A 72089-nucleotide genomic window follows, 5' to 3' on the forward strand; every position below is an offset into this window, starting at 1 on the left:
TGAGCAGGGGAGGAGCAGAGAGAGAAAAAGAAAGAGAATCCCAAGCAGGCTCCATCCTGTCAGCCACATGGCTGAACCTCACAACACCCTCACAAACTGCAAGATCATGACCTGGGCCGAAGCCAAGTGCTGTATGCTAATCGACTGAGCCACCCAGGTGCCCCTGGATTCAGAGTTTTCTATATAGGCGGTACCCCACTGGATCCAAGCTGCGTCTGAGCACTAACTAGTGTATACTTACTTCTGTAGTCCCTGGCACACAGGAGATTCTCAACAACACTTGTTGAAAAGGTGAATTTGTGTCACATCATGGCAATGATATATGTGCCACTGATGTTAAAACATCGACTGTTCAATTTGTCTTATCTTAAAAGAAAATGTCAGGATTTAAATTCTCCCCTAGTCCTGAAATGGTAATTATTCAGTAACATTCTGAGTGAGGACAGATGTTTTTATATTTCACATATAAAGGCTGAATTTTTGCTACTGGTGAGGTATGGGGCTAGTTCTTCAATCTGGTCATGGCTCTTATCTCTTTATCATTCTTCTCCAAAATAAAGCCTAGGCCTCTCTCCAGTGGACATCATTCCTTTGTCTTGAAGCAACTGTCAAGAATTATAGTCGGAAGCCAAGAAATCCTAAAGATAAAGCAAGGAATCCATTCTGAATGAGTTAGGATCCCAGATATTATCTGGCCTTATTATATTCTAGATTTCTCCCTTCCTTTTACTTAAGAGATCACATCATCCTTTTCTTGGGAGAGAAATTGTGTTTAACACTGATCCAGGTGACTGGCTTGATTCCGGATTATTTTGCCTTTTCAGGAATTAGAGAATATAGCAAAAGATCCAAAGTTCTAAGAAGGACTGAAGATCACAGTGTTTTCCCTTCTGAGACTGCCTACAGAGCCATTATTGCAGTAATGCAGTAGCATTATTACTGCAGAATAGAGAGTGGATGCTAAATCAACATGTATTTAGTAATTGTTCTTATTAAGATCTGGCAAAACCTCCTTCACTTGTTTTATTTTAATAATGAGACTTTTTTAAATGTTTATTTATTTTTGAGAGAGAAAGACATAGCACGAGCAGGGGAGGGACAGAAAGAGAAAAAGACACAGAATCTGAAGTAGGCTCCAAGCTCTGAGTTGTCAGCACAGAGCCCAAAGCAAGGCTCAAACTCATGAACAACGAGATCATGATCTGAGCTAAAGTCAGACTTTTAACTGACTGAGTCACCCAGGAGCCCAAAACCTCCTTCACCTCTATTTAGAAGGCATCTCACTGTGCAACTTTATGCCACACACACAGCTTTCCAAATTCACTGCTGAATTAGTTATATTTTGATAGTGTTTCAAGTGAATTTATTGTCTGGTATATATAAAAAATTACCAATATGTAGTTCTGATCTGAGTTTACAACTAAGCCAAATGTTTTACTTGGGGAAGAATAGTTGCAACACTAAAATATTTTAGATTTTTAAGACTGAGTCAGGAGTTAGAAAAAAAGAAATTTCCAAAGCTTTGTGAAACTTCCTTCTTTCTTTTTGCTTTCTTTCACTGTAGGGAACAAAATGTGACCGGCATCACAATAAATGTTATTGACAGAAAGTGCTAGAAAGGAAAGGATTACTGATGGCTGGAGTGTCTGGCAAAGGTGTCAGAAAGATGGTAGAATCTACACAGGATCCCAGAAGGCAGTGGCATTTGCATGGGGGGGGGGAGACAAAGAAGGGAAGGGGCTCAAGCAAAGGTCTAAGTGAAGGCTTTGTATAGTGAGTACATCTTCATGAGAAGAATCATATGGAAGAGCAATAGGAGAACAGGCTGGGAAAAGAGGGAAAGTACAGGCAAACCGGTTGTTGAGATTATCTTTAAGTTGGAGACTGGTGACCACAGGTCACGGGCATGAGACTTAGGGTCTTAGAAGACCAATGTAACAGCAGCTCATAAAATCAGTTGAATGGGGATGCAGTGAGCACTGAAAGGACTCAGAGTGGGCTGGAATGAGGACAGGGATGTGCTGAGAGGCACTTGGCCCCTGTTCGGAGCTAGGACAAAAAGGGTTTGAGTGCTAATTTTGCCTCTTGTTAATGACCTTAGGCAAGGTGCTTCATCTCTCTGGGCCTCAGCTTCTTCATCCTATGGCTTTTGGAGGACTAAACTGGATAGTAAATGGGAAGCCTTTGGCACATGGTGGCACTAGATAAAATTGCAGTTCTTACAAGTTCAGTAGAAATGGGTCATTTTCTCTAATTAGTTATAAAAAGTACACTTAGAAGTAATCCCTATTCATCTGATCAAGCTTTTTGAAGGCTACTTCTGATAAATGCACAACACCATGAGGATGGCTTCACTGAGGAACGATCTTGAACAATTAGGGATTAAGTAAAGGAGGAATAGCCTCTGGCTCTGATCTGGGTCTCAGAATGCAAACACCTCAACGCCACATGCCACAAACTGTCCCTATCCCATCCCACCCCACCTCACGCCACCCCCTCTATAAAGTGGAGCCTGCTCCTGGCCTGGCTGCAAAGCCCCCGACCTTTGACTGTCCAGCACTTCCACAGGGGAAAGGTCTACAGAAACCTTGAACTAGAGGACTGCCATCTGGGCATGACACAGAGCAGAGCATTTAAGTTCCTCATGGCCATCACTCTGGTCTGTTTAAGAACTTTTTCCATTTACTTCAAAAGCAGTCATCTTATGTGATCAGATGCCTGGGTAGGCACATATCAACTGAAAACACAAAAAGTCACTCAAAACACACCCATGTTGGGGGGGGGGGTCAGGGTGGCAGGCAGTAAAGGAAGTAGGAACAGGATGGAAATGGAAAAACTCCATCTGGTTGTTCCAAAAATAATCATCACAAGGGAGAATATCTGACATTGTGTCAATTCCTGAAGAAATGAGCTGAGCTTGCTCTTTGGGGAGAGGCAAAAAAAATGGTCACAGGGGATTAAGTTTGAAGAAAGCAAGAAGTGGTGGAGATGAGGGGAACATGTGCCCCTGGTACTTAGAGAGGATGTAAGAAAAGTTTTTTTTTTTCCCTCTCCAAATCTCAAGTGTTTGTCTATTAAACAGAAGATAAAGTTAGTTCCTAAATAGATGCATTCGGAAGCAGTGCGGCATCATGGAAAGAGCATAGACTTTGGAGCCTGAAAGACCTGAATCTGCATTCACTTAATTGCTATGTCACTTTGGGAAAATAATTTCTGCAGTCTTCAGTATGTCTCTGTCTTTGAGACAGAGACTCTAATATTGACCTTTGTGTGAGGATTAGAAGTGATACATATAAAATGCCCACAGCAGTGTCAGGCATATAGTAGACATTCAGTAAATGGTAACTGTCATCATCACCATTACCATGTGCACTATTATGCAAATCTCCTTATAATAAGGGAGGAAACTAAGCCACAACTGTGAAGTGTATTTTTAACCCATAGACAGAATATCCTGAAGAATCTTGAAGTCTTCTTTGAAATGGCATGAATAGGAATGCACAGTGATTATTACTGGCCTTGCTCTGACTCTCCTAGATCATTTCAGTTCTGTCCCATGTCCCTGCCCTAGCCATGCTTTCCTAGCCATTCATGTCTGCAAGCTCTTCCTCAGTCCCATGCCCCACCCCCACTTTACCATTTTTCTCATTCTTTCTTCACTCAAGAATGCATTTTCCAAATACATCCTTATAGCAGGAAGAGGCAATTGTTACTATCTTTTTGTCTTCCAACCAGGCAGTGAATGGCCAACGGGTCACAACCAAATTGGACACAGTGACTGCAGAAGTCTCTCAGTTTAACTGCCAAGTACCCTACCTTCTGACAGAATGAATAACTGTTGAGAGGCAGGTTGTGACTCCTTTGACTTAAACTCTGAATAGAACATTCCCCAGAATCCTTGGGATTCCCTGGAACATGCATCTTTAACACTTGTTCTCTGGAATCATCACTCTTGGGAGAATTACTTATCTTCATCTCAGACAACAAATCTTGATTGACCATTTTGTACAATCTTGAATTATTTAAGCTCCTAAAAATACTAGAGAAATAACTAATTCCTTCAGCAGCAAATGTAACACATTAGTGGTGAGTAGATCTTTCCTAGGAATCCAAGCTTTGGATATAGAAAGTACTGATAGGCTGAACAAGCTATGTTAATTGGGTCCACCCATCCTAACGGAGGGAAAAGAGCCAGACCTGGGGGAAACTCTCAAATTATTGCTGTCCCAAACCATGTTGCTCTGAGCAAGTTACTTCATCTCCTTTATTCTCTCTCTCTGAATTTCTAAAAGGAGAATCCTCCTGCCTACTTCATAAGGTTGTCATAAGGTTTAAAGTAGGGCCTGCCGTCCTACACTGTTGGTGAGAATGTAAATTAGTGCAGCCCCTCTGGAAAACAGTGTGGAGGTTCCTCAAAAAATTAACAATAGAATTCTCCTATGATCCAGCAACTGCACTGCTAGGGATTTACCCAAGGGATACAGGAATGCTGATGCATAGGGGCACACGTACCCCAATGTTCATAGCAGCACTCTCAACAATAGCCAAGACATGAAAAGAGCCTAAATGTCCATCAACCGATGAATGGATCAAGATGTGGTTTATCTATACGATGGAATACTACATGGCAATGAGAAAAAGTGAAATCTGGCCATTTGTAGCAATGTGGATGGAACTCGAGGGTGTTATGCTAAGTGAAATAAGTCAGGCAGAGAAGGACAGACACCATATGTTTTCACTCGTAAGTGGAACAGGAGAAACTTAACGGAGGACCATGGGGAGAGGGAGGGAGGCAAACCATGAAAGGCTCTTGAATACTGAGAACAAACTGAGGGCTGATAGGGTGGGAGAGAGAGGAAAGGGGGTGATGTGCATGGTGGAGGGCACTTGTTGGGATGAGCACTGAGTGTTATATGGAAACCAACTTGACAATAAACTATAAAAGAAAAAAAATAAAACAAAAAATAAAAAATCAAATAAACAAACAAACAAACTAGGGGTGGCCTGGGTGGCTCAGTCAGTTAAGTGTCTGATGGACTCAGGTCACAATCTTAGATTTGCAAGTTCAGACCCTTCATTGGGCTCTGTGCTGACAGCTCATATCCTAGAGCCTGCTTCAGATTCTGTGTCTCCCCTGCTCACACCTTTCTCTCTCTTCTCTCTCTCTCTCTCAAAAATAAATAAATATTAACAAAAAAATTTTAATGAAAGAAGTGAGTGCTCTGATAGCCCTTCCTAGTGCTCACCCCCACTCCACCCTTGTTAAGATTTTATAATGTTATTTTCTCTCTAAAAGTAATGAGAAGAAATCACTAGCAGACATAGAGTATAGTTGAAATTATCTGTTGTTTGTATTCACACCTTATGAATCTTGGAAGTCAGTGGTGGTGGGAATCAATCTAGAATCCTTTCAAGAAAAATAAATCTCGAGTCTTCAGAAAAATCAGAAAGAATGATTTCATTTAGTTATTACTGATATTATTATAACAAAATCCATTCTGACTTAAAGACCTGATATGAGGGTGCCTGTGTAGCTCAGTCAGTTAAGCATCTGACTCTTGATTTCAGCTCAGGTCATGATCTCATGGTTCATGGGATTGAGTCCTGTGTTGGGCTTTGTGCTGACAGCATGGAGCCTGCTTGGGATTCTCTCTCTCCCTTTTCTCTGCCCCTCCCAAACTCATGCTTTCTCTCTCTCTCTCTCTCTCTTTGTGTTTACAAAGTATTCTTGCATACATTATGCCATTTGACCCTCAAAACAATTCTTTAAGGCAAGAAGCTCAGAAATTTATCTTGCTCAGGTAAATGCACTGAGGTTCAGAAACTTGCTGTGAGTCACAGCTAATAAATGATCACAGCAAGACTCAAGCATATGTGTCCAGACCCCAAATTCACTGCTGACTCTTCCCTCATCCCACTTAATTCCTTAGCTCTTAGCCCCATCACATGAGAAGCATGAAAACATGTGTGTGGTTACCCAATGAAGGTTAAATATGCATATTTAATGTCATAGCTCACATCGTTCCATTGGGCCAACCAGTTTTCTCTAGGACTCAATAGTAAGTGGATATAAATTCTAAGAGTTGCTGGCATTTGTTGAGAAACCATTATGTGCCAACTACTATGCTAAGCAAGCCCTTTATATATACTTCCACCTAATCCTCTCAACAACTCTCTAAAGTAGATATTGTTACCTCATCTTAGAGAAGAAGAAACTAATTAACAGAGAGGTCAAGAAACTTGCTCAAGATCACACAGTCACACAATGGATTCAGAGAAATGTCTGTCTGGCAAAATACACACTCTCAATCACAGTGCTCTTTCCATCATAGCAGAAACCCATGTTTCTCTGTCACTTGCCACAACTTCTCATACAGAATCCTAGCCTTCCCTGAAGGTGCCCCTCAAATACTTAAGAGTGTCCTAAGAAGATGTCTTACATGTATCCTCCATGTAAATTTTTGAGCCCTTCTGTCAACTCTTCTCTTCTATTCCAAGCCTATATACAACCTAGAAATGAAATATTTGGCAGTAATCACTTCTGTGGTAGGCTTACAAATAACAAGTTAGAAGGGAGAAGTGTCCTGAACACACCACCACTACAACTATAGTTTTTTTGTTCATACATAGTTTTATTTGGAGGTTGAAATTGAAGTGAAACTTCTCATCTGATGATTCTTTAAAACCCTGGCCAATCTGGCAGTTGTGGTAAAGAGGCACCTGGCAATTATTTCACTTCCTTGAGGCTCACATTCCTCAACTGCAAAATGGAGATAATGCCATCTCCTCACCAGATTGTGTTCTGCCTTGAATAACATTAAGTCTGTAAAGCACCTAGCTTAATGATTGGCAACTGGCCAATCGCAATTGGCGAAAACGAAAGGATGGTTCTTCTCATTCAAATCCCTGTTCTGTACAAAGACAACTCCTTACCTTATTGGCAGTTAATCTGTTAAAAAACTAGTATTTGTTGAGTGATTAGTGTTCACACAAGTACTTTTATAGGAGAGTGGGAAAATTATGTAAGAGGACTAGACATCAGTCAACACAGGATTTTTATTGAAAAATAGTGTGATCCGATCAAAATATCACTATTTCAATAGAGGGGTCTAAGACTTGGACATAACATTGCTTTGCTGACGTTTTCTCTGGAATGATGTGTGTTATAAAGGGATTATACTGTCCTGTGTCTAGACTAGACAGCTCTGGGCATATTTCTGAGTAGATGTACACTGAGTCCTTTGTCAGCTGTCTAGAAATGTGGGCAGAGCTGTCATAACCTTGGGTGTAACGGCGGTGTGAAGATGTTTAAAATAAAAATAAACAGAGAGCTCCAACCACCCATCCTGAGAACGTCCAAAGACACCTTAGCCAGGAGCGGTCAGCCAAGGCCATGGCTCTGCAGTAATCCAGCGGTGCTGCCAATGTAAGGTATTGGCCAGGGGTCAGGGAGAGAGAGACAGTTCAGGCTCATGTGCGGCCAAGTAGCCAATTTTCTGGGCATGTGCTCAGTTTGTCTCAGAGTATAATTTCCTAGTTCCCTTTCAGTCAAGTTCAAATGAAAAGAAAAGACTTTTCCTACATTCTACTCACTTCTCTCCTCAGGAACAAGGCCACAGGACTCAAAATGTTCTTCTCTATTGTGAGAGCTATTGATCCTATAGTAACACTCTGAAAGTAAACTCAGTGAACTTTCAGGTGAATTGCTTTAGCCTTTTCACGAGAGGCTGAAGTATTTATTTAAAACAAGCAAAAACCTCTCCCATCTGGTTTGTTATCTGCATATTTTTTCTTACTTCATCATTCTGTCTCTCTTTTTCTCCTTATCCTTTTTTCATCTGTATCTCTTTATTTCTGTGTGTGTGTGTGTGTGTGTGTGTGTGTGTGTTTGTGTGTTTGATACCGTGTATTTTGATATGGGTCTATGGGACTAACACTGGGGAACTCCTAAATAACCACAGAGTTTAAAGAGGAAATTCATTAAAACGACTGCGCATTATCAGTGCAAGCAAGGTAGATTAAACGTACACCTTGAAATGTCCTGGAAGCTTTATCTACATATCACACAGTGTCTCACAAGTCAGACACCAAAGAACAAAGGTAGCTAATATAGAATTCAGGATTAAACAACGAAACAAATAACTTTAATGTTTTCATTTCAAATATGGGGAAGGGGACATTTAATCAAGAAAAAGGAATTCCATCAGACTCCCCAAGGTGAGAGTGCTGAGTCTTGACTGTCCCCTCCCACCTCTCATTCCTAGAGTGTTCTCCATCAGTCAGTCTGGTTTTGTAATGCTGTAAAGTGAGTGCTGAGTCCAGTCTCACAGCAACATTATCCCCTGCTCCTTGAAGACTGCCCCTGGGTGCTAAAGGTGTGTCATTTGCTTCCTCAGGCTGTCAGTGGAACCATGGGGCCAAGTCATGTCTGTCCACAGCTGCTGGCATCTGCATCCCTGGGCACTGAGGTCTGAAACTCGACCCTGACAAGGGCCCTACCCCCTTGGAGGAAATGGCTGAACAGCCCGCGCAACAGCAGATGAAAACTTCCTTCCTCTTCATCCAGCTGCAGGCCCCCCCTGCCCAAGCTCTCCCCTCCCAGTCTCCAGCCGCTGCAGCCTGGACAGCCGCCCCCGGGGGGCCAGAGGAGGGACACATTTTCCCAAGTCCCAGGACTGGCTTCTTGGCAGGCCAGGACCTCAGGCACACACAGGGCTTGGCTGCTCCTCCCTCCTGCCTGCTGCAGAAGGGGGACTCTGGGACACAGGAACCAGCTGCTTTCAGTTGCTCTGCTCTGAAGGAGGAGAGAGAGGAAAAACCCCAGGATCTGGACGTAAGAAGGGGTGGCGTCTGCAGATCCCCACGTCACAGGCCTTCCCCGGCCCCTGCCTCCAGGAAATTTGGACGGCTACAGCCCCTGTCATGCAGACTTCCTAGCCCAGCTCCCGTTATGAGCAATGAAAGCAGCAATCCCTCCATGGGATGGAAGCACTGGCCAGCCATCACTGTCCCCCAGGACCTGTGGAGCATGGACCCTCAGTCTTGGGATGCTTTGGGATGTTCAATTCCACAGACCAGCCTGGCTCACACTACTGACAGAGGTGAAAGTGCTATGCTGAGGAGAGGTGTTGCCACCTGCCAGGTTCTCCCCAAGAGCTGTGAAGAGGGCACCAGCACCACTGTGCGAGCTAGGAGAGCAAGGCTCTACAGATACTGTCCGCCCATTCAGACCAGCAAGAGCTACCCGGCCCTGCCTGTCGCTCTGCCTCTCAAGGTAAGAAAGCCTATGTGGCTGAATCCTCAGATCCCAGGTGTTCCTAGTAGTAGAGAGAATAGCGAATAGGGACAGATGTGCCCACTAAGGCTCCCAGTTGCTCACACTTGGATGTCCCCTGCACTGTCGATAGAGTGAACCTCAGTAGCAGAGGTACTCATCAGCCACAGTCCCCCGGCCTTAGGCCTGGATCTTTCCTCTGTGCTCTGCCACCTTTCCTAGCCATTAGCAACATTTTGTTTGGAAGGAGAGGATGAATAACTGTTTCCCAAGATTTCTGAGAAAGATAGGAGAAGAAAAGGAAGTACATATTTTAGGGGAAGACCAGAGGGAAGAATAAAGGAGGTACATAGACCTTTATTGAACCCTATAATTGTCAGCTATTATGCCAGATATTTTCTTATATCCCATTTCTTATTACCTCATAACCACCCTGAAAAATAGAGGCTCATACCTCCAATTTCAGATGGGGAGGGGTATAAGAAGGGGGGAATTCTCCCCCTTCCAAAAAGAAAAGTATAGAAGCAAAACCTATTCTCTGGAATAGGCTCTGGGCACTTTGAGGAGGCTTCAGTGAATTTTGTGGAGGTTTTCATAACTGGAGTGCAGCCTTGGAACTCAGCCACATCTTTAGATGCTTGACTTTCTAAAGCCCTCATATGTACCTCCCATCTCCCCCCACGCCCCAACCCAAGAGGCTATATAGCCCTGGGCATTGACCTCTCAGCCTTCATTTCCCAGCAGGAATGGAAGAGATAACTCTGGGTGGTCTTCAGGGTCTCTTCTAGCTCTTATGGGCTTTATCTCCAATCATGGCCATGCTGGCTCATTGTTATCGGCATCTTATTCTCTGCATCTCTGACTCAACCTCCTCATTGTGCTGGTGCTCTCTCCACCCAGTTCAGGTATACAGCTCCTAAAATGGATGGACAAATTTAAAAAGTATGCTTTTATTTACCCTTTTTAAAAATCTTAGACAATTTGCTCTACTTTGCATATACATAGGTGACAGTGGTGAGGGTGAGGAAGAGCATGTGTGTTGGGTTTGGTGGGATCATAGAGAAGAATGGGGACTTTTGTTGGGGTATGGGAAGGTGGACACAGAAGGGACTCTCAGGGACCTCACAGGAGAAATGGATGAAATTTACATTAAAAAATGGGTCTTCCATGGGCTTGGAAATGATGTGGCTTCATCTAGATTCTGTGACTCTTTCCTATGTGCTTCTACACACCATCCTTCCTTTCTCTTTCCCCTTTTAACTGGGAACCTGTATAGTCACAGTTAAGAATTGGGGAGGGGCGCCTGGGTGGCTTAGTCGGTTAAGCATCCGACTTTCGCTTAGGTCATGATCTCGCGGTTCGTGGGTTCGAGCCCCGCATCGGGCTCTGTGCTGACTGCCAGCTCAGAGCCTGGAGCCTGTTTCAGTCTGTGACTCCCTCTCTCTCTGACCCTCCCCTGCTCACGCTGTCTCTCTCTCCTAGAAATAAATAAAACATTAAAAAATTTTTAAAAAGGGGCGCCTGGGTGGCTTAGTCGGTTAAGCATCCGACTTTCGCTTAGGTCATGATCTCGCGGTTCGTGGGTTCGAGCCCCGCATCGGGCTCTGTGCTGACTGCCAGCTCAGAGCCTGGAGCCTGTTTCAGTCTGTGACTCCCTCTCTCTCTGACCCTCCCCTGCTCACGCTGTCTCTCTCTCCTAGAAATAAATAAAACATTAAAAAAAAAAAAAAAAGAATTGGGGAGAAAGGATGAGCCCAAGTTCTATTCAGAAGGGAATTCTTGGAAGAAAAGAGATACTAGCCTGCTTCCTTAAGAAATAGTTTACATTCCTTCCTAGTTCTTGTATCGCTCATTTCCTACAGGGATTTAGGAGGAATGGCATACCCATGCGTCAGAGCCCTGTCTCTCTATGTGGGGTCACACAGTACTTGTTTATGTACTTTGATGCTGGTTTGATAATTTGAAAACTCTATCTTTTCCTACTCTCCCCTCCCACTGTCCGGATATAAACCAAAGCCTCAGAGCCATTTCTCTAGGGAGAGGTACCTTGGGAGTTGGTCCAAGTGGGTATATTTCTGCGTTGTCTGCTTCATGTAGCAACTTTTATGAATGGGCTCCCAGACACTGCTCCATCTAAACTAAGCGTTGTAAGATTCTGGACTATAAACTTAGATTTGTGTACTAAAGTGTTGGGCCAGTAAAAGGGGCCCTCAGTAGCCTTGTCTTAAGGGAGAGAAGAAGAGAGGAAAATCACTGAGTCACCTGGGTAGGATGAGAGAGCACAGAGTCCATGTAGCCTGTCCATCTAGGGTAGGACTAAAGGTGGTTAGAAAGCAGCACTACAGGAGCTCATGGGTGGCTCAGTCGGTAGGGCGTCCGACTTGGGCTCAGGTCATGATCTCATGGTTTATGGGTTTGAGTCCCGCATTGGGCTCTGTGCTGACAGCTAGCTCAGAGCCTGGAGCCTACTTTGGATTCTTTGTCTCCCTTTCTCTCTGACCCTCCCCTGTTCATGCTGCTTCTCTCTCTCTCTCTCAGAGATAAATAAAACATTAAAAAATTTTTAAAAAGGGGCGCCTGGGTGGCTTAGTTGGTTAAGCGTCTGACTTTCGCTTAGGTCATGATCTCACGGTTCGTGGGTTCGAGCCCCGCGTCGGGCTCTGCGCTGACTGCCAGCTCAGAGCCTGGAGCCTGTTTCAGTCTGTGACTCCCTCTCTCTCTGACCCTCCCCTGCTCACGCTGTCTCTCTCTCTTCTAGAAATAAATAAAAATATAAAAAAAAACCAAAATTGCTATTAAAAAAAATTTTTTTTAAAAAAAAGAAGAAGAAAGCAGCGCTACAAAAACTTATCCTTGAGGTTGCTGGTCAAACGTTGTGATTCTCTCCAGCACAGGAATGATGGGAGTTGGGAAATTAACACCCTCAGACCACAAGTCCTTTAAATGCCTTATGGCTATTGTTAGCCAGGTGACCCCTGCCTGGTCTTCTGTCTTTGAGAAAGGAGTACAATTAACAGAGAGAGGTTTTCTATCTGCCCAGTCTTGAGCAGATTAAGATGTCTGGATTTGATAGACTAGTGTATGAGAATTCTCTAGTCTTCTCATGCTTTGGAATTTAGCTGTAGAAGTCACTGCAAAGTGGCAGCAGACTGATTAAAAACGTCTTCTTGTCACCTATGAATGGAAAGCCCTTTTTACCCATAATGGAAACTTTAACCTGATGTACTCATGAAAAATGTGATTGATTTATTAAAGTGAAATGTTGGTTATATAGAAGCAAAGTCTATGACTACATGTGTTTCATAGGCTTGAAGTCCTTGTATCAACATTCTAAGCAGAAAAATCTGGATCTTAAGTGTAAAGTCTCTTCTTCACAGTACCCCAGATGGCTAAATTTATTCTCTCACAGCTGAAACAAATGGAATCCAATATAAAAATTGTTGACTGACATCCTTCCAAATATCATAGGGAGTGAGTGTAGCAAATCAAATTGATTGGTTTTTAATTTATAGCAAAAACAACTATAGCACTCTATGGCAAATAGAAGGCTTCCAATGCACTATTTCCTCTTAGTAAAACGTCAAAACTCCATGAAGATAGGATATACATTATTATCATCCCCACTTCATGGATGAAGAGACAAGATGCTTGTAGACGGTCAGCAACTTGCTAAATCCCATGACTAGGATGTGGCAGCTCAGGACAGAACTCTCGTTATCCACTTGCAGGCCAGAGCTCTTTCAGCCTTCTCTCAGGGTCTTCTGAGCGGGTGAGATTTCCTTGGAGGGTAACCCACTACTTCCTGGAACCTGGGACTCTATACTTCTATATTCTCTGGTGGAGAGGATGGGAGAAGGACGCTTGGGAATGCCAGGTCTAGTGACAAGCCTTATGTGAACAAACACTGCTTTCTAGAAGGAATGAAGGCCTGGGTTTGGAGGACATGGAGTTCCAGCTCTGGGCAATACCAACTTGAGGGCTGTAACATTTTTGTGGTAAGTCTGTCAGTGTGAATCAGAAAAGATTCCGTGGTCTGAGGCCAGAGCTGCCCTAAGGCTATCTTGGACCCCATGTTCTGCTGCCTCTCTGTGGGAATGAGAGGAACTGTTGATGTGTGTCTTGAATCTGGGGCTAAGGATACAAAGACAATATGAAGATAAAACAGACACAACACAAAAGAGAGGGGGAAAATGTTTTCTCTACAATCATTGTGGAAAATTTCCAATTTTTTTTAAAACCAGGTATTTATATCTTACATATTTTATGTTTGGAAGTAACAATGACTTTTGGCATTTAAATCATAGTAATGAAATATATCTTAAAGATCTTCCCCCAAATACCATTTTTACAACAAACCACCCCCCAATTTTCATCTATAGCTTTAAATTTACCAGAAATTTTACTTCTCTCTATTGGTCTTCCTTTTCTTTTCCTCCTTTCTCATCTCAAAAGCAATCACCTTTTTGAGTTTTTATCACCAGCTTCTAGGAATGTTCAAGTTGGAGAATGAGCCAGACAGACGAGGAGTCCATGGGAGGCTTAGAGGTTGGGTAGTTCTTCTTTAAGACAGTGAATAGAAGTGTGATGTAGACTATATTCTTATAGGCAGGCCCTGGCAAGCAGACTAGAAAAAATAGTTTTAACTTTCTGTGTCTTGGATTGTTTTGCTTTAAAATAAGACCAATGTCTGAAATATAAGTCTGTAAGTTTTTGATGGAAAATTTTTATTTAGCATAAAAGTCACTGGCACTGGAATTTAAGAGATGAAAATGAAGCTGTGGTTCTGCCGACTAACTAGATAATTAGCTAAGCAGCCTCTGACAACTCATTGGACAAAGCTAGGTTATCACTTTTGTTCTCTGAGATCTTTCCAGTTCTGACTTGCTATGATCATGAATCTATGAATTCAGAAAATGAATGAAACTCTTTAATGAAATAAAAGTATTAAAACAATTTAATTTCATCTGCCTCAGCTTGTTTCTAAAGATTAGTGATTTTGTCAAGTGACTTCACTGCAAGGAAGACACTTACGTTGGGCTTGCCTCCTCTCTCTTCAGGGAGATCTGGGACTCCAGTGGGCGCTGGGATGGTTATATATGTGAATAGCACAGTGCCTGGCACTTCACAATTAGTTGAATGAATGAATGAATAAATGATGGAATGAACCTCAGAAAGGCTTTTCTGAGCAATAAAACAAATCCCCTCTATGGAATTTTAGGGCCAGAATTCCCAGCTCTCTATCTCCTAATGATTGATATTTCCTTCTCTAACAGATTTTGCTTGAATTAAATTCCCTTCTGGAGTTGAATACTGACCCCCTCCCTGCCCCCCACCAGGTATACCTAACCACTCCTGGAAGAGGTCAATATCTTATGTGGGGTAAACACTTAATTACCCAACATCTTTGACTTTTCTGACCTGTTGTAAGCTTAGAAACTGTTCTGAACATAAAATGGTAATTCCATCTTTACATTAATCCTTCTTGGTGAGCAATTTAGAATTTTAAAATAGAAATTAGAACAAAGAGAGAGCTTACACAAATGCCCACGTGGTAGTTTTAACAGCAATATAGATAGATGTGTGGTGATGTCCCTTTTAAAAGATTTTAGTACTTAGGAGACAGTATTGATTGCATTGAAAAGCTTATCTTTAGTCTGTTTTACACTGCATTGGTTTTGACACAGATGTCTTGATTTATTCCTTGAATAAATGAAGTCTGAGAGAGCAGACTGAGTTTCAATTCTTTTTTATTTTGTGATTTGCCTTGGCATTCCCATGACAACATTTTCTCGCTCTTTTTCTCTCCTTACCCTTTCCTTTCACATTCAAACACAGACGTCCTGTGATCATTGTACAAGTGCTACCCTCATGGAACTATATACACTTCAGCATCTTGATTGGAAGAAAAGGGCAAGGAACACAGGGGACATTTTACAGCCGGGGGTTCCTGTGACATAAGAGAAAAGCAGTTGGAGTGGGAGCTGGGACACAGGGGCTCTGGCCCTCTCTTTGATTCAAGTCAGCTAAGTTAAGGGCAAGTCTCTTCATCTGGGTCTTAATTCCTTATCTGTAATGTGAAAAGATTAGACTGCTTTCCTTTCATCTAGCTCTGTGATTCTAGGTTCTCACCAATCCATTTGTGCCTATATTTTGGAAATTCAACCTAAACTATAGCTTTTGATAAGAAATCTCTAAAAGCCCATCATATTTAGAAGTTACTATAAGTTGGGAAACTCCTTTATTGGTAAAATTACATGCCTTTCTACATCCAGAGGATAAATAAGAACTAATTGTACTTTAAAACACTTTATACCAAAATATACCCAATTTTTAAATCTTGAATGTTAATTGTTTTTACCAAATATTAGTAACATTATTCAAATATTAGGTTTGGACTGAGACATTTGGACAGGAGCTAAAGTTAGGTTTTTTGACTATACACAAAAGAGTTGTGTTTTGTTATTCTCCCATATTAAAAGGAAATAAATTTGCTGAAAGGTATTTTTAGCCTTTTGAATCAATTATTCAGCAAAGAAAATATTGGCAATCAATTCAATCAGAAAGTAAGACCTAGAATGATGAAGAAACTTGTCCTCACTTAGCTAGTTTGAATTAATTTCAACAGATTGCCTTAGTTTAACTTTGAAAGCTTGTGCCCTTGAACAAAGGTGTTCTATTAGGATTCTTGTTCTAGTTAGGATTCTTGGTTGTGTACAGTAAAAATCCTCAGGGATATTTTATCCCAAATGCAGGGGACTCATTGGAAGAAAGATACATGTGTAAGTGTAGAACCCAAGGACAGAGGCATAGATGGGCCTCAAGACCAACTGGAATGAGAGGTCCAGAACTTTCAGGGGTCTCTCTTTATCTCTTTTCTCTGTTGGCCCCTGCTCCTCTCTGTAGTCTTCTCTGAATCATTTTCTTTCTTTCTACACATCTGCTTCCTCTACCCCTTCTTCCACAGGGAGGAATATGGCCACCCACAATTCCCAGTTTACATCTCCTCTCAGAGACAATTCAGACCAAGACTGGAACCCCTTAGGACTGCTTCCCAATACCCTGGGAAGAGGCTTCCTGGACCAATGTGGGTTGGGTATCCCCCCAGTTTATTTTCGTGGGTGCAGGAGCAAGTACAGCTCACAAAGTACTATCAGGTCTGCTGATAGGCCAAAAATGGTGATGAATATGTATGTGTTAGAAAGGGACAGTTTCTAGAAATTAATGGGACATGGCGAGGAGGGGAGCAAATGTGGACAACGAACAAATAAATGACCAAAAACACTGCCAGGGTGTTGTCAGCTAAAACTTATAAACTGATTGCTTTGTATAAATATCTTATCTGAGTCTTTTCAAATTTTAAGGAAGTCAGTTTTTATAGACTTTGGGGAAATTTTAAAAGAGCATCCCTGAAGTAAGCAATATATTAAAATCAAACTATTGCTTGATATGGTTTATGAACAGATTTGTTTTCAGAATCTGATACTGGCTATGACATTGTAAATTTTCTCTTTCAAATATGTTTCTTTCTTGTGGATTTTTCAGAGACGATAAGATGCTATAAGATTTACACAAATGTAAGTCCTTAGTGAAAGTGGGGTTCCATACTAAGCAGATAACCATCTTAGATTCTGCGTGTGATCTCCTCCACTTTACAGCAACTCACTGGGACTCCTGACCAACAGAATTCAAGAAGAAAGAACAACAAAAATCTCAAACATAAGCCACATTTGTTGAACTGGGCTATACTGATTCCTTGAACTGAACCATATCAATGAAAAAAACAAAAGGTGGGCAAAAGAAAGAATGATGGTTCCATATAGTTAACATTGCTGGGCTATTGCAGGGCTGTGTTTTTAGGAAGCTCACTTTCCCTCATTTTAAAGTAATCAGTAGCTGTGACTCCTTTTTTGGCTGCCCTTTGTGTTGTACATATTTCCTGTGATTATATTTCATCAATTTTAACTTTTTGGAATCTAACTTTCAATTTTCAGGATGTGTGAATTTGTATTAACCTTTCAATCACCAGGTCCAGCAGATTATGAGCCAAAAAGCTTCAGGGCATTATTCAAGCACTTACAGTGTTCTGTCATTTGAAAATCCCACTTTATCAGCAAAGAGCTTTGTTTCTCTTTATTGAATTCTCAAACTGATTGTACGAAGTAACAATTAAAAAGTCGCACCATTTATCCCAATCATAAGCAGAAAGATCTCAGGAGAGTTTGTTTATATGTACTCAATCTTTTCCATAAAGGATTTCAAGTGCACTGCAACTATAGCACAAATAATGAATTTAAAAAATGGCAAAGGGAAAGGTAAATAGTAATAAATAATCTGGTGTAGGAAAATATAAATAAGGATCAAGATGAAGAAAAGATCACATCAAAATTAGAAAAACAACAACAAAAAATGTCATAAAGGCCTACAGAGCTGGTATTATTGAAAGTCAGATTTGGATCTGTGCTTTCTACATATCCAAGCTATAAAGGACATGGTTAGCTACACAGTTCTCATTGTGAGAAGGGTAGGAGGAAAGGAAAGGAGAAGGGGAATAGGAAGGAAGAAAGGAAAGAAGGAAGGAAGGAGGTTTTTAACATGTTCCATAGAAATAGTTCTCTCAGAAAACCAAATTTTGCTTAGCCTTTAAAATAACAATAAAAATAATATTTTGGATAAAATCTTTTCTCAGAAGTACTTGATATTTACTATTTCCTTGTTTCTTTAGAGGTATATACAACATAATATAGTTTTATTGATAACTTGAGTAATCACTACAATAGTAGTATTATTTGTTGGCAACTTTACATTGGTAAGACTATTTGCTTTTTGTTTTTTTAAGTTTTTATTTATTTTTGAGAGAGAGGGAGAGACAGAGCATGAGTGGGGGAGGATCAGACAGAGAGGGAGACACAGAATCTGAAGCAGGCTCCAGGCTCTGAGCTGTCAGCACAGAGCCCGATGCGGGGCTCGAACTCACAAACTACGAGATCATGACCTGAACCGAAGTTGGAGCTCAACCAACTGAGCCATCCAGGTGCCCCAAGACTATTTGCTTTTATACATAATGTCTCCAAATATTCTATTGTCTGTGTCCTTATTGCTTTTCAGTAATTTTTCAACTTCCTGCAGGTTGGCCTTTTCCTTCTTGCTGTTATTAATGTGCCTACATCTAATATACTTTTTCTAATCCACCACAATCCCAGGAAACTAGATAACAAATTTGTTTAAATTATAAATCAAGTTAATTGTGTAAAGAAAAAGTAAAATTGCTCTGTGTAAGGGGTTGAGTAGTTTGTCTATAGCAGAAAATCTCATGAATTTTAATACACTTTTTTCTTCTGATTTTGTGTGTTCAGACACGGTATTTTTGCTTTCTATAACTATGGCCACAATCTGGATGAATAGTTGCTAAAGAAATAATTTCTGGGCTGATTCATTCAGTACAGATTTCTTGATCACTGACTATCTGGCAGGCACTGTTCCAGGCACTGGGATATAGTAATGAGTAGGACAAAGTCCTTCCTCATATATTCTGGTAGGAGTAAGAAACGAAACGAGTAAACAAGACATGAACATACAACTTCAGATTTTGCAAGTGCTTGGAAGAAAGTAAAACAGAAGTGAGGGGTGAGGTAATATGTTTTACAATGAAGTTCAATTTGAAAGTGAGAATTGGCCTCATGGGGAAAGTGACTTTTGAACTAAGATTTGAATGACAGGCAGGAGCCAGCCAAGGAAGCTCGGGATGGGAAAGGTTCAAGGCAAGGGTTAGCACAAGAATCCTCTGTACCTGCAGGATCAATAGTGAGCATAAGTTACTAGAAAAGTCAAAGCCATAGGCAAGGATAGATCATGTAGAGCTTCATAGACTCAAACAAGAAGTTAGAATTTTATTCTAAGTACAACGGGGAGCTTTTGGAGAGTTTTAGACAGGAGAGGCAGAAGTTAAGGGAGGGATGGGTGCATTTATGAAAAAACTGCCTTACAATTACTCTGCAGATTAGAGAATTTAATATTCTTGCCTACTTCCTAATCTTACTGAAAAGTCCTTGAGGCACGCAATTTAACTTCCTCTGGATGATAAGGAGCTCTAAGTTTTTCTTCAAAGTCCGTTAGCTCTGAACTGTTGAGGTATGATGAATTCATGAAGGATTAAGACAGGTAGAGGAGGCGAGAATATTCCAGTTACTCAAGTATTTGAGATTTCCCTGAATGAAACTGAATTCTAATGATAGAGTTGTAACCTTGAAAAGTTTGACTTTGTTTAGGATAACAATGTTTAGTATTTAAATAGAAAAATCTTCCCTCTGTATCATTATAAAATGCATTGCGCATAATAGGTGCTCCGTAAATATAATCTCTAGGTTGCCTATGGCAAAGCTACTCTGAGTGACCTCCTCTTTCACTAATTCCTTCAGTTCTTTGCTCATGTCCTTCAGTCCCCGCACTTTGCATTTGTAAGGCATTAAACTGTGACACATCCAGGCTGGTGACTTGTCAGGCACCAGTAGTAGTTGGCACTGTTGGAGTCAATCCAAAGTAGAATAAAATTTCAAACTATCTTTGGGGTCATTAATTTAACATAGTGGTATATTTATGAAAATGTATTTCTCTTGTGGCTTAGACCAATGTTCTTGGGTGGGCCTGTGGCCAAGGAATTACAGTAATATTTCTCTTTGGCTCAGCTTGTTGACCTAGTTTCCTAAGTCTACTTTGCAAATAATCTTTGTGAAAAATGTCCCCTCAGTAATGATAACTATTCTCCTAAAGAGCCAGCTTTACTCCATGCTTTGAACAACCTATAAAATAAATATTTTCACCATAAATAATCATTCATACTTTCCTGCCATTTGAGAAAGCTAATGACAAAATTCTTTCCATTTTCATCCTCAATCTGTTTTAATAAGTGAACTTTTTCTTACACTTCTCTACAAACTGCTTTTCCATCTTTTTATGCTGTTTTGTGAACGATTTATGGTTGGCTACCTTCTGTGAATTTATTGGGTTGTCTGATTGTTTGTAACCTCTGAAGTCCTTTGAGAAAAACAGCATTACCTAAATCCAACTAGAAGGAATTATACTATTGACCACCTAAGTTACTCTAAACATTAGTAAATGAATTTTTTAAATGTTTCTGTAGGTCCTTTTTGTAAACATAAAAGAGGAGGGAGGTTCTTTTCCTACTTCCTGTAAGCTTGAGGTTGCGGCAGACAAACATATACAAAGAGGCATTTTTAGACATATACAAGAAACATCAACAGAATAAAGACAAAGTGTTAAAACTTTGTGTAATGACCACAAGCTACTATCTGCATGTCATGATTTGAGAAGAAAAGTCACCATCTCTGCTGCATATTGTGAGGGGAGGATTCATACTAGAGATGGGCTTCACAGGCCATCTGAGTGAAGGCAGGAAAGGCGTGGCTGATTGATCGAATGTAAAGAGGGTTTGCTTTGGGAGTTTCTCCTAGGTTCATGTGTGAATTTCCTTATGCATTAATAATCTAATCATATACACATAGAGTGAGTGTTTTCCAAACTGAAAATTAAGATTTCTGGGTTGTAAGTTTATACCTTTTTTCAAAAGTATAAAAAATAAATTTAAAATAATAAACTACACTTGCTGAATAAAATATTGTGAAAAGAAGCACATATTTCAGCATAAAAACATGCATAATTTAATGCAACATTAGAAAATTTGAGGTCAAGACCAGAAAATCTGGACACAGACTACCATGTTTGTGTGTTAGAGAAAGAATCTTTCTTTGGCCTGGTTTAGGCCAAGAAGATTTCTCCTCACCCTGGAAGATTTCCTTTTGTGGAGGTTAGGAGGTGGCAGGGGTGTCAGGGGCAAGCAGTCATGGCAACTGATTAAGGCCACTTCACAAGCGTTGTTGATAGGAGACAGCAGAAACACAGGAATGGGTCAAAGTTAGTGAATCTGAAGCGATTTCTGGTCAGAGTGTGCAGGGAGGTGGTGAGGGGAGGATGGGCTTGAAATGCTTCTTTGAATGCTGCACCTTTTGGAAGGACCACAGTCTTGCCCATGGGACATGAAGGATTCTGTCATTCAGACAGCAATCCAAAGCCATCATCCAGGTTGGGAGTGGGCAGACTGTGACCCCTGAACAAAAATGAGGGTCAGAACTTTGTGACACTATAACAATATGTCAGTTCACAACAGTAATGTATAGATTGCCTTTTCTGCATCTTTATTCCCTGGCAAAATGATCATTAAGACCTCTTAGACCTCTTAATCATGAAGACAGACCAAATAATTCATAACTTTAATATCCCTTCCTTGGCAGACTTGACTGGCCTATGCTGCAGACTTTGCCTTATGAAAAAATTGGTTCCTATTCTGTTAAGACAAGGAAAAAGAAGAAAATAAGCTATTCATGAACTGTAACTACAGCAGGCATCATGTTCAGAAAAAAGAGCCATTTTGTTATTTTTAATAAAACCACATTAAAATCTTGCTCCAATACCCCACCTTCCTGGACTAGAAATAAATTTAGTACCTGATATATTCAGGGCTCCCTATCCACTAAAATTGGGCTAAGGGTCAAGAAATTTCCATGATATTGGGGCTCCTGGGTGGCTTAGTCGGTTAAGCGTCCGACTTCCGCTTAGGTCATGATCTCGCGGTTCGGGGATTCGAGCCCCGCATCGGGCTCTGTGCTGACTGCCCGCTCAGAGCCTGGAGCCTGTTTCAGTCTGTGACTCCCTCTCTCTCTGACCCTCCCCTGCTTACGCTCTCTCTCACTCTCTCCTAGAAATAAATAAAACATTAAAAAAATTAAAAAAAAAAAAGAAATTTCCATGATATGAAAGCATTCATGAATTCTTGCATTTACTTGTTCCCTCAGCACACGGTCAGCATAGCACCATATTGAAGAGCACAGACCCTGGAGCCAGACTCCAGGTGTGAGTCTCTGCTCTGTCTGCATCTTCCTACCTGGGTAGCCTTGGGTGAGTCACATAATCTCTCTGTACCTTGGTTTCCTCATCTGTAAAGTAGAGGTGAGGTGAGTACTTACTTGATAGAAAATAAGAATTGAGTTCTAATATAAATATAAAGCACTTGGACCCATGCTGGGGAGCCTCTAATGTCCATCACCAGTTCTCCATCCTCCCTAACCTTTGCCAAACTGTCTCTTGTTCTGGGCTGTGTGATTTCAGGTCTGGCAGCTCCATGGCTTCTGCACACCTGGTCCTGGGGTCTGGACTCCCTCTGTGCTTCTAGAAAAGTAACACAAAGGAAGTAGAAAGGTCAGGAGTAGGGGAAGGGAAATAGAGGTCTCTCTCCCTGTAGGTCTGAATAAAGATTCCTTCCATCTCCAAATATAAACATAAAGGCTATTATTTTCCTTGTTTAATCATAACTTTTGTGTTACATATTTAATATCTGAATTCTCTATCAAGTCATCATCTACTGCAGGCCACAACTTATGGGACCTTGAAAAAAGGAAAAGCACTGAAGCTTGGACATCTTCAGGAAAACAAAAGAGCTCTCTATAGTTGGAAGAGTAAAGTAATTTGCCTTAGAGTCCTAAAACAAGGTTAGGAAGTGGGAGGTAAAAATATTAAAGCCTGTAAAATCCTGACTAACAGCAAGTCATTTCAGAAACACACTCACCTTCCCTTTAATTTCTGCTACTCTCCTGCTTAAAATTTACCCTAGGATGCTGCCTCTGAGCAGCCCCCAGAATTAATCAAGATTCTCTTTGTACTTGCCAGGCTCAGGCCAACACCCTCCTCTCCCAGACACTTGTTTCAGCATCTTTACCATCTTCTAACAGAAGAGAAATCTCTTGAGGGACACTGTGACTTGACATATAAACCTCCCCAAGGCACAGCAAAGGGCTTGGCTTAAAGGGAAGGGAGCTGGAAAAAACATCAGGAGAAAATTCACAAATTCATATTAATAAATTATTCTGCCACTCAAATGGTTTAGAGAGATTTTTAATTATTAGACCACATGTAAAAATAAAACACTAAGGCTGAGTCTGTCTCGCCTAAATAAAAAGGAAAAAGTCAAGGAAAATTTGGATTTTACAAAAATTTATTGATAAACTATGTTGGTTCTCTGGATTCAATGTCCTGGATTCAAGCTCCTTGGTTAGTTCCAAGACCTCTTTATCTTTTTTTTTTTTTTTTTTAATTTTTAGAAGGGAATACCAACCTTTATTTACACTTGACTTTGAGTTCAGAGCCATCTTTTTTTTTTTAATGTTTATTTATTCTTTGAATAAATAAACATTATTCAGAGCAGGGGAGGGCAGAGAGAGAGGGAGACACAGAATCTGAAGCAGGCTCCAGGCTCTGAGCTGTCAGCACAGAGCCTGACACAGGCTTCTAACTCAAACTGCAAGATCATGACATGAGTGAAGTCAGTCGCTTAACCGACTGAACCACCCAGGCACTCCAGAGTTCAGAGCCATCTTAAACAGTATAGCAAAGCAGGAAAAAGCACAGATCCTGTGACCAAGTCTCAGATTCCAACACAAGCATCAAGCATATTAACTATGTGACAACTAGCAAACATTACCCGGAGTTTCTTCAGTAAAGTGGAGAGAGCATCACCCCAGCTTCTAGGGTTGCAGGATTTTTTTTTTTTTACCACAGTCCCCGGGATTCATTGTCTCGCAGCTTCAGAGAATGAAGAAGTGGACACAAAATGAGCAGCAGGCAAAAGTTTATTAGAACATAAGATTAGAAAGGAAGAATAGTTGGAAAGCTCTTTACAGTAAGGAGAGGGGACATTCAAAAACGAATGCCAGAGGATTGGCAAGAGTCCTTGTTTTATAAGGTTCTCTGGTCAGCCCTCCCCCTTCCCTTCCCCCTTGTTCCTTCTCAGGTCTACCTTTATTGGCTTAATAGCTTCAGGTGCTGGGTTGTCCATTTCTGATTGGCTCGTTTCCATTGTATGCGGGGTGGTCTATGGCTTTACTCAGGTCTTTTGTCAAATTCCAGAGGGGTAACCTGAGGGGAGGTAGGTGGGGTCTGTTACATTCTTAAGAGGAACCTTATGCCTGGAGGGACTTCCTGTGGTCAGACACTCCTAGCATTGTTCTATAATGCGTTTTTTCCCTACCCAAGGAACTCAGGCCCTGACCTTTCCCTCTCTGCCTACTGAATCCTACCTTCTCCGGTCATAATAGCAACTGTTGTAGCAGCCTCCACCCCAGCTCGCTCCCCAGGCATTCTACCTGCAAAGCAACTGGCTGAAAGGCAGTGAGGGCTTTGCAAGTCTCTATTCTGCTGGTTAGGGTGGGACTTGGTAAGCTATTGATCTTTTGAAGGAGTCTCTAACTCCAAATGTTCACCAAAGGCAAGAAATAGGAACTCTAGAACTGATGCAAGGACCAAGTGAGAAAAACTGCACATAGGTCTTCAATAAGTATTAATTATCTATAAGTCTTGCCCAGGACAAGGATGTGTCCAAAGTATGCAATGATGTGCAAAGTAGGGTACACAAGACAATCTGTTTGGTACAGAAAGAAAGATTGTTTTACCTCTTATTATGTTCTTTTTATGGTTTTATCTCTCAACTTTTAAAATTTTTATTTTGTGTTTTAAAATTTACATGACATATTAATATGATAGTATTAATTGCAGTAATTGGGTTCAGGGGGAAAGGTTTAAACACTGCTAGGCATATAATACCAAACTAAAAACAAATACTATTTACGTAACAATTTTATCTAACTCGTAAGCTTCTTGTAGCCTCATGATTCATCTGAAATAGGGCAGGAGTGCCCGGAAATATGATCTAGTTCTGCTACAAACTCTAATGTGTGCAAGTTTTCCCCATACCACCAAAAATTCTTCTACACCAGCTAGGTGCCCTGCAATTCAACTCCATTCCGACACTATCTACTTGGAGCTAGCGTCAGATCTCATAGATTGAGGGTTTAGTACTACAAAACTGCAGCACTTCCCCCAGACCACTTTGTCATCAGATGCCAGACCAGATTGTCACCTTTGCTTCTGACGTACTGATTGGAGCTTTAAAGACCGCTGTTTGGGTTGAATTAGTCTGCTAGGGTGACTCACAGAACTCAGAGAAACAGTTTACTTATTAGATCACTAACTGGTTTCTTATAAAAGGATATAACTCAGGAACAGCCAAATGGAACAGATCACAGGGCGAAGTACGGAGAAATGCGTTGGAGTTTCTATGCCCACTCCAGGAAGGCATGCCACTCTCCCTGAATCTCCAGTGTTCATCAACCCAAAAGCTCTTTGAACCCCATCTTTCCAGTTTCATAGCACCTTAATTGCACAGGCACAATTGATTAAATCAACCATTGGTAATTGAACTCAATCTCCAGCCTTTCTCCCCTCTCTGGAGGTGTGAGGAGGGACACTGGACTAAACTTTCCAACTCTAATCACAGATTAGTTCTTTAAGGACCAGCTGTCACCTTAGGGGCTTTCCAGAAGTTACTTCATTAACATAACAAAGGACATCTTTCAGGAAATTCCAAGGGTTTTAGGAGCTCTATGACAGGAATGGGGCAAAGACGAAGTACATATTTCTTATCATAAAATCACATACAGGCAATAGGCTATTTTGTGATACTCCTGACAAGAGGCAATCCCTTGTAATCTTGAATTCCCTACTACCTTACCTTATAGGATGAGATTTAGAGTAGGGTTGCCAGATTTAGCAAACAAAAATAGCAATATTTGGGACATGCTTATACTTTTCAGTATAATTATTTCTTGTGTATCTGAAATTCAAGTTTACTGGTGTCCTGTATTTTATCTAGCTACCCTTGGTTGGAGGTATACTTGGCAACTTGTCCTTGATTGGAGTCTGCTTGTTGTACTCGGCCAGCTAAGTGATTTCAGGCAAGTTACTTAACTTCTCTGGGCCTCACTTTCTTTGTACCCCTTCATTGTTGTGAGCATCCTTTTTATAGAGTGTCAAGCACTTGCACAGTTCTTGCAAATAGTAGATAAGGTTCTTACTAAATTATAGGTATTATGATAATCACAGATGACCCTGTTACTTATAGTTTCAAGTATTACCTAGTTTTACCTAATGTTACCTAGTTTCAAGTACTTCTGTACAAATCTAATCTCCTTTACTAGAAGGCGGGATCTGCATATCCACAGACCTGCACATAATGGGTACATAATTGGTTGAGTTCTGTATAAGTACAGCTTCTACCCAAGCACTTCTGTTGAGTCTGGTTGACTGGCTACTTGGCTGGCCCTTTTGTCCAATTCTCCTATTCCTTTCCTTCCCCTTCCCCCGTAGGAAGAATAAAGCTTGGTTCCTAAGTTATTTCAAGCAAGATAAGCCCTTGTGGAAACTGTTTCAGTCAGTTTTTACAGGCCAATAGATCCCACACCATGTATAAGATTTATCGTTCATATTAAATTGAAAAGCTCCCTTGTGTAATTCTTTGGAACTACTGATGAAAATGAATGGCATTCACCAGAACGTTGTAAAGATTTAATGACACTTGCATTCAAGCTGCTGAAAGTAAATAATTATGATGCTGGGTGGCTATTCTTCTGCTTAGTTTAGACAGTTTAAAACAACTTGCCTTGTGTTAGCTTGACATTAACTCGGGGTGTGTGAACAATCCCCATCAGAACTGTGGGCAAGATATGATGGAAACTTAGGCATTTTTTATAGATTTATGCAGCATAACAAGGATTTGGGGGAGGGGACTCCAAAGACAGTGACAGAGGATGGTGGGAAGGACTTCCTGGAAGGCTCCCCTGTCCAGATGACCTTGTGAAAGGGAGAAAGCACCACCACTGTGCTCAGTCACAGCAAGCCCAGCTCCAGATGGTTTATGTCACTGTACCAAGGCATGCCACTTGTCTTCCAAGCCAGATCTTTGTCCCGCCCCCACTTGCTATCAAGAAGGAAAATAAAAGTGAAAAATAACGACTGAGTGTGAATTTGCTTGTTTGTTTTTTAAAGATCCTTGATCTTTCAACCTCCCCCATTTCAACTCTGCTGTTACTAAGTATCCCACTGGGTCACCCATTCTCCTCAGGTGTTCTGGGACTTCTGTCAAGTATCCCCCGAAGGGGAGAAAAAATTTTCCCTTGGTTACCAATTAGACTTGGTCCAAGTCTAGTTGGACTAAGAATGAAATTTACAGGGGTGCCTGGGTGGCTCAGTCAGTTGAGTGTTCAACTATAGATTTCAGCTCAGGTCATAACCCTGAGGTTGTGGGGTTGAGTCCCATGTCAGGCTCTGCACTGAATGTGGAGCCTGCTTGAGATTCTTTCTCTCTCTCTCTCTCCCCTCTGTCCCTCTTCCCCACTTATGTGCTCTCTCTCTCTCAAATGAAAAAATAAGAATTAAATTTACATGAGACAGATTAACATGAGAAAAACCCCAGTTGTATTAGGTGCACATAGAGACCCAATAATGAAATTGAGACCGAAAGAAATGACCAGAGCAAGCGGTTTTTATACTTTTTACACAAAGAGACAGTAAATTTGTGAGGCATTGACAGGACAAAGAAAACTTAGCTTTGGGAACTTCAGTTAGTAAGGAATTCTAAACAGAATTTGGACTGTGGCAGTAAATTAGTAAAAAGTAACAAGGGTTGTTCACACAGCCTTCTTGGCTCTAAATTTCCTGTCTCTGGTAATTAGGATGTCTCTCTAACTCCTGGTGCAGGGAGAGTACCTTTCACAGTGGAGATTTATTTCCTGCTTTCAGGGGGACGGAAGACGGTCTGAGTGTCCTTCTTGCACAGGCTGTCTCTTAAGTAACTTTTATTTAAAATAATCAATATGCCAAAGTGGCAGAGTTTAGGTGTCATGCCTTGTTCCCTACAGCTCTGTATGCAGGCTGCAGAGGAGCCAAAGTCAGGGGACTGGGCAGTCAGTCTGTATTCTCAGCACATAGGCTTGAGCCATGAACAAATGAACTTAATTGAACTTTCGGGTGTGTGAAAGATCACTCTCTTCCACAGCATTATCGAGAATATTTCCCATGTGCTTGACTAATGGAGGGATTTTCCTTTTGTCCCCAGGTTTTCCATGTTGAAAGCTAAAGGGAGATCCCTGCAGTCAGCAGAAAAGACAGAATGCTTAGATTTCTCCATGCTGGCCAGAAAACATTACAGAGGGGTGCATTTGATAAACCCAGCGGTCACCCATTTGGCTCAAAGTGGGAAATGAGTCATGCATGGGAGGCTGTGGTGGGTGTCTCCAGAGCAGTTCTGCCTGCTTCACCTAGCTTGCTGTGCTTCACTTCACCCTGAGCCTTGAGTGCCACGCTTTGTTGCTAACTCAAGACACACTAGAAAAGACTGTGTGGACAGCTGAATTGTAGTTCCATCCTCTCTTTCTATCTGCCCATTTTTGTGGGATTTCCTGTCCTTTCACAAGCTATTTAAGTGACGCTCAGGGAGCTTATGGTTCAGACTGTGATCTCATAGAATGCATGGTTAGAGTCCAAGGGCTTTTCTAATGCCTTTCTGTAGGAGGTGCTTTGGAGAATTCAGTGACTCTTGGTGCAATGACAGCTTTTGGTTTCCTTATCCCTCAAACGAAGATTTGGATGCAATGACTCTGGAGTGTCTTCCATCTCTAATATTCTGTGAGCCTCTGGGAGGGAATTATAGGTATGAATATACTAGAAAGCAGTATGAAGCAGGTGTCACTACTGTTATTATGTTTTCCTCTGGATCATATCACAAACTAAGATGTAGCTCAATACTGATTTCTCTCAATAATTTCTTCAAATTGATCAATTTTTAAAAATGATAACTGAGGGGCACCTGGGTAGCTCGGTCAGTTAAGCCTCCGACTTTGGCTCAGGTCATGATCTTACAGGTCGTGGGTTCGAGCTCCACGTCAGGCTCTGTGCTGACAGCCAGCTCAGAGCCTGGAGCCTCCTTCAGATTCTGTATCTCCCTCTCTCTCTGACCCTCCCCTGCTCACGCTGTCTCTCTCTCTTTCTCTCTCTGTCTCTCAGAAATAAATAAAACATTAAAAAAATGATAATTGAGATAATTGAATGTCTACCCAAAGAACTCATTAGTCTTATAGTTTCAGCATAACTTTCACTCATTTAACAAATATTCCTTTGCAGGCTCTGTGCTAGACACTATGGATATAAATAATAATAATAATAATATCAGACTTGTTCTTGAAGTATATATAATCTAGCTGAGAACACAGACCTTAAATAAGTATTTAAAAGTATGATGAGTATTACAAGGAAGGACAAGATGTTACAGAAATGTAAAATGGGGACATCCAGCCTGGTTTGAGTGGGTAAGAAAAGGTTCTTGCCAGAAGTAACTCTCCATGTTAATAATAACAGATAACATTATTAAGTATTCATCATATGTCATCATGTTATGTGCATTATTTCATCTAAATTTCACAAGAGGCCCATCAGGCAAGGTCTATTATTGTTTCTACTTACAGACCAAATAAAAAGAAAATCAAAGTGTTAGAGGTGAAAACCATGCCCAAGACTAATAGCAGTTGGAGACACCTGGATATGAGTGCAGGTAGTTGTATTACCATGTTCTTTACTGCCTCTGGGGTAGAAGAGAAGCTGGACAAGCCTGGAGACAAAGCCTGGGTCAGATCCAGCAGGTCTTGATCGACTGTGTGAAACTGCACTGGAAACATCAACTGGTTATGTGTGAACTTGGGAGGGGGTTTCTCATTGTCCCTCTTCCTTCAGATAATAATGTGCTTGTGAGAGAAAAGCAAGCTGCTTTGTAATTCAGGAAAGAAGGAGATGGGATGGTTTATATACAACCTGAGGTATTAGGGTTGGTGAGAAATAGAATTTCTCTGAAGTAAAATTTTCCCATAAGTGAGATAGATGGCACAATCTAATTTCTAATAAACTTTGAGTAATAAAACTCTATAATGATTTTAATGAACTTCAACCTGATATCTATCAGATGGCAATAATAATGTTTGTTCACTGTTTTAATAATAGAATAATCCTAGCTAAAGTTACAAAGGTATTGATTCTAGCAGGTTCTTTTTCTCAATACTTAGTTACTTTTTAGGGGGAAAGTGGAATAATAAATATTATAATAGCGGAAGGGAGGAATTTTATTTCTGACATTTTAAGCACAGCTCTAAAAAGTTTAACTTAAACATTTGTTAGCTAGGAATGACATAACATTTAGGAGATGAATTTGCTGGGCAGCATTTAGATTCTTCAGTATTATTAGAATGTTTCCACCTTAACTTCAAAAGAAACAATTTAAGTGTGTCCAATATTACTTTATCTAGGCGCATACCAAAAGCATTTTTAATTATTAGGAATTGCATGTTACTAAAGCGTAATTAATTAGAAGTCAGCTACCTGGACTTCTCAATTAACTTGAATTTCTTTCTGTATTGTATCTAAGTCATAAAGGAAATTGCCAGATAATAAAGTGTTAAAAAAACCCACCCAATTTATATATTTTAAGACTAAAACATGTCATGCTGACTGTGTGCCTCAGATCAGGATTCTGCGCATTCCAATTCTGCTACACTTGGGATTAAGAGCATGAATTTGGAAATCAGATGGACCTGGCGGAGAGTTCTTATTACATTCATTATTTGTCTCCAGGCAAGTTATTTAAGTTCTTGATAGCTTGATTCATTCATCTGCACAGAAAAGACAATAATATCAGTCTTGCTGTAACGTAGGAAGAGTCAAAAGGGATTACATTAAGTAAAGCGGAGAACCAGTTAATGACAGGTGCTCAGAAAGCTGAAATCATTTAAAACCGAGATTTAGTCATCCCAATATCAGACATAATCTAAGAAAAGTGACATCACATTTGGTATTCAGTACTAACTCATATAGAAAATTATGCCTTCATATTTTCAAAAATTATTTTTAACAATGATAGTTAAAATTAAAGCATTTCCTGGTTAACCTTTGGTAAACTACAATTGAAGTCAGGTAACTAGAATGCCCAATTTAGAAAATATTCATGTTGAAAAGACTTGATGTCTTACATATTCAGAAGCTATAGTGTTTTATCTACCAAAAAAAGTAGGATCACCTTTCAAAGTCAATAGAATTGTCAACTCAAATTTTAGCAAAATTTAAATAGACTGCCAGGTAGGAATTAGTGCTGTTTTCTTCCCCTGCCTTTTTAAATTAATTCTGAATTCTTCAAATCTCATGCCTTCAAATATAGGTCATACCATACGTATATAGTAGCACCTATATAAAATACACAGTAATCTTTTTTTTTTTCTTCTGAGACAAAGAAGACAGCATGAACAGGGGAGGGTCAGAGAGAGAGGGAGATACAGAATCTGAAGCAGGCTCCAGGCTCTGAGCTACCTGTCAGCACAGAGCCTAACACGGGGCTCAAACCCACGACCCATGATATCATGAACTGAGCCAAAGTCGGATGCTTAACCGACTGAGCCACCCAGACACCCCTAAAGTACACACTAATCTATCTGCTTGGTCAATACTGATTTTGGGGTAAATTACTGTTTACCCAAAATGTGAACTTTAGATGGTAAAACAACTTTTATTATTTTTATTTTAAAAGGTGTTGTAAAGAATATTAATATATACATTCTACTTACAGAAAATGACACTAGATTGCCATTTTTTGATAATTCTAAAGATTCCTTCTTAAATTATTTAAGTAAAAAACAGTAGGAATTGAACATATGCTATTCATATGCATCAAAAATTGTGCAGATGATGCATGAGGAGGTAAAAACCAGGGCAACAGTGGAATATTATTGCTCTTAACTGCACAACTTGGGCAAGTCACTTCCCTATTTTTTTTTCACTTCGCTTTTCTAAGCATCAGTTTCCACATCTACAAAATGGGAATTGGACCTTATAATCACCCCATCAACTGTAAGCAACCTTCTGACCACATTTAACTCATCTTTCTCTCACAACTACCAAGATAGTGAGGGAAACACTGCCATGTGGCTCACTATATGACTGGAAGATTCAATAAGTCAACTGAAATGTCTTCAATTCTACCATTGGAGAGCGCCTCTCAGTCTATAGAGATTAACATTTCAATTTTCTTTTCAGTTGCCTGCTCATAGAGATACATTGTATAGCCCAAGCCCAATATTTAAACATTGTGCTTTTGTTTTGTTTTTTGTTTTTTTGTGCCCTGGACATGTGAGGTGCAATGAGGGAAACAAAAGAAGTGTCAGAAATGGTGACTGTCCTCAAGGAGTTTACAGCTTCCCTGGGAAGGCAGTAAGAGAACAAGTTAGGCATTTAGGTGAGCAAATATAATTGGATATGGCGAATTTTACCCAGGATGGGGAGGTGAAAAGTGTTAGCGAGTTTGAGGAGGAGAAGGCGACATGGCCTAGAGGGAAGAGGAGTTTAAAGTAAAGGGTAAGAAGAAGGAGAACATTCTAAGCTGGGTTAGCTATGTGTATAAAGCCTCAAAAGTGATGTTTTTAAATGTATAATTGAACAAGTTCACCAGAAAAAAGCAAAATAGTAATACCTGTTTACTCTTTATTTGCAAACTAACATGCTTGTTGGTTGAATCATTTTGTTAATTATACCTTGTCACCAATGATTACGTTATTAACCACGTCCTTTTTTTAATTTTCCAAAATATTCTCTAACTATAACGATCTTGACCAACTAAGTTACTTTATCTCTTTTCCTTGTTTGTTTTGTAAGTGTGGTGTGGCTGGGGGGAGGTGGTATTTATAAAGACTGCCAAATAGGATTCCATTTATTTCTTTTTAAGAAATTCTAAGCTGGCTTAGGAAAATGGGAAAGGGTGCAGACAGGTGAGGCATGATCAGATGCCACTGGTAAAGGCTGGCACCTGGCTGATGTCCGCAAAAGTATACCCAGGCTATAAAGGAAACCCTGGCTAATGAATGTGCCCCACTGTGTTTTGTGGCTGATTAAAAGAGGACAAAGAAAGGGCCAGTTAGAGTAGGTAGAAGCCAGGAGCCTTCAACAAGAGGTTGTTGTTACCTTGCCAAAGAAGATATCTAGATAACCAGGGACAGGCACCTTCTGAGCCACTTGTCATTCTTAAGCTTCATGCCCTTGCATGACTGGTTGTTTCCGTGTATCATCTTTCATTTCCTTCTTTCCTCCCTTAGTTAACCTTATAGTTGAGGAAATCATAAAGAAGAATTTCATCCTATCAAAAAATATCAAAAAAGAATTTCATCCTGAAATGATGACCAACTTGGCTTCATTAGGGAAGTATATTTCAAACTAACAAGATTTACTGACATATATTAATATTAATATTGAGCTATGTATAAGATCTACAGATCTCTGTGGCTATAGATATAAAGAAACCAATAACCTATAAGTGAAGCTATAGATATTTTTATGTATTGATAAATAAAAGGCATTGAACGCAAAATCTCTAGATATGTATTTTTAAAGCTACTTTATTTATTTTTTTAATGTTTTTTTAATTTATTTCTAGGAGAGAGAGAGAAAGACAGCGTGAGCAGGGGAGGGTCAGAGGAGAGGGAGTCACAGACTGAAACAGGCTCCAGGCTCTGAGCTGGCAGTCAGCACAGAGCCCGACGCGGGGCTCGAACCCACGAACCGCGAGATCATGACCTAAGCGAAAGTTGGACGCTTAACCTACTAAGCCACCCAGGCGCCCCTTAAAGCTACTTTAAAATAAATAAAATAAAATAAAATAAATTTAAATTAAATTTTAAAGTGGTTCTTTTTCAGGTTTTCTCTAGTCACCTGAAACCACATACTCCTTAAATCCCCAAACTTCAAAACATATTCACTTCCTTCAGCTGACATTATTCACAAATAAGGAAGCAAAGAAACCCCACCTCAACAAAACCTAACATTTCATGGAGTTTAGGGCCCTCCAAACATCATAAAATAATATAATATAATTGCTCTCATTTGAAAGGTCAGTGACATTTAAGGCTGTCTCTGGTCAAAAGCACTCATCTCAGGCACAGATTTAATGGCAGCCTAAGCAGACTTGCTAATCCTTTGGTCCTCAGCACAGTTGCTTGGAATGAAGAGGTAGGCATGGTGCAAAATATGCAAATTACAAGTTCCCATGGTTATAGCAGACAGAAGGCAGCTGCAGCGGGCACGCTGGACTGGAGGCTGGCTGTACAGAGCTGACGGGGACTCCGGTAGGCTGGAAAAAAGAGAATGATCCAAGACAAAGAAAAGTCGAACTTTCTATGAATTGTTGTTTCTTTCCTATTTCTCCCCTTTTGTTATCTCCCTAATCTCTTACCTAACCTTTCTTCTTTTTGTTGTGGGAATGACCACAGGTCTCATTCAGCATTCCACAAAACATAGAAAATTTTTTATTTTTTTAATAACTGATGATAAACTTGCTGTCATGCTTCCTTGCTTAGGTACCTAGGAATGAGAAAGAGGAATCTATTTGATCTCCTCAAATAAAATATCCCAGTGCAATCTGATACTGCTTTAAATCTTAGACTTTTCTAAAAGCTTAAATCTCTCCCCTTCCTGCTCAGGGTAGTTTTTGCTCAGCAGCACCTGCTACTGCTGATGTTGGAAATAGTGAGCTGCAGGGGTTGGCATTCCCTGTATTCCTCATCTTTCTCATTATTTCTCTGTTTTTAACTTTGAGCTGCATCCTCTGCAGAAAGAGCAAAAGAGCTGGAGGGGAAGGAAACCATCTTCCTACGAGGCTGAAGGCAGTCCACAGAATCTAGAACCCTGGGTATGGTCACTCCTTTTTTGACCCCTGCTGTGTGCCAATTCTCTGGTCTGTTTCCTGGCATGATGATGCAGACTAAGCCACACCTGGGTATATTTGGGTGGAGGGAAGTGCCCATGACTTAGTCCTTGACCATTCTGCTTTTTGTAGTCTCTGCTAAAATGGGGTTGCAGGGTAAGTGACATACAAAATTTTCATCAGCAGCATTCAGCTCTAAAATGTAACCAATCCAAAAGATCATTGGAGGATAGTCTAACTTTCCTGTGGCTCTTGCCTAAGTACATGCTGTATCCCTTCAGGCTGGGCAATTCAGCTTTGTATAGTGATCACAAAGGCAAACTATAGGTTTCCTTCCTTTGGCTAATTTCATTTGGGTCACAGAAACCAGCTGAGTTCTTGCTTTGATACCCAAAGCCATGGAAAACTGGAATGGCAATATCCTCACTTTCTCTTTCCTTGGTGTGCTCCATACTATGGTCCCCTCTCATTTTATTGGCTTACTGCTGAGACTTTTGCCATCAAAAATATATAGATAAGCATCTGGAATCATTCCTTAATTTCCAGAAACATCCCCAAACTTTGGAGGACTTTTGTATAATGTGCTTAATTACTCAATTCAGGGAAAAAGAAGGCATACTGGCAGTAGTTTAGTTGGGCCTAACTGGTGGAGTAGATAGCACTTAAAAAAAGTATCATAAAGTAAAATTAACTTTGTATATGTGTATGTACATGTGCATGTGTACACAGTTCTATGAATTTTAACATATATATACATAAATATACATATATAATACATACACATGTAAATTTATACAACCAACCACCACCAAAATCAGGAATGGTTACATCACCCCAAAACCTCACTTGCACTATTCCTTTATAGATATACCTTCCTCTCACCCATAATCCCTGGAAATCATTGATCTGTTCTTTAATACAATAGTTTTGTCCCTTCAAGAATGTCATAAAAATGAAATCACAAAGATGTAATTTCTTGAGACTTGCTTCTTTCACGCAGCTAGTCTGAAGGATTTTGAGATTCAACCTAGTTATTAGTTATTGAATGTATCAACAGTTGTTGCTTTTTAATGCTGAGTATTCCTCTGGATGGGTGTTTCACAGTTTGTTCATCCATTTACCCTAGGAAGACATTGGGCTGTGTCCAACTTTTAGTGATTATGAATAGACTTGCTATAAACATTCATGTATAGGTCTTGTCTGAACATTAGTGTTCATTTCTCTAGGAAAAATACTCAGGAGGAAGATTGCTAGGTCATATGGTAAATATATGTTTAACATTAATAAAAACCAAACAAAACACAACCGCCAAGTTATTTTCCCAGAATGATTTCACCAGGTTTGCAATACACAAGAGATCCATCTTTCCTCATCTTTTCAGGATTTGGTATTTTCTCTGTTTTGTATTTATGCCATTCTAATATGGGTGTAGTAGTATCGCCTTATGGTTTTAGCTTGCACTTCCCTAACGCCTATCTTTATAACCTCTTTAGTGAAGTAATTATTCAAGTCCTTTGTCCATTTTTTTCTATTAGCCCATTTATTGAGTTTTTTCCCCTTCTTTCTTTTTTCTTTTTTGAGATTTGGTGTTTTTAAAAATATTTTTAAATGTTTTATTTATTTCTGAGAGAGAGATAGAGACAGCGTGAGCAGGGGAGGGTCAGAGAGAGAGCGAGATACAGAATATGAAACAGGCTCCAGGTTCTGAGCTAGCTGTCAGCACAGAGCCCAACACGGGGCTCAAATCCATGAACCGTGAGATCATGACCTGAGCCGAAGTCGGACGCTTAACCGACTGAATCACCCAGGCGCCCCTAGTTTCAATGTTTTTTTAAATATATTCTAGATATAAGTCCTTTGTCTGGTATGTGGCTTGTAAATATTTTACCAGTCTGTAGTTTATCTTTTCATTTTCTTAACAGTGTCTTTCGGTAAACAAAATGTTTTAATTTTTGATGAACTATAATTTATCATATTTTTCTTGTATAGATCATGCTAATGGAATATTGTGTCTAGAGACTCTTCGTCTAAACCTAGGTCATGAGATTGTTCACCTCTTTTAAAAGTTTTATGGTTATGGGGCACCTGGGTGGCTCAGTTGGTTAAGTGTCCAACTTTGGCTTAGGTCATTATCTAACAGTCCAAGGGGTCAAACCCCACATTGGGTTCTGTGCTGACAGCTCAGAGCCTGGAGCCTACATTGGATTCTGTGTCTCCTTCACTCTCTGCCCCTCCCTGGATCATGGTCTGTCTCAAAAATAAATAAACATTAAAATTTTTTTTAAAGTTTTATGGTTGTCAGTTTTAGATTTAAACTTATCCATTTTTAGTTAATTTTTGTGTGTGAGATTTATTTATTGATGTTTATTTATTTATTTTGAGAAAGAGACAGAGAGCACACATGCAAGGTGGAGGGTGGGCAGAGAGAGAGGAAAAGAGAGAATCCCAAGCAGGTTCTGCACTGTCAGCATGGAGTCCAATACAGGGCTCCATCTCACAAACCCAAGACATCATGACCTGAGCTGAAATTAAGAGTCAGATGCTTAACTGACTGAGTCACCCAGGCACCCTTGTGTGTGAGATTTAAACTGAGGTATACTTCTTTTTTAATGAAGATGACCTATTTTTCCAACATCATTTGTTGAAAGGACTATAATTCTCTATTGAATTGCTTTTGCATTATTGTTAAAAATGAAATAGTCACATTTGTGTGGGTCTGTTTCTGGATTCTCTTCACTTCTCTTGGCCTGTATGTATTTCTTCATAAATATCACTGTGTCTTATTACTGTAGCTTTAAAGTCTGAAAATTGGATATGTGATTCCTCCAACTTCATTATTCTTCAAAATTGTTTTAACTATTCTAGTTCCTCTGCCATTCATATTCATTTTGGAATCAGTTTGTTTATATCTTCAAAAAATCCTGCTTGTATTTAGATTGGTATTGCATTAAATCTATAGATCAACTTGGTGAAAATTGGCATCTTTTCCATGTTCATTCCGATTAATGAACATAGTATGTCTCTATTTATTTTGGTCTTCTTGGATTTTTTAAAATGGATGTTTTGTAGGTTTTGGCATATAGTTCCTGAATATATTTTTAGATTTTACCTAAGTAAACATTGCAATTTGGGGAGTTATTATGAATGGCATATGTTTTTTAAAAAATTATTTGGATGTTTTTATTTACTTTTGAGAAAGAGAGACAGAGCTTGAGTGGGGGAGGGGCAGAGAGGGAAGGAGACATAGAATTTGAAGCAGGCTCCAGGCTCTGAGCTGTCAACACAGAGCTTGATGCAAGGCTCCAACTAACGAACTGTGAGATCATGACCTGAGCCCAAGTCAGACACTTAACTGATTGAACCACCCAGGAGCCTCAAACGGCATATATTTTTTTTAGTTTTGAGTCTTTTCTTTTTTAAATTACAGTAAAATACACATAACATAAATTTTAACATTATAACCACTCTATTTTATTTAATTTAAGTAAAGTCTACCCCCAACCTGGGGCTTAAACTCATGACCCTGAGATCAAGAGTCATGTGCTCTACCAACTGAGCCAGCCATGTGCCCCCTCATTTTGACAATTTTAAAATGTACAATCAGTGGCATCAAATACATTCATAATGTTGTACAACCATCACCACTATCTAGTTCCAGAACTTTTTATTACCCAAAGTAAATATTACTTTTTAAACTTCAGTTTTCAATTGTACATTATTAGTATACAGAAATAAGACTCCTGTTTATCTTGTGAGCTTTCTAAATTCACGTACTAATTCCAGGAGTTTTATTGTAGATTTCTTGGGATTTTCTACATAGACAATCATGCAGTCTATATATGAGGATAATTTTATTTATTCTTTTTCAATCCATTGAGATTTTTATTTTTTACTTAAAAATTTCCCATTTTGTTATTCTTTATATCTTTTGATAGTTTCTATTTTAATATTTCTTTCAAGAATGTTTGCAATTACTTATTTGAACACTTTTATAATAGCTGTTTAAAGTCTTTTGTCAGATAGTCCAGCATTTATGTCATCTTGTTGTCATGTGCTGATTACCTTTTCCCACATGAGTTAACATTTTCTTGGTTCTTTGTAGGCCAAGTAATTTTGGATTGTATCCTGAACATTTTGAATATTAATTTTTGAGACTGTTTTATGAGAACTGTTTAAATCACATGAAGAATATTATTTTTGTTTTAACAGATAACCAATCTGGTTAAGTTCTCGCTATAATTCCAACCCTCCTTCTGTGGTCTGTGGTTCCACTGTCAGTTCCATTTTCAAAGCTCTTGCAGTACTATTTAGATTTGTCTCCACGTGCACTACTCATTGGTCAGTGGGGGACCTGGGTGGAATTTGCTCACTAAATCAGTTCTCAAAGTCTTTGATTTGCTAATTAAGGACCAAATCCATGCATAGGTAGGACAGGCTTGCCCCTAGGAATTCATGAACAATTTTATGTAGAGTTAGTTTCCCAAGATGCTCCCTCTTTACTATCTCCCTAGTATTTTCTAGTTTCTTCTTTTTGATCTCCTAACCAGAAACTTTCTACTTCCACAACTGCACTCTATCTGGGGCCAAGTGACAGGAGGAGATGTGTGAGAGAGAGGATGACAGAGAGAGAGAGAGAGACAGAGGAAGAGAGAGAGATGAAACAAAAGGAACCAATGGAATTTGATTCCACTTCAGTGAGCTACAACTCCACTGAACAGAGAAAATGTCTCTTTCGCTTTGAGGTTTGGAATTTGGGCTCCAGCAGGTTGCTGTTGTCACTGCTATCACAGCTGCCACCATTGCCACAGAATAATCTGGTGGCTGGTACCTGAGAAACTGGAGAAAATAAAAAATAAAGAGATAATTTCCCTCACCCCTCTGAAATGTATTAGATTCCTTCATTGCTTCTCAAGCAATGAAAGCCGGAACTAGAGTGCTTCTGATCTATGCATCACAGTGCTCACTTCCACATTTCCAACTACCTCAAGTTCAGGCTGCAGGATACTGGAGTGAAAATAAAATGGTAGACTCACCTATAGCTCACTTCTGTTTTGAATTCTAGTGTTCTTCCCTGATCTGCCTGCTAGTATATATATTTCCTTTGTTGGGTCTTTAAATATCTGAGCCATGTTTTCTGTCTAGGTTTTATTGTTGCATTTAGTGAGAGAACGGGTGGCATGTGCTTATGCCATCATACCTAGAAACTGAACTTCTGACAAGTTTTACATGACGTAATTTTTTTAACCCAACCAATTTTGATTTGAAGAAGTGTTAATTAAAGCATCCTTATATAGAATTAGAAGAAAATATTACTGGATCTATACTCTTTCCATGCCTCAGCTTTCTCTTCTGAAAAGTGATGATAATAATAATTTTTATTTCACAGAGTTGTTACAAGATCTAGATAAGGTAATACATATGTTTGTGCCTCAAACGGTGTTATATAAGCTTTTGTTATCATCATGTACCACTAAAAAGAAGCCATTAAACACTTTTGTAAAATAAGATCTATTTTTGATATTTCAAATATATGTGCAATGAGAGATAAAAGAGACAAACATACATTTTATGCAATTGTATAACATGTAGGAAAAATGTAAAATAAACATAACATCAATTTTATACTTATGTGTGAAAGGTAAGCAAGTGAAATACAGTGAAATTTATAAGTGAAATTTAAGCAATTAAAAATCAGCTGAAAATTTGGAGTTTTTTCTTTACTATAAATACCTATTTGTAAAAATAAACCATGATTTTCCTTGAAACTTACTGCAAATGTGAGTTTTCTTATTAGATGAATGTATAATTTCTCATTATTTCTCTGAAGAAATATCAAGAATCGAAAACTCATTGAATTCTAAATGCTGAAAAAATAGGATTCCCTACTAAAAACACCCCTTTGATTTGGGAAAGCACTGAGTCTTAGTTTTCAAACTAATAACAGTTTACATCTGCTTGATTGAATTTCCCTAAAAAAGTCCTGTCCAAAGTGTTTGAGAACTGTCCCTTCCATTCTTCCTGTTGTTTGCACACAGGGACAGTCACTATCAATTCTATATATTTTGTCAGGCTGTTGTTCTCAGACATTCTTGGGGTTAGTCTTTAAGTCAGAGATGGGACATTCATTTGCAGTTTTTCAAAGGAGCATAACCATAATTTTAATTAGCTGACGTCATTATTTAATTTAATTCATATCCCCATCCATGTTTCTCCTTAGAAATATTTTCTTCAAATGTGAAGAAAATTAACCCATAATTTCCAAATTTTGCCTACTTGAATTACACAACTACTGTATGTATGGTCTTAGTGAAACACATGACTTGCAACAGCTTCTAGTGCTTCCTGTTCATCTCCAAGAGGTGGTCTCACTAAACCTTTCTATCTCTATGTTGAATCTTACCTGATACCCTCTCCTTACTCTCAGTAGTCATCCCCCACCTGCTTAGTCCCAACTGGAAGAGAGCAGCTTTCATATCTCCTGCATTCTACCATTCTTTTTTTATGCCAATGGAGCTAGCTCAAGACAAGAATACAGAGGACTGGGCAGTTTCTGAATATTGGCATTAAGCATTTTCCCTTATTCTGGGGAAGAGAGGGCACAGAAAGTGCCCTTCATGTCACTAACCTCTGGGGAGAAGTGAAAATTACAATGTAGTCTGGGTTTTCAGGGATTACCTCCAAGAGTGGTCTGGAGACCCCAAATTTCCCTTTCTTCAAACTCCTTCCTATAAGGTCAGCTTGCAGGCCCCTCAACTTTAATTTTTCTCTCCAAGCAATTTAGCAGTGTGAAAAAAGAGAGGTGTAGTAGTTGCTAGTCAAAGAGTGACAGTGGGAAGGCAGTCTTTTATTAAGAGAATATGCATGCTAACTAGTTGCTCTGGGAGCCTGAGTCCTGCACTTCTCTGCTGCTAGACATCCTGTCCATTCAAGCCACCCATCAATACATATAGCATTGCCTTGAGGAAAGCCTTCAGAATATCTACAGATTGAAACAGACACTTACATAAATAACCAGTTTTCTGACTTTTATGGGGGAGATTACTTGGCCTAACAGTGTTTTCAGGAAACTTTAGTCATTTATATGTTGTCTTTGTGATATTTTTCCATAAGAAAGTATCTCTGAAGTCAAGATTTGATGTTCTAATTACATGCTTTCTAATATATTTTAAAATAAGTGCAACTAGCTATGAAAATATTATCAGGATCGCTAGGGTGGGACACAGTATCAGTGTTTGTATCAGTATTTCACAGATTCCTGGGTGATAATAATGTCTGATCCATATTACTGAGACCTCATGCTTCAGACGGTTGTTGTGAAAAGATGAGATGTTGTATATGAGTGTCCACCCTATTGGCTGACACGTAAATGTTGTATTTCTTACTTCTACTAACATATATGAGTTTTTCCTTTATACCCTTTCACTGACCAGCAGCTGAAAAATCTCAAATTATAAATAAATGTGCTTTAATAAGGTGGTATACTCTAAATATATGCCTTCATTGGCTTCTACCTGCAAAATCATGTACATTCTGATTTCATAATGCTGAGAGTAAAGGGCTTCTGGTTTTTTCAATGGTGGTTACTTGAAGCTGTTTTCTGTAGAAGAATGATATCCTCAGTAAGCATATATCTAAATGCCTAGATGGGAGGAGATCAGTGGCCACGAAATCCAAGGAAAGCTTTTTTTTTTTTTTTTTTTTTTTTTTTTTTGTGACTTTTTTTTTTTTTTTTTTTTTTTTTTTTTGTGGTGCCATCAGGTTCTTGGTATATAATTGTGAATTTTTAGGGTTTCTACCCTCTTCTAGCTTATGGTCTAATGAAGGAGAAAGACCACAAATAAAACAGAAAATACAATTACAAATTTAAGAAAGTACTACAAATAAAAAGAATAGAGAACTGTGGGTGAAAATAATAGAAGCATATTTTACATTCAATAGTTTGAAAAGATCTCTCTGAAATAAAAACATTTATGCTCTAAGAACTAAAAATAGTTTATTTTCGCTTTTGTTTCCCTAGGTTCAGGAGACATATCTAGTAAGAAGTCGCTACGGCTGATGTCAAAGGGTTTGCTACCTGTGTTTTCGTCTAGGATTTTAATGGTTTCATATCTCACATTTAGGTCTTTAACCCATCTTGAATTTATTTTTGTGTATGGGGTAAGAAACTGGGCCGTTTTTACTCTTTTGCATGTTGCCATCCAGTTTTGCCAGGACCATTTGCTGAAAAGACTTTTTCCCGTTGAATGTCCTTCACTACTTTGTCAAAAATTAATTGACCATATAGTTGTGGGCTTATTCTGAGTTTTCTATTCTTTTCCATTGATCTATGTATCTATTTTTGTGCCAGTACAATACTCTCTTGATCACTACAGCTTTGTAATATAAGTCTGGAATTGTGATGACTCCAGATAGGCATTCATTTTTCAGGGTATCTTTGGCTATTAGAGGTCTTTTGTGGTTCCATACAAATTTAAGAATTGTTAGACTTAGCTCTGTGAAAAATACTATTGGTATTTTGATAAGGATTGCATTAAATGTGTAGATTGCTTTGGATAGTAGAGACATTTTTAACAATATTTGTTCTTCCAATCCATGAGCATGGAGTGTCTTTCCATTTCTTTGTGTCATCTTCAATTTCTTTCATCAGTATTTTATAGTTTTCAGAGTACAAATCTTTTATCTCCTTGGTTAGATTTATTCCTAAGGATCTTACTGCTTTTGGTGTGATTGCAAATGGGATTGATTACTTGATTTCTCTTTCTGCTGCTTCATTATTGGTGTATAGAAATGCAACAGATTTCTGTGCATTGATTTTGTATCCTGTGACTTTACTGAATTTGTGAATCAGTACTAGCAATTTTTTTGTGGAGTCTTTTGGATCTTCTATATACAGTATCATGTCACCTGCACTTGGTGAAAGTGTGACTTTCTCTTTGTGATTTGGAAGACTTTTATTTCTTTTTGTTGCCTGATTGCTGAGACTATAATTTCCAGGACTATGTTAAATGCAGTGGTGAGAGTGGACATCCCTGTGTTCTTCCTGATCATGGAGGAAAAGCTCTCATATTTCCCCCATTGAGGCCTTTATTATGTTGAGGTATGTTCTCTTTAACCCTACTTTGTTGAGGGTTTTTTTTTTTTAATCATGAATGGGTATTGTATTTTGTAAAAGACTTTTTTCTGCATCTATTAAAATGATTGTGTGATTCCTATCATTTCTTTTATTAATGTTGCATATCATATTGATTGATTTGTGAATATTGAACCACTCTTGCAACCCAGGAATAAATCCCACTTGATCATGGTGAATGATTCTTTTAATGGACTTGGTTGTATTAGGTTAGCTATTATCTTATTGAGAATTTTTGCATCTATGTTCATGAGGGATATTGGCCTGTAGTTTCTTTTTTTTAGTGGAGTCTTTATCTGGTTTGGTATCAGGGTAATGTAGACTTCATAGAATGAATTTGGAAGTTTTCCTTCCACTTCTACTTTTTGGACTAGTTTTAGAAGAATAGGTATTGATTCTTTAAATGTTTGATAAAATTTTCGTGCGAAGCCATCTGGCCCTGGACATTCATTTGTTGGGAGTTTTTAAAATAATTGATTCAGTTCCTTTGCTGATTATCAGTGTATTCAAGTTTTCTATTTCCTCTTGTTTCAGTTTTGGTAGTTTATATGCTTCTAGGAATTTTTCCATTTCTTCTAGGTTGTCCAATTTGTTAGTATAGAGTTTTTCATAATATTCTCTTATAATTATTTGTATTTTTGTGGTATTGGTTCATTTCTCCTTTGTCATTTGTGATCTTATTTATTTGGGTCCTTTCTCTTTTCTTTTTTGATAAGTTTATTCATTTTATTACTTTTTCAAAGAGCAAGCTTCTGCTTTCAACAATTTGTTCTATTGTTTTTTTGTTTTGTTTTTATAGCATTTATTTCTGCTCTAATCTTTATTATTTCCTTCTTTCTGCTGGCTTTAGCTTTTGTTTGTTGTTTTCTACCTCCTTTAGGTGTAAGTTTAGGTTGTTTATATGAGATTTTTCTTGCTTCTTCTTATAGACCCGTACTGCTATATATTTCCCTCATATGATCACTTTTGCTGCATTCCAAAGGTTTTGGACCATTGTGTTTTCATTTTAATTTGTGTCAGTGTATTTTTTAAATTACTTCTTTGATTTCTGAGTTGACTCATTTATTGTTTCGTAGCATATTGTTTAACCTACATGTATTTGTGGTCTTTCCAAATGTTTTCTTGTGGTTGGCTTCTAGTTTGATTGCATTGTGGTCAGAAAAGATGCATGGTATGATCTCAATCTTTTTGTATTTGTTGATGCTTGATTTGTGACTTAATATGTGATCTATTCTGGAGAATGTCCAATGTGAGAGCTTATATTTTCTTAATGAAGAACAGCAAGCTGAGATCATCACCAACAGTCCAGGAGATAAGGTGGGATTTGGAGAGAAAAACAAGCTTCTATTCCATCTCTTTCTGCAAATTTTCACAAATTAAGTCCCTTATTATGTGTCTATCCTTCTGTTCATTTTATTTTTGTCTTTTTTAAAAACTTATTTTTAATATGGGCAGCTGAGGAAGGGGTTAGCAAGAAATATTCAGGTATATTTGCACCAGACAGATATCAGTGTTCACTTAGCTTCAGAATATGGGAGTTAGAAAACCTGGGAACGGGTTTGGAATAACTGTTGAGGAAGCCAGTACAGACACAATACATATTTTGGAGTCTGAATGGAATGTTGCTGTCTGTTGAAATTTTAAAATGAAGCAACTGCCTTGCTAACATGTTCTCCATTAAGCCATATCTTGGTTTCCCTATGTATTTTTCTGTGCTAGTTAGATTGCATGCATGGAATATGTCCAATCTTTCCATCAGGAGCCTTCTCCTTACTTTGTAATTGTACAATGAATAATACAGAATCCAACTCACTTCTCTTCTACTGAGAGGAATGGGTCCAAGACACATTTTAGATTTAATATAAATATTCAGACATCCAGATTCTGCCTGGCCTGATTAATTAGGCTATAGGAGAGTCAACTTTCTTTCTGTATTTGTGAAGCTACAATGTAACAAATTGCCTAGAGGCCACAACAGGTTTCTTTTGTGGCTTCTGAGTGTTAGATATCGCATTGAAATAACATCTTTTGTTTGTTTGTACTTGAAAAAGATGAAAGGGAAAGAAGTTATCCCATGAGAAAGTTGCTATAAATGATTACATTTAAATGAGATTAAAACTCAAAGAAGCGTAAAAAAGACATAGTATTTAACATTACGGAGGAAAAAAAAATTCATACCGAGAATAAAATATTTTCAAGATAACAAAATTATCTTTCAGTAGAATGTATCTTAATAAGGCAATAGCAGCATTTTTAGTATAAGAGTAGATAATTTTGGGAAGTAGTGTATTCTCTTGCCATATGCATCGGCATGGAGACTGAAGTTGAATTGTGTTGAAATCTCTATCTACCTTTGTTTGGTAGAATGGCTTTCCAGTCATGTTTAATGTAATCTGAATACAGGAAAGGAACCACTGAGATTAAATCTCTGTGGTCACAGGTCACAGAATGGGTGTAGATTTAGTTGAGTCTAGGATTTCAACATACTGGTTTTAATTTTGCTTTGTCAACACCCTTTATCCTTAGCACCAATACTACATTTACCTTTTCTGAGCCTTTTGCTATCTTGAAATTTAAATAGCCCTTTTACCCCAGGACTAGTAATGTAGATCAGTGAAAAAGTCTACAGGTCACCTAGGAAGTAGGTGTGTCATTAATTATGTATGAATTGCCTCCTCAGTAACCTTCTTCAACTGTTTTATTAGTTAGGCTAGGCTAAACTCTTCCTTGGCAACATAGCAACCCTTGAATCTCAATGGATTAACACAGCAAAGGTTTATTTCCTGCTCATGCAAAATCAAATAAGAGAAGAGAGATCAAGAAGGTTATGCAAAGGCATTTCACTATCATAGTCCAAAAATTACATACATGTCTCTTCTGCTCACATTAGATAGGCTATTCACACTGTACTGTCTACCTGCAAAGGGGCTGAAGATATAGTCTTCCATGTGCCTAGAAAGGAGAAGAAAACAGGATAGAGAAGCTTCTACCACAATTTCTTTTTCTGTTAGCAATATATATAATATACATAGGAGGAGATTTTATATATATATATATGCATATATAATATAAATATTCAGACATCCAGATTCTGGAGATATATACATATATATATTTTTTATAAATTTTAATAAATTTTATTAGCATGATTCCTATTTAAGAATAGGCCTTTTAAAAAAGTTCCCATTTTTATAAATTAGTTTCAGATTCATTTAATTAGCTCACAAGTATTATTAAAACTAAGATTATAAAAAATATTAATTCCCTGGACTGCATTTGGCAAATTCCCAAGTGACGATTCATTGCTGCATTTTTCACCATAAAGAGCAGTAGGGGAGATGGGAGAAAACACAGACATATGGGGCAAAGAAGCTGTATTCATGTAAGATGATTACAGAGCTCTGGAAACATAATTTTCTTGCTCCCTTCCTTCCTCCCTTTCTCACTTCTTCCCTTCTTTTCTTTCTTCTTTTCTTCAACAAATATTATTCAGTCTCTTCCATATGCCACAAATCTGCCAAGCTCCAAGGAAATGCTCACAAATAAGATAGTCATTGTCCCTATATTAAGGGACCCTGGGTGCTATGACAGATAAACCCCCACATTTCAGTGGCATAAAACATAGACGTTTGCTTGTATTCATGTAAGATCCAAAATGTGTGTTTCAGAGCAGTGGGAGCCATTTTTAACCAAGTAGTTCACTCACATGGCTCCACAAATTTTGCATGTGAAATTTTTCCCATGCCAGTAGAAGGGAAAAGCACATGGATGATGTCACATAGGAGATTTGTATAAGCCTGGCCTGGGGGTACTCTACACCACTGCCATGTCCAAGTGCAGGTAGGGAGGGCAAGAGCAGAAAATACTTAAGGGACTAGAGAGACATAAGCTAAAGGAGTTCTCTTCTGGTTCTGAGAAAAAAAGGAAAAATTTTATCAGTTCATTTGTTCAACAAATAAATTATTAATGCCTTCTCTTCCAGGGATTGTTCTAAGTACCACAGTGAAAGAAACAGACAAAATTCTTTTCTCATTAGACTAATGGTAAAGTTTAAAATGTTCCTAACCAAAAATTCTACTTTTGGGTCTATACTCTTAAGAAAATCTTGGACATGTAAATAAGAAACCATGTACAAAATGCTTACTACATTATTATTTATAAAATGTCTATCAATAAGAAATATAGGTAAATTATACTTATTCAATAGAATACTATAAAGCTGATAAAGTAAAAAAATTTGAGTTACAACTATCAACATAAATAAATCTCAAAAACACAATGTTGCATGAAAAAAAAAAAGCAAATTGCAGAATGATTACTGATAGACAAGGGTTACATTTAAATAAGTTTTAAGACCCCCAGAAACAATACTGTATACTCTTCATAGGTATAAGTGTATATTAAAAGTTAAAAATATGCATAAGTGTAGTGAGCACAGGATTTAGGATAGTGGCTATTATCTCCAAAAAGGAAGCAACAGGGAAATGGATCAGAAAAGGATACACAGAGGTCCTTGGCTATAAAACATAATTTCTCTTAGAAAAATCTGAAGCGAATATGGCATAATATTTAGATTGGATAAAGCTGGACATTAAGCAGATGAGCGCTGAGCATATCATTATCTATTTTTATTATTACATTTCAACTGCTTTTTTTTTTTTAACATTTATTCATTTTTAAGAGAGTGTGAGTGGGGGAGGGTCAGAGAGAGAGGGAGACACAGAATCCAAAGCAAGCTTCAGGCTCTGAGCTGTCAGCCCAGAGCCCGACGGCAGGGCTTGAATTCATGGACCATGAGATCATGACCTGAGCTGAAGTTGGACGCTTAACCAACTGAACCACCCAGACGCCCCACATTTCAACTGTTTTTGGTACCCTCTTCAACTAGACTCATTTCCCTATCATCCTCCCATATTTTGCCTCCCCAAACATCCTACATATCCCTTGACTAGTATCTCTACTAGTCCTGCCAAGGAAAGACATTTTCCCTTCTTGCCTTTAGGGGATGCATTCAAGGCAGTGCAGAAAGGCCGCTAGTAGGAAGGGCACAGGTGTTAAGGTTTCAAGTGGGGAGAGAGTGATAGTTAGAAACATGGTCACTGTAGCTCCCTACTTACACTCAGGCCTGTACCCAAGCACCTGTCCTCCCCAGTTGGTCTGATTTCCAAGTCCTGGTGCACTCAATAGCCCCACCCACCACCTGTAGCCTCAGGTCCTGACCTTCAGCCAACATCAAGATTTCTAGTGACTAGACTCCTCCCACTTTGCACGGACAATCTGTCTTCTCTTGGTGTCCTGGACCCCTTTCCCACATTAGGCTCCTTGATTAGCTGTATGAATGCAGAGCCTCCACCCCATTTTTCAAGCTCTGAATTTTAATATTGAAGCACAGTTAGAGAAATTCCAAGAAACCCATACATACATTTATAACAAACCAATTCTCAGCTCCTGATACTTGCTTTTATAACTTTCTGATTTTTTTAAAACTATCTTTTTGGATTTATTACCACAGTAGCTCTTCCAGACCACTTTTACTCTCTTCAAGCCCCTGTCTTTTCTTCCACCTGACCTCACTCGTACCTGAGGACCTTGCCATGGGAAAGCTGAAACAAGGCAAACTGTGGAGACCTAGCACAAAATGCTCTGCCCTCTTCACCTTTATTTATTTTTATTTCTACATATGTTCTTTATGGCTTTGTTGAAGTATAAAAAGAAGAGATTTTCCTGGAGTTAATTCATCTACCTGTGCTCTAAATATCTTTACATCTAAGCTGAGAGATCTTATTCCTGTATCATGCCATCTTTTTCTAGCATCTTATGTAGTCTGTCATTTTCAGTTTGCTTTGTGTGTGTGTGTGTGTTTTTTTTTTTTTGAGTGCCTGCACTGTGCTAGATACAATGACTGTAATAAAGAATAACATGTAACCCCTGCCCTCAGCTGAGTAGGTGAGGATGGTAACATGCTATTCCCCTGACTATATTATAAGTCAGGATGACACAATGACAAATAGTTCTCCAGGTGTTCACAGGAAGCAACAATTATTCTGATGTGGGACTTTTATATCCTCAAGGCTTTTCACTGCCTCCAAGACAATTTCCCTAATCCAGCAGCAAAATAATAGAAAAGGAGAAAATGCATGCAAATTCGTTCATTAATCCATTTAGAAAATATTTATTGAGTGCCTACTACATGTCAGCACTACTGGGGGGCTGGAGGCCTCCTAATGAGCAAAAATAGACAAGATCCTTGCACCCCTGGAGCTTAGAGCTAATTGAACAAGAGAAGTTTTAATTATACAAATAAGTATGAGCTGTGATAAGTGATAAAAAGGGACAATACTGGATCATATATGAGAACATAATAGAAGATGTGGTCTAATTCCAGGAAGCAAAGAAATCTTTCCTGGACCTGGGATAATGGAACTAAGAAGTGAAGAGTGAGTGCTGGTTACGGAGGCAATAGGAGGCCTAGCCTGTGCAGAGCTCCTGTGCGGGAAGGGAGCTACAGGCCTGGTGGAGGCCGTCGAGGGAAGGGGATACCATGGAAGGCTGGGGTGCATGCATGTCAGATGAAGAGATGTCATGGGGGAGGGACTCACAGATTGGGATAAGAACCTGTGTATTTATTCTAAGAGCCATGGAGGTGTTGACGATTTAAGCAAAAAGGAAACATAATCAGATGTGTAAATAAATGAGCACTCTAGCCTCAGGGTGAGGAGCAGTGCAGAGGTGTTTGGGGTCACTCTGCTGAAATTGAAAGAGCACTGGACTTGGAATTGGGAGTCATAGGTTCTGTCTCCAAGTTTTATGCGCCCAGTGACCTGAGGCAAACTCTCTTTTCTTCCTGAGGCGTGGTTTTCTCCTCTGGACGCTGAGACAGTTGGAAGAGAATGTGTGTGACTAGGTCCTGGCCCACAAGAGGCCTTCAGCCCATTTGTTTAATCTTTTTTCTTTTTTCTTTCCTCTAAGCTTCATAGCCAAAATCCACCTGACAATCAGGGATGTGGGTGAGGGATGTAGACTATGGAGCCCACAACATTTTTGTGGTAGTTCACAGAGCTTCAGGCAAACCTCACAGGCCCAGGAGTGATGGAGTCACTTAAATTAGAACACTTTATTTTTTCTAATTTCCAAATTGCATTTCTCAAAAACTGACTTAGCAGAGCTGACATGGCTTACATAACCTACATCATAAGTAATGAGATCTTGACCTAGGAATTATTGCAATCTCCATCATGAATTGGCTGACTTGTTTGAGCAAGAGTGTTATGTTTTTAAAATCCCGACTTCTTCAAGACTTCAGCTTTCCACTAGGTACTGGCTGGAACTACGAATTTTATTTGTTTTGTTCCTTTGTGTCATGGTTGTTTTCTACTAATGGGTTGGTTAAGTAAGAGGTTAAGCTAATAAGCATTTGGGATCCAAATGCAGGGAGTCTGGCTTCAGATTATTGTCTTTTCGTTAAATAAGAAAATAAAGCCATCTTCATCATTGTCTTCCTTCTCATCCATCTAAGAGTCACAGGAAGCTTATCCACACATGATTTAGGTTTAAGGGATTCCTTACCTCCTGCATGTGTGTAAGACTACAGTGATAGGAGATATTCTCTTCCCTCCTCCTTGGAGATGATCACTTCCTTTTACAGCTTGTGAACAGTGTTCCCTCCCCCACCCCCCAATTCATATGTTGAGGTCTCAACTTCTGGCACCTCAGAATGTGACTGTATTTGGAGATAGGGCCTTCAAAGGGGTAATTAAGGTAAAATGAGGTCATATGGTTGAACCCTGATTCAATATAACTGGTTTCCTTATAAGAAATTAAGACACAGACAACACACAGATGCAGGGGCAGCCCTGGGAGGACCCAGAGAGAAGGTGGCTACCTCTGTGTCAAGGAAGACAGATCTCAGAAGAAACCAAACCTGCTGACACCTTGATCTTGGACTTCTAGCTTCCAGAACTGTGAGAAGACAAATTTCTGTTACTTAAGCCCCCCAGTCTGCGGTACTTTGCTACGGCAGCCTTAGCACACTAATACAGAGCCTTGTGTAGCTCTACCAAATCTATATAAAATGAGAAAACCTGATTAAGTTTCCTTGCTTTCCTGCTCATGCGGAATAAATCTGACTCTGTGACACTTTTCTCTATTTTGTGAATGCAACTGCCTACTATTCAAGCAAATTGGCTTTCATCTTTCAACATTGCATAGGTCTCTCACTTATTGACCATGTCAATGACTTGGAATCTCCTCTCTTTCTTCTCTCTCATTTCTCTTAGAAAGATATATAAGCTAGCACTTGGCAGTTAAATTGCTTGGAGTACACAAAGCATTAAGTCAGTAGCTAAGCACATTTCACTGGTTTATCCGTATATCTTTGTAAGCCGAGTGGTTTTTTTTACCATCATCAGTGCTATAAACCGTTTCTCTAGAAATCTTACTGAGGCATGGGCTTTAAATGGGGAGACAAAGTACACCCTGCCTTCATAGAAGGATCCCATAAAAAATACCTCTTGCTGCTTTTGACTCTAAGGTGATAGGTCTGCTGAAACTCTGTGGTTCGTAGGAGAGGGTTGGGCCACTTCTCTTTGAAGAGGCAAAGAAGTTGATTCCATTGCCCCACCAGTTTCACTGGCATTTGAGTTCATTTCAGTCTCAGAGAGCAGCTATAAAGCATGGCCTCACACTGGCTACTGCTCCTGGCAGAGGCTTCAGGAGAATGAATTAAAAGTTATTGGCTCTGTTCTTTGAAGTACTATTTGGATGTACACATACTGCTTGTTTCTAGGTTTAGGCAAGCCAAGGATGCTAACAGGTTGGTCAGTGGGGTTGCTGAATAAGCAAGGATAGAAAGCAAACTTGTAGGCAGATTTATTTGGGGAAAAGAATCTAACCATAAGACACTCAATGGTCAAATTAGGCTGTGAGTAGATGTCACCTCACAGCAGAAACTTCAGAACAGGAGGCCCACTTGGCCGCAGCATTGGCCCCATGGCAGTGTGATAGCCAGATTCTGCCTGAACATCAGCACCTTAAGATCCTTGTTCTAAGGGGTTCTTAGGAAGGAGAGGACTCATTCTCTGCCTTGTTAATTCACATCATTCAACATGTCCATATTGAATGCCTGCCTTATGCCAGGTATTATGCAAGATGTGGGACAACAGCAGTGAATAGGCAGACATGGCCCTGCCCTTTGGACTCAACAGTATAATTGTGCAGAAAGCAAAGGTTGTATTTCCTTCCCCCACCCACACTCTGTATCTCCCTCTTCTTTGTCCTTTCTTCCATTCATCTCTCCCTTGTACTCCTACTACCAGAGGTTTTCATTTGAGGACGATGGCCAAGGAAGAGTGATGCTTATTCCAGGGCATGAATCCTTAATGGCAAAATTTTATCATCTGGGTAGAAGATCTTTGATGTTAAATGTGCATCTTGTGGACTCTCCAATTACACAATCCTGAATCCCTCGCTTGTGATGAAATCTGCACAATGCATTCATAGTTCTGTGGTCTGGAGGCCTCGTAGAGGTACAGGAAGGCATCTCCAGAGTGCCAAGAACTACAGAGTTAGAGACCACCAGGCTTGCAAATCAGTAGTGCATGTTGTCATTAGCAAATAAACAGCTGAGTGGCACTGCATTTCTCTGCTGATTTGTTCCTGCTTCCTGAAAATCGATTTATGTCCCCACATACATAGGAATGAGAAGTCTGCTGGCAGTGATCCCCAGAGAGGTAGTGGGTTTGCAGAGGATACGCTGACAAATGTAATTGCTGGCAGCTGTTGGTCTCAAGGATGCCAGACATAAGATTTAATTCCTAATTCTCCAGGTACTATGTGAACTGAGGATGGGTAGAGACCACTCTTGATCAAAGACAAGTGTTCACTTGAGGCCCACACCTGAGCACTTTATCTCTATCCCCACCCAGTTGGATGCCTTTTATTCTATTGCAGGACTAACCAATTATTTCACTTGCCAAGGACTGAATGTTGGTAAGCTTCAGTATTAAGTACTATTTAGCAGTGTCAGCAGTATTTTTTTGAAACTTCTTTTGTTGGCTTTAACAAAATCTCATCAGTGTTTACTAAAAGGATTAGCACATGGAGTTTTATTTGGGTAATCCAAAATTGCATCATATTTGGAAGAAAAAGGAATTTTAATTTGCATTGGAAATTAAAGGCAAGGTTACCTTTGGACATTTCAAGAGGCAGAAGGGAGTCATAAAGGGATTATGATTAAGTAAGAAGGAGTAGACGTGGCCTTTTGTTAAGTCTGACCTCAATAGGATGCATGGAGGTGGGAACTTAGCTCATATTTGTTGAATAAATAAGTGATGGCCCAAGAAAGGAAATTGGTGAATGCTAAAATGATGAGTAAATCAGGATCCCCATCAGGTCTGAGAGTGTAAGATCTAATTATTTCATATATATATTAGTTTTATTTATTAATTTTGAGGGTTGGAGGTGAAGAGAGAGAGAGGGAGAGAATCCCAAGCAGGCTCTGCACTGTCAGCATGGAGCTTGACGCACGGCTTGATCTCACAAACTGTGAGATTATGTCCTGAGCCAAAATCAAGAGTCAGACACAACGGACTGAGTTGCTCGATCTCCTATTCATCTCTTTAAACACATTTACTTGTCCCTATTGGATAATCCCAATAAAACCTTGTTTATACAAACTAAATTTGAAATTAATTTTAACTGTCCTTGGTAACTATATATTAACGACAGAGCATAAAGGATGATGGTTATGGCCCAAAAAGGGATACAAAGGAAAGCATTTGAGAATCTAGAAATAGACTGATGCAAGTCCTGAATTCAACTAGAATAAAAATGCCTACTTGGAAGGTTGTTCTGAGAATTGAATGAATTAATGGCTATAAAGCATGTAGCCTAATGCTGGCACCTAGGGGATGGCCAACAATTGTTAATAGCCTCCTCTCAACCCTCACAACACTAGCTGATTTTTAGCCAAATCAGATAGCTGGTTTCTTTTACTTCCTTCCATTTCTAGGATTCTCTTTCCCTTTTAATGGAGAAGATGTCACTAAGGTAAGGAATTATTATCTTTCCCTCATCTTTGCAAGGGCCAAGATTTTTCTAACCAGTTGGGTAAACTTCTACTTAGTCAGTCTTAGAGAACAGCTACTGGTAACTGCTATTTTCAAGTACTCTATGCTGTTGCTTAGAAATGCTTATTACTTTTTCCAGGAAAGATGCTTGGCTGTGTTCAAGGGAGTATGGCTATTGTCAGTCTCAACTCCCTTAACACTTCTGATACATTCAAAATAAAAGATGTATGAATGGAATATCTAGGCCCTTTAGTCAAGTTTTCCCATGATACTGTGAATCTCTTAGCTTTATATCATCTTCTGCTTAAAATTTCCTTCCTAATGCCTGTGAGAAAGTCCAAACCCCTTATAATAGCATTCAAGGATTTTCACAATTCAGACTTTAACTTTCTTCAAAGCCTCATCTCCCTGTCTCCCTGGAACATACCTAAGCCTTCACATTTTTCATTATAGCCTTTCCCATCTCTACACCAAACTCCCCTTCATCCTTGGAGAATCTCTTCTGTGCAGCTCTATGGCATATGATAGAGCAAGGTTCTCATAGTTTTCTTCTTTCAATATCACAGTACTTTTCATGTTTTACTGTAATTATTTTAATGCCTTTGCCCTCACTGAAGTGCAAAGTCCTGGAGCTCAAGAACTGGGCATGAAAGTCAATAGATCAAGGACTATATCAGAACAGTAAATATAGTGGGGAAAAAAAGATGATACTTTACATTCATTTAGTATCTCCTATATACTGGGTACTGTGCTGGATGCTTTCCAGCCTACAATTGATATAATCATAATCTGTTCAACAGGCACGAAGGGATTAACACATTTACAGATTAGTAAATTGGTTTAAGGATAGAGTGACTTGACTTGTTTAGACTAATTAAGGATAGAACCTAGATTTGAATTCCATCTGATGCTCCAAAACCCAGGCTCTTTGCATTACACCAGACTGGCTCAGAGAAGGGAAATGTTATACTGGAAGATATAGGTTGGCATTAGCAAGCAGTACAGATTTGACAGGGGAAGAAAAGCATCTAGGAGACTAGTTAGTGGAGCAATTCAATTGTGAGGTAATAAGGGTCTAGAAAAGAGTAATAAATAGAGAGTAATTAATGAAAATGATAGATATTCACAAGGAGGAACCAAACTGAGAAACAAGCAAATAAGAAGCAGATTCATAAAAAGCCAATGCAACAAAGTACAGTACTTGGTCCGAATATGGCTGGAGGTCAGAGGATCTGCAGTAGGGGCAGGACACAGTCCTTAGCCTGGATCCCCAGAGATGGCTGCTTCTGACCCTGTACAGAGATACTACTCAAAAGCATATGGAGCAGGAAACAAGGCTCAGGTCCTGCAAAGACTCAGGTCCTGCACACAAAAAATCATAATGTGTTAATGCTTATGCTGAGTATTTGAGATTTGACATGAGAGATGGTCAAGATACTTTTATCCCAACTATGAACATGCAGGTGGCCTGCAAAAATAATAGGTTGAATCCTATTTCTCTCCCAGCTCAGATTTGTCAAGTCTATAAGGGGATATCAGCCATTGCTCAGAAAGTACAGCACCTCAGCCCTGCAAAAATACTAACAGATGAGAGGGTTGTTTGAGTTGTGCTTGGCTGGATATCACAGTATATGGAAATGTTGACCCTGAACTACCACCAAAATATTTTGCCATCTTATTTATGTAGCATGATTCCACACATATGAATTCTTTATGGAGCCATTTTGGCCAAATATGCTATTTGCCTGTCTGTATATTTGACAAAATGTGTGTGGTCTGATGCTAAACATAGAAGTGTCCTTATGGTTAATATGTTTCAAGTCTTGGGTCTTTACTCTTATTTTCCTACACTTTTCTCTTCTGCCCTCCCCTACTCCCTTTTCTTTTGACTTTTTATTTCTATAAGGTCACAGTAGATTGGAGATAAGAGCCAGATAATTGGGAAGAGGTAGGACAAAGTAAGCACTATATTTTTTGGTAACTCCCTCTTATTTGCATTATTGGCCAACTCACTGGTAGAATATTCCTTGATTTGATCTTACCAAGATGGAACTTGTATTTAACTGGAGAGCAATTATTCTTCTATTGTAAAGTTGCACTTTCTTTTTAGGAAGTATGATTCTTTCATAAGCATTTAATTCAATTTAAAAATTGGACTTTTGGCAGCAAATTCAAGCATTATGAATGAAATTAAAATGCCCAAGTCTGTGCTCAAGAGCATTATGTGGATTTATGATACTCCTTTGAGCTATTCATGAATTCAGCTATTTTGAGTTTCAGTGACCCATGAAAAAAGCACTTTCATGAATGCTTTTTATGTCCTAAGCTGCTGCTGCTACTGCTGCTGCTGCTGCTTCTTCTCCTTCTTCTTAAGAAAACTTCTTCTTTTTAACAAAGTTGCAGAAATTCTATCTGTGTTTAGACCTGGTCAATTTCACATACTACCTACTTTGCTGGCTCAGAATTGAAGGTTTCTGACATTTCAATCACTGACATTTGGCTGATACATATGATTTTTTTCACTTTATGAATTATAGAACTTGATTTATCATGCCTGGTATTTTTCTTTTAAGTATGTGCTGGTTTTGCTTGGAGAACATGTTTGGGACTTATATGGGAGCCTCACCTCACATTCCACTAAGCATATGGAAGGGAAATCATCATTTTGCAGAATGTAATTCTAGAAGCTGGGTCACCTGCAAAATCACTTTGGAATTTGATACCCTTAAAAAAAAAAAAGAGCCCACAGGGATGAAATACCATATGTTAGGTGCAATGTGGGAATCTGAATCTTTTTCTTCTTTTTTATTATGTAAGTTTTAAAAACTGCATGTTCGTCCAGATGTTTCTCATCAGTTTGTTTTGTTCCCATATAAACACATACACATAAAATGAGACAATTTTTGAAAAGAGAAATTCCCTTTTTCCCTTAAAGTTTCTTTGATGATGGAATTCACGTAAAGCTCTGAATTATGAAAATGTTGAAGTTAAGAATCCAAAAGAGAATTTATAACAAAATGCATTTTGATTGTCTAAAAAGACAATGTCTCCATTGTCTTGTCTCCATTTTTCAAATATGTTCATTCTTTTAATTCTATAAAACCACACGGGGAAAGCACAATTTTAAAATAATATTAGCAAATTAGGGTTTTTGTTTTTTTTTAATGAGAAAAGATCAAGAAGAACATTTTTTAAAATGTTTATTTATTTTTCAGAGACAGACAGAGCATAAAAGGGGGAGGGCCTCTAGATCATAGAGCTAGTATATCAGGGACTGGAATCCACATCTTCTGCAAATTTCCCTGGTTTGTGTTTTTTCCACAGCACCATGCCATCTCATTTAAATCAGCAGAAGGAGATGAGGTTGGGGTATAGCTAAAATGGTAAGGGAAAGATGATAAATTCAGCTTTAGATGTGCTAAGTTTGAAGTGTTACTGGAACATTTAGATTCAGATGTCATATACTATTGATATAAAAACTGAAACTCAGAAATGAGCTCAGATACCTACATTAATTTTATAACTGAAATTGTGGAAAGGATGAGATTGCCAAGAGTATAGAGAAAGAAAAAAAATAAGAAAAGGGAGAGAAGAGAGGGGGGAAAAAGACAAAGGCCCAAACCTTTGTATATGGAAGAAGTTTGCAAAGAAAAAAGGACCCACGTGGTCTCATAGAGTCAAAGAAGAAAGAAAATCAACCTACGAAAGGTCAAGTAGGGTAAGTACTAGGCAGAAGAAGATGCAGTTTCAATAGTGTGGGATAAAAAGTCAAATTTCTCAGGACTCAGATAATAATGATGAGGGGTTTAATGGTTAAGAGCTCTGGAATTAAACTGCCGGGATTTAAATCCAGACTTCAGCATTTACTGTATGTCCTTGGTCAAGAATTTTAATGTTTCTAAGCCTTATTGACTTATATATTAAATAGGGATAAAATTAGTATCTATCACATAAAAGTGCAATGAGAAATAAAATAACCCACTTAAATAGTTTAGCCCAGTACCTGACACATAGTAACTGCTCAATAAATTTAGATATTATTTCTCTTGGTAAAAGTTTGGAATATAAAGGAAAGAGAATGATAAATTTTGGAAATTAACAGGGTCAAGGGAAGACTTCTCTTGAGTGGAAAAAAATATTGTAAAGAAAGGAAAAAGGATCACAAATTTGGGCACAGAGCTTAGTTTTAGTAAGAGCACAAACTGGATTATAGGGATGAGAAGATATATGGATATTTTGATAAAGAAAAATGTATCGCAATGCCACATTGATAGATCAGTCCATGTCCCCAGCTTGTTGAGAGCTTTTGAGTCCTTGTTCCCTACAATGCCACATGTTGGCTGATAATTCCAATGCTCTAAAATGGTAAGTTTGATAAGCACAGAAAGGACTAAGGATAGATTCCTACAGCATGTCATAAGAAAACTTCTCCAGGACAGATATCATATGTTTTCACTAATATGTGGAAGAGGAGAAACTTAAAAGAGGACCATGGGGGAGGGGAGTGGGAAAAATAGTTAAGGAGAGGGAGGGAGACAAACCACAGGAGACTCTTAAATACTGAGAACAAACAAGGTTGATGGGGATGGGGGAGAAGGGAAAATAGGTGATGGTCATGGAGGAGGGCACTTGTTGGGATGAGCACTGGGTGTTATATAGAAACCAACTTGACAATAAACCATTAAAAAATAAAAATAAAATGCATAACTCTGAAAATATTAAAAAAAAAAGAAAAAAGAAAACCTCTCCAAATTGCCATTGATCAACACTGAATCAATGGCTATTGATTTAACACAGTCTTTTTAGAATTTCAGGTTGGAAGCCATCTGAAAGGCCATCTGGTCCTGTGTTACCTGAATTCCCTCCATAGCATCTCTAGCAGGTAGTTTCATTTAAGCTGTATTTGAACATCATCCGTTTGATATCTTGCAAGCCAGACCTTTCTTCCTCAGTTTGGATTCTTCAGCATATAAAGTTCTCCCACCAATTTGCCATGGGCCTTGAAATGATCACATTCAAACATTCTTTAGGTATAAGGGACTGAATGATTCTTTAAAAAAAAATACATATGAAGACACTGGTAATGCCTTGTCTATAACAGTCTTTTGTTAGTCACACAGAATGATGCCAAGGATAGGTAAATTCTAATGTGCAGTAGCAGAGGCTGGATAATAGAGGATGTTAAAGAGCATAAGATACTATTAAAAGGGTTAGTCCTAAAGAGTTGCAAAACTAAAGCACAAGGTATCAGAGGAAGGGAAATATTGAAGTCATATTCATCCTTCTTTACACCTTTAGCTTGTTCTGACCCTAGGTGGGTAATGTGATGAGTTACCATCTAAGGGAAGCTCAGGGCTGAGCATTAACTCATCATCATCATGTAAAAGAGGACATTTTAATTACTGGCAATGAGATAGTCCATTTAAGTGGACTCAGCCAGAAGTGCATGACTCTGGTCTAAGTTAAGAAAGCTGAAGGTATTCCCAGATACATAATGTGTCCACAGTGCAGATGTAGTCCAGCCCAGCCCAGTTCAGCCCAACACTCTCTGAGTTCAGCCAATTCTGAACCTCGTGTTTCCTCATTTGTAAATTACCTTACCTGTTAGAATTCAGAGAGCTGGTTAAAGAGCCTCTGGTGGGTTTTTCTACTTTAAAATTCCATGATAGTAGCTTAGCTGTAAAATCTCCCTAGAGACTCAAGAGGTCATGACAGGAGGCAGGTAAGAAGTGGCAGCTCCAGAATTTCAACCTAGGACAGAATTGGGGCCAATCTAGTTGAAGGGGAAGGCTGCAGGCTTGTCATGGGGCTGCCTCTTCCTGGCAAGTGGCTGTTTTTACCTTGATTGCATAAGCATGGAGGGACTTAGGGGAGGACTGGGGGAATCTAAACCTCCCCAAAAACAACCCCTTGTGCCATTTCTGGAAAGAGTTCTACGTAGATGGCATGGTAATTTCCTCTAGCTCTGCACTCTCGGAGATCTCCATATCCATTGTCCAACTTTAGGAAACTAAAAGGCTCAGTGGTGTATTAACATTACATCCACTATCAGAAGATATTCTTTTTTCATCAGGAAACTTTCGTTATCACTATGTGCATTGATATTCTCTTCTGCCTGAGTGTATAATGTGAGTTGGTTAAGATCTGACCAAGAGAAACATAAAATAGAGACTAGACAACTTGTTATAAACAAAAAGACAGTAAATTAAAAAAAATCTTCTTAATTCCACAATTATTACTGTTAATGAAAAATAAACTGGTCTTTACTGGCCATGAACACTATCATTTATGATAACAACACTAGCATCAATACTAAACACTGTGAATCTATTAATAACAGTTTTCATCTTCATAGTGATTTACCAACAACTGATTAGTTAAACAAACCTATTTTAATTAGTTGCCATGGTAGTAAATAGAGATACACAGAAATAGTTGCCTCCATCAAATCTGTTCTTAGCTCCTGAAACATAATTCAGTTTGGGCAATAAATCATCAGTATGTAGCACTATAATGTGTTTAGAATGACAATTATACTATTATGTTAGTAATGAAAAGATTTGCAAGTACACATAAATCATGCAATAGCAAATATTTATGAAGATAATTTTTATGTTTGTTATACATTAACTTTTTTCCTTTACCAAATCTGATAACCAAAAGTAAACCATTTCATTTATAATTATTACTCTGTTTATATCTTATCTATTACATGTCTTCTTTGGTACCCATCCTAAGAGGGTTGTCAGAATAAAAGAGGCTTCAAAAAGTCTGCTATTAAATTAACAGTGAAGAGTTATGGGGGAAGGGTAGGAAGATGACACAGTCACCATCTTCAAGTGTCTGAGGGGCTATTGGAGTGGAAGAGGAATTGGACTGATGGTTTGTCCTTTGGGGTGCAGACCAGAGTGCATCGTGGAAGCTATGGGGAAGTGTAACCTGAGGTGTCATGGTATCATAGTGGTTATGGCAAATATTCTGGAATCAGACGGGGCCTATATCCAGACTATGTCCTTTCCATAGGTCAGGCTACCTACTCTAAGCCACAGGCCTGTTGCATGGAGTCATGTGGAGATTACCAAATTAATGCACTGAGAATGACTATGCTTGGTATATAGTAAGTAGTGCATGAGTGTTAGTACTTTATTAGTGGAAGGTTGTTAAGAATGGAATGAGTTGCTTTGTGAGGTAATGACTCACTTCTCTGTCACCAGAGGTAATGCAGCAGAAACTGAATGGTCACCTCTTAAAAATATAGTATAAGGGCTTCCTGCTTTGAAGGTAAGGTTGAAATAGATGATTCCTAGGTCCATATAATTTTTTGGTAGGTGAAGGAGGAAGGACTTCTATTTTCACCCTTCTACCTTTTTTACATTGGATTCTAGCTATAATGTAATCCTTGTGGAACTATATTGGTGACATAGTATTGTTGGTTAAATGGTATTATATGGAGCAAACTTTTCTCTTTCAGACTCTTGCCCTGAAAGAGTCTTAATTCTGGGAAAATAAGCATCCACTAACTTTGACAATCTAGTCTCTGCCAGGTTTTCCTCTGAGACGCCTAAGGTCCTTTCCAAATGGAAAATTTTTTCCAACTAGTTTCCCTAAGTCTGTGTTCTGAAATTACGAATTACTTTCCCTAATATCCAGAATGTTTGTTATAATACAGTTCCCTAAATATTTATATCGATCTTTACCTTGTTGTTTAACTCCTCTGTCTGTGAGCAAGCAGGGATATGTCTAGGTTTTAAACAGTGGGAAGTTCTTTCTCATCATTTTTCTCATTTTTATTTCCTTCTCTCTAATGGCACTGTATGATTACCGCTCTGGCCTAGCTGCTAAACATCTGCACAGGGCCACTGAAATCCATAAGGTTTTGGGCTTGTTTGTGGGACATGATGTCAGTTACATCCCAGCTTCTCATGAGACTGCTATTCCTGGGAGCATGGCTATCACTATGACAAAATGCTGGGAATAACAGTGACCTAAGAATCTTAAAGAGAGCCTGAGAGGGAGCCAAGAGAAAAGGAAATGAAAAAAATGAATCCTAGGGAGGTAACCAAGGCAAGGGTAAAAGGCTGGATATAAACAGTACAGGAAGAGAAAAGAAACAGGAAAAGAAGAGCACAGAGCAGAGAAAGAGAGTTTAAAAATCTGTTCTTTTACCTTGAAGACTTACATCTACATAGATCTTTCACATGTAACAAAAACTGTTCTTTAGAGAAAAGAATAAAGTTTGAAGATCAAAGTAGGTACTAAAAGAGTAAAGAAAAATGTCTGTTTACAGATAGCCATTCTAAGTTAATCATTTACCAGATAATTGCATAGGCAGTATAAACTAGTATGTCCGGTATGGGCACTCTCCCTAGTAAACCATGAATGAGAAAAAAATTAAAGGAGAAAATAATCTCATATCCAAGTATAACTAAAAAAAAAAATAACATAAAGTCTTTTTTTTCTGAACAAAATGGATTTGAAGATAAATCTCTGTTGTTGTGTGTGTGTGTGACATCCATGTGGCATTTTTACCAAATGACAAATTTTAAAGCATTGAAATAGCCCTCCTTCTTAATGTGTATGGTTTCAGAATTTCTTTAGCAATAATGTGGGCATATTCACCTTATATTCACAACAAAACATTTTTGTTTTGTTTTATACTCTGACATTAATGGTGAATATCTATCAACTACAAATTACTAATACTTTCTTTGGAAATATTTTCTTATCTGAAAAAATTCCATAGCCAATCAGTTTAACTTAAATTACAAAATAAATCAATTTGGATTTCAATTTTTTCCATTAATATACTTAACAAATAAACATAAGGGATAAACTATAACTCATCTATGGTGAGTAACTATAACCCACCTCTGTTTAGTTAGTATACAGAAACAAACCTGCCATCAGAATGTCACCCATTTTCAAAAAAAAAAAAAAAGAAAAGAATGTCACCTACTTTCTTCACAACTGCAGTATGATGAATCTCATATACTTGTTAATGAACTTTCATCCTAAGTTTCCTTATTGGAAAGGTTTTTAGTTCATTTGCTGGTGAGAAGGGAAATACCTTCACCCACATATGTATTTAGTACTTTTTCAGATTCTCTTTGACTTTATTGTGTAAAACAATAAAGATCAGTTCATCAAGGCAGATAACAAAATGACTTTAAATTTGTTATGTTACTACCCTGTTCTTTGCTGTAATTTTTCTCCTAGAAGTAATGTGGCAAATGTGACTAAACTGATAACTGTTTTCAGGATACATGATTCACATAGCCTTCAACAACAGAATTCCCTTACAGCTTTCCAAATAATATACTTATTATTTGGTACTTTATTATGTGTATTTGGCCTAGGTATTAATCAATGTAAGTAATGTTCTTGCTCTAATAGAAAAACCCATAAATTTCAGTGGCTTAACACAATAGAAGTTTACTTCTCACTTCACAGATTGTGTGTTGGTGAATGTTCCCTGATAAACATGGAAGATGTCCTGGAGATTTGGGACGTTAGGTCTTGAAGTGGTATATATTACTTCTGGTGACATTTCATTGACCAGAACTAGTAAAATGGCCCCACCTAGATACCACTAGGCTAGGAAATGCAGTCTTCCCAATATGCCTTGGAGGAAATTAAAATGGGCTGGTAAACACAGGGGATTGTTTCTGCCATAGTATTCTAAGAAGAGGGGCCTGAAGGAGAAAGCAGCTTATCTAGGTACATTTTCTATGACCAAGGTTAGAGTGGTCCTCAGAAGTTGTAACAATTATCATGTTGAATTTCTCCTATTTAGGCAATTCAGAAATCAAGGAGTGGTAAAAGTTTAGAAATTAAGTTGATAGGAGGATAGAGAGGATAAATGCTGAATAGGGAAAAGTGCATCATTTTGTGTGTGTGTGTGTGTTGGGGAGTATTTACAGATTCTGGATATATTGTCTGTCAGATATTGGCTTCATAGTTTTGCCTAGACGCTCTTACCTCCTAACCTTTCTACAGTCTACACTCCTTATAATAGATGTTATTTTCTTTGTCGCTGGCTTAAACTTAAGATCTCTCTAAGCCGCAAGCTTAAGAAGCTAGAAAAAGAAGCGCAAATTAAATCCAAAATAAGAAGAAGGATGGGACACAAAAACAATAAAAACAGAAGTCAATAAAATAGGAAATAGAAAAACAATGTAGACTACAAATGAAACAAAAAGTTGATTGAGAGCAATAAAATTGACAAGTCTCTAGCTAAACTGATGAGGAAGAAATAGAAGATACAAATGACCAATATCAAGAATGAAAGTGAGAATATTCCTAGAGATCACAGAGACATTAGAAGGATAATAAAGTAAATACTACGGAAAACTTTATCCCAATTAATTTTGATAAGATAGATGAAAAGGACAAGTTCTTTAGGAGCTTACTCAAGAACTAGATAACCTGAAATAGATAACAATATATATTTTATATGTTATTATTACATGTAATTATATATGTGTGTATCTGTATATATATGAAGAAATTGAATTTGTAATTAAAAACTTTCTTTAAGAAAACTCCAAGTCCAGATGCCATCACAGGTAAATCATACCAAACATTTCAGGAAGAAATACTGATTGTACATTTAACTCTTTTAGAAAGCAGGAGAGAAACTACTTCCTTCATTTTATGAGGCCAGTATTACTTTGACACGCAAATCTAAAAGATATAAGAAAGGAGATGTCAGACCAATATCCTTAATAAACATAGATGCAATAAAAGTAAAAATAATTAGCAAATTAAATTCAGCAACATATGAAAGGTATAATTGTTTTGAACTAAATTATGTCCCCCACAAAAACCATACATTGAAGCCCTAACCCCAATGTGACTGTATTTGGGGATAGGAACTTTAAGAAGATAATTAAGGTTAAATGAGGTCATTTAAGTGTGGTGCCCTAATCTAATAAGACTGGTGTCCTTATAAGAGAGGAAGAGACTTCAGGAGTGTGCACACATGGAGGAAAGATGCTGTGAGGACATAGCAAAAAGCCAGGAAGATAGGTCTCATTAGAAACTAACCCTGCTGGCACCTTAATCTTGGATTTCAGAATGTGGGAAAATACATTTTTGTAGTTTAAGCCAGAAAGTCTGTAGTATTGTTATGGCTGCTTTAGCAGACTAACACAATAATATATAGTGATCGAATAAGGTTTATCTCAATTGAATGGTTGGTTTAACATTTGAAAATCAATCAATCTAATTCATCAAAATTACAGTCTAAGAAAGAAAAATCAGGGGCACCTGGATAGCTCAGTTTTTTAAGAGTCCGACTCTTGATTTCTGCTCAGGTCATGATCTCACGGTTTGTGAAATCAAACTGGCATTGGGCTCTGTGCTGGCAGCAAGGAGCCTGCTTGGGAATGTCTCACTCTCTTCTCTGTCTCTGCCCCTCCCACTAACCATACATATACTCTCTCTCTCTCAAAATAAACATTAAAAAATAAAAATCATATGAATATCTCAATAGATGCAAAAAACCCATTCAACAAAAATCAATATCCATTCATGATAAAAAAGAAAATAAAACCTCTCAATGAACTAGTAATAGTAGGGAACTTCCTCAACGTGATAAAAATCACCTACCAAAAACTTGCAGGTAACATCATACCTAATAGGGAAAAAATAAATGCCTTCTCCCTAAGATCAGAAACTAAGCAAGAATTCTTATTGATTCAATTCAATATTATACCAAAGTTCCAGATCAGTGCAATAAAGCAAGAGGTAAAACCATCTTCATTCACAAATGACGCAATCAGCTATGTTGAACATAATAAGGAATTTATTTAAAAACTAATAGAGGGATGCCTGGGTGGCTTAGTTAATTAGGCTGACTTTGGCTCAGGTCATGATCTCATGATCTCTTGGTACCATATGTAAAAATTAAGTCATAAGAATTTATGATAAGATTGAAACATAAGAATTAAAAACATAAAACTTCTAGAAGCAAACATAGGGGAAATCTTTGTGACTTTATGTCGGTAAAGGATTTCTTAGGACACAAAAAACACAAATCGTAAGAGAAAAAAGTGACAGATTACACTTTATTTAAATTAAAAACTTCTGTTCTTCAAAGAAACTTAGGAAATTGAAAAGGTAAGACAAACATGGGGAGAAAATATTTACAAAATACATATCTGATACAGAACTTGTATCTAGGATATAGAAGAATTCTTACAATTTATTCATTAGAAGACAAAAATAATCTATTTTTTAAAAAGGGCAAAAGTTTTTAAACAGCCATTTCTGAAAGAAGACACAGAAATTGGAAAGAAGCATATAAAAGGGTACTCAATACCATTCATCATTAACAATTGCCAAACTATAGTGATATATACCACTACACACACAAAAAGCCAAAATTAAAAAAAAAAATGACAATACCAAATGTTGCCAACAATGTAGAATACTGGGTCTCTCATACCTTATAGATGGAAATGCAAAATGATATGGCCAATTTTGAAAACTACTTGGTGAAGTTTTGAAAAAAGAAAGTTAAAAATATACAAACTATATGAGCAGCAATCCCACGTCTGGGTGTTTATCCAAGAAAGAATATACATACACACAAAAAGAACCCTTGAGCATATATATATTCATATTTTCCTTGTAACAGCCAAAAACTGGACACAACCCAGGTGTCCACCAACTTGTAGAGAAACAAATTATGTATCCATGCAATGGGATACTAATGAACAATAAAGAGGAATAAACTACACATCCATATAAAAACATGCATGGGAGGGGGCGCCTGGTTGGCTCAGTAAGTATGCATGTGACCCTTGATCTCGGGGTCCTGAGTTCAAGCCACATGTTGGTCATGGAGCCTACTTAAAAAATAAAAAAAGAAAAACATGCATGAATCTTAAAAACATTATGCTATGTGAAAGAAGGCAGATAAGGGCAAAACAGAAAAGCAGGTCAGCAGCTTCTAGGATTCAGAGTTTGGAGGGAGAGACGGACTACAAAGGGCGTTGGAACTCTTTTGGGGGAGGGAGGGGTGAAATATCTTGATTTTAGTCGTTACACAATTCTATACATTTGCCATAACTCACTGAATTGTATACTTAACAATTTGATCACTAGTTCCAACATGTGTGTGTTTTCCCCCCATACCACCAAGCAATTCTCCCACACCAGCTGGGTATTCTACAATTCAACTGAGTTGTGACACTGTTTACCTGGAGACAGCATCAGATCCCACAGGTTAAGGGCTCGGTCCTTAAGGGACTAGTGGCAAGGCTCTCCCCTCCCCTTCAGAAATCACAAGTTCAGGTTGCCACTTGGGCTTCTGAACAACCTGCTAGTAGAATGAAGGTTCCCACGGCCTCCTCCTCAGGTCCAATTAATTTGCTAGAGGAGTTCGCATAGCTCAGAGAAACAGTTTACTAGATTACCCAGTTTATTATTAAAAGACATAACTTAGTAACAGCTAGATGGAAGAGATGCAAAAGTCAAAGTATGGGGAAAGGACACGAAGCCTCCATGTCCTCTCTGAGTAGGCCACTCTCCCCGAATCTCCAAGTGTTCACCAAACTGGAAGTTCACCAAACTGAACCTGTGCTTTTTGGTTTTTATGGAGGCTCCATTACATAGATATTATTGATTAAATCATTGGTTCTCAGCCCTCTCCTGTTCTTCGGGGTCAGAGGGATAGGACTGAAAGTTCCAACCGTCTAGTCACATGGTTGGTTCTCCAAGAAATAAGCAGCAAGTCCCATCTTCAGGTGAGGTCCAAAAGTTACCTCATTAACAAAACAAAGAAGATTTTAATGCTCTGGTCACTTGGGAAATTCTGAAGGTCTCAGGAGCCTCTATGCCAGGAAAGAGGACAAAGATCAAATATATGTTTCTTATAAATCACAATATCATAACACTTAAAATTGGTGAGCTTTATGTAAATTGTACCTCAATAAAGCTGATATTGAAGGGAAAAGATTCTTTTCTCCAGGGTTCCTGACTGGATTTACATAAATCAATAGACCAAAATAGCTGGTTGCATGGATCATAGAGGTGAAGTGACTCAAAAAGAGCCACTCTGTCAGAATTCAGTGTCAGGAACTTGTCATCTCTTGCAAGCAATTCAGCAGTTGTGTTTAGAATGAGAATCTTTATTGGGAAATAGCTGATAGATCTCTCTCCTTTCAGAAACTCTTAAATTTACACAAATTTTCAAATGTAAAAGTTCATAATACATGTATTTTGTGATAAGAGTTCTATTCAAAGTCCTACCTACTTTATCTCTGTAGAGTCACTGAAATCAAAGGAATTCTTAAACCCCATGTTACTCTTTCTCAAAACAAGGAGAGAGAATTCTTTCATTCATTTTTGGGTTCAGTGAACATTTGTTGAGCACCTCCTCTGTGTGGGGCAATATGTAGAGAGAGAAAGTGAATGAATGAATGAATGAATGAATGAATAAATAAATAAATAAAGTGGTCTTTACCCTCTGGAGACTGCTGTCTGCTTTAAGTTTCTTGGGGTCACAATTCAGAGCATTGAGCTTTTAGGGATTTGTCACTGTCATTAAAGGCTTGCTAGAAAGACTGAGGATCATGAAAATAAAGAATGTTAAAAAAAATTTTTTTAACATTTTTCATTTTTGACAGACCAAGGATCATGAAAATAAAAAATGTTAAAAAAAATGTTTTTAACATTATTCATTTTTGACAGACAGAAGGCAAGTAGGGGTGGGGCAGAGAGAGAGGGAGACACAGAAGTGGAAGGAGGCTTCAGGCTCTGAGCTGTTAGCACAAAGCCCAACATGGGGCTCAAACTCACGAACTGTGAGATCATAACCTAAGTTGGATGCTTAACTGACTGAGCCACCCAGATGCCCCAAGGATGTTTTTAATTGAAAGTTCTTTAAATCCCCAAATGCCGCAATTTTTCAAGTGGGAAGGCCAATCTTTCCCATTCATAGAAAAGGAAATGAGGGCCTAAGGACAAGAAGCTCCCATCCCATGGTTAGACAGTGTGAGCAAAGGCTCTGTCTCTTAACTCTTATTCAACAATCTGGAGGCCCCTGGGATCATCTTCATTGTGATCATTCCTCTCATTACTCACTGTGGAGCAGCCTGTTACTATATTATACTTTCTTCTTGGAGAAATGACAGGTTATTTTTACAATTTGAACACACAGAGCATTAGTAATTTCCATAGGTCATTTCTACTCTGTAAAAAATATTATAAGCAAAATGCTTATCTCAGCAAAGAATGTTTTCTATGGAATCCCCTGTCAATACAAATACTGCTTTTAAAACAATTCCTTTCCATTTGTTGAATAATTCTGAAACAAGTGATTTGTGTTTTGAGGGAGATAGTGACTTTTCTGCAAATATTTTCAGCAACTATTTTGATAGTAAAGTATTTTCTGGTGAAGTAGGAGGAAGCAGATAGGTTTTCAAGTGTGAAATAGAAAAGTGGTGGTAGCCCTGTAGTGGTTTGGTTTTTAATTATTTTTAATGGTTGAGTTGGTGTGTAGTATTGCACTAAAGAGCTTTATTTTTTCATAAAAATAAGACGGTACAATCATATGGTATTCTTGGACCAAACTTTCATTTGTCATTTATTTAGGGCCTCCTATGTGCCAAACCCTGTGTGAGGCAGTGCTGTGAACAGAACTCTTAATGAGGATGGTAATATTCTGTCTGCATTGTCTAAATACAGTAGACATTAGCCACATTTGAAATGTGGCTAAAAACTGAATTTTAACTTAATTTTAATTCATTTAAATTTAAATGGCTACATGTGGCTAGTAATTATCAAATTGGACGAGATATGTATGAGGAGAAAGTAATATTAAGTGTCCCATATGCACAATGTGGTTGTGGTATATTGGGATAGATGTAGATGTAGGATTTTTTCCCCAGTGATTTCTGCCCACAAGGGTACCAAATCCTCAGAATCATCACTTTCAATGAATCTACAATGAAAGTCTGTATCCAGAGGTGCAATGCATCATATGCATACTTAAATGTCCATGTAAATATATGTGCACACATATTTACAGCGAGAAAACAAAATGCTAGGACTCTTTCAAGCTAAGAAATGTAAGAGGATAGAAAAGGGCTCTGTCTCAGGTTCAATTGTTCATTGACAATCAATTGTCAATGCAATAGATATCAAAGTGAATGTGAGACAGACCTCTACCCCACGCATAGATTTTTAAAAAAATGTTTTATCTATTTTGTGTGTGAGAGAGAGCAGGCGAGAGGGGCAGAGACAAAGGGAGACACAGAATCCAAAGCAGGCTCCAGGCTCTGAGGTGTCAGCACAGAGCCAAACGTGGGGCTCGAACTCATGAGCTGAGATCATGACCTGAACCAAAGTTGGATACTCAACTGACTAAGCCACCCAGATGCCGCAAAGTACACACGCTGTGAGCAGAATTCGAACCTGCATGGGGAGAGCCCATTGGATTTCAAGTCCAATGCCTTAACCACTCAGCCATCACAGCCGCTACACACAGATTTTTAAGATGGTCCTAAGACCCTGTTCCACAATATGGGGTCTTACAGTCAAATCACAGAAAAAGAAGCAAGTGTATTATGAAGAGAGTGGGGAGCCTGTCTCTACTCCCCACTAGGGGAATGTGGGAGGTGCTACTCTCCAATTCTAAGCCTCGTGAAGGGATTTCAAGGGCCCATGGGCCTTGGATATATTTGATACTGTTCCCTGTAGCTGGAAAATACTGAAGATGGTGGCCCAACTCATGTTCCAAACAGCTACTGGAGACTGCTTGTTCCCAGGAAACAGTGTGGGAGTGACTTGACCAAACTTTGGGGCAGGGCCAGAGACCTCTTGCTGTGTGGTTGGGTTAGCCTGCATTTCCAGAATTAGTGAAGTCAGGGACATGTGTTTCTTGTGGACCAGATGGGCATCACATGCAAGACCGCTGGCCTTGGATTG

The 72089-nt window shown here is 38.6% G+C and overlaps 1 protein-coding gene and 1 non-coding gene across 2 annotated transcripts; one reads left to right on the forward strand and one right to left on the reverse strand.

Annotated features, from left to right (window-relative positions):
- The first annotated feature begins 8512 nt into the window (after positions 1–8512).
- LOC120234013 lies at positions 8513–33722 on the forward strand. The gene is made up of 3 exons (XM_039235626.1): positions 8513–9274; positions 16930–17061; positions 33693–33722. The coding sequence occupies exons 1-2, from the start codon at positions 8513–8515 to the stop codon at positions 17029–17031; spliced, it is 864 nt and encodes a 287-aa protein (XP_039091557.1). The 3' UTR covers positions 17032–17061; positions 33693–33722.
- Positions 33723–71555: 37833 nt separating this feature from the next.
- On the reverse strand, positions 71556–71637 carry TRNAS-UGA. The gene has a single exon. It is a non-coding gene; the product is annotated as a tRNA-Ser (tRNA).
- Positions 71638–72089: the final 452 nt, after the last annotated feature.

The sequence above is a fragment of the Hyaena hyaena genome, unplaced genomic scaffold, assembly GCF_003009895.1.
Source record: "Hyaena hyaena isolate Hyena2069 unplaced genomic scaffold, ASM300989v1 scaffold_100, whole genome shotgun sequence".
Lineage (NCBI taxonomy): Eukaryota > Metazoa > Chordata > Mammalia > Carnivora > Hyaenidae > Hyaena > Hyaena hyaena.

Excerpts from the sequence above, each read along its gene's own strand:
- LOC120234013 (XM_039235626.1), top strand. The coding sequence starts at position 8,513 with ATGGCTGAACAGCCCGCGCAACAGCAGATGAAAACTTCCTTCCTCTTC. Across the intron at positions 9,275-16,929 it reads CTGTCGCTCTGCCTCTCAAG|CAACTCACTGGGACTCCTGA; the intron begins GTAAGAAAGCCT and ends TCCACTTTACAG.